The 71306-nt window shown below is 44.6% G+C and overlaps 3 protein-coding genes across 3 annotated transcripts in view; 2 read left to right on the top strand and 1 right to left on the bottom strand.

Annotated features, from left to right (window-relative positions):
• Nucleotides 1-10679, top strand: part of DENND1C (DENN domain containing 1C) — a 53334-nt gene extending 42655 nt beyond the window's left edge. Inside the window, exons 20-23 of the mRNA XM_087710999.1 lie at nt 1424-1561; nt 5691-5746; nt 8202-8412; nt 9364-10679. Coding sequence (XP_087567125.1) covers nt 1424-1561; nt 5691-5746; nt 8202-8412; nt 9364-9939 — 981 coding nt within the window. The 3' untranslated portion in view covers nt 9940-10679. The remainder of the gene's footprint in view (nt 1-1423; nt 1562-5690; nt 5747-8201; nt 8413-9363) is intronic.
• A 3851-nt stretch (nt 10680-14530) lies between these two features.
• Nucleotides 14531-45004, bottom strand: CRB3 (crumbs cell polarity complex component 3). Its single transcript, XM_087710998.1, has 4 exons — nt 44894-45004; nt 23744-23974; nt 18722-18789; nt 14531-15289 (listed from the first exon to the last, which is right to left on the bottom strand). The coding sequence occupies exons 2-4, from the start codon at nt 23817-23819 to the stop codon at nt 15086-15088; spliced, it is 348 nt and encodes a 115-aa protein (XP_087567124.1). The 5' UTR covers nt 23820-23974; nt 44894-45004; the 3' UTR covers nt 14531-15085.
• A 17415-nt stretch (nt 45005-62419) lies between these two features.
• Nucleotides 62420-71306, top strand: part of SLC25A23 (solute carrier family 25 member 23) — a 54261-nt gene continuing 45374 nt past the window's right edge. The window contains exon 1 of the mRNA XM_087710986.1: nt 62420-62733. Within this exon, the coding sequence (XP_087567112.1) occupies nt 62533-62733 (201 nt within the window). The 5' untranslated portion in view covers nt 62420-62532. The remainder of the gene's footprint in view (nt 62734-71306) is intronic.

The following is a 71306-nucleotide window of genomic DNA, read 5'->3' as shown; positions in this document are numbered from 1 at the left end:
TAAAGCTCGTCTGCGGAAGGAAGCATGAAGTGCTCCAAAATCTCCTGGTAGACGGCTGCGTTGACCCTGGTCTTAATGAAGCACAGTGGTCCAAAGTCCTGTTGCTCAGTGGACCAAAGTCCTCTTTTCTGATGAGAGCAACTTTTGCCAAAAGCACTAAAACCTGGTTCAATGACCATGGGATTACTGTGCTTGATTGGCCTCTCCATTCTTCCTCCATACTCTGGGTCCTTGGTTTCCAAATAAGATGCCAAAGTTGCTCTGTGAGTGACTGCATGCAATCCATCGCATCATTACATGGCTTCCTTTCATATTAGGTCTCTTTCCTTGCAAGTTGTCTTGTTCTTATAACATTTATCTAGTGAGCCTTTTGGTCACACCAGCAACCATATTTCAGACTTCGTGTGTGTGGCTATTGCCTTGTCCCCAGAAACAGTTCAATAGGGAGGGAACCAGAGGTTGTGCTCTATAACAGGGGTGTCAAACTCCATTGAAGGCCACATCAGCATTGTGTTTAACCTTGGGAGCCAGAATAGGCATAGCGAGGGTGGGCGTGGCCAGCTTGACATCACTCGTGTCTGGTGTGTCTGGTGGCACGAATGCTCTGCCAGTGAAAATGGGCTCCCGAGCTCTGTTTTCAGCCACAATAGCCTCCTGCCGCTCTCTGCCAGCAAAAATGGAGCTCGAAGGACTGAGCTCCATTTTTGCTGGCAGAGGGCGGCAGGAGGCCGTCACGGCTGTAAACAGAGCCTGGGAGGGCTGTGTGTGGCCCTCCCGAGCTCCATTTTCACTGGCAGAGGCACCGTGGGCCGGACCTTTGCTGTTTCTAGAGTGGCCCATGGACCAGATCTAAGTACCCCGAGGCCTTGAGTTTGACATCCCTGCTCTGTAAGCAGAGGTGGGTTCCTACCAGTTGGCACCAGTTCGGTAGAACCGTTTCGTCAAATCTACCGAACCGGTTAGAAGAGGTTCCACCAATGGACCTGGAAAGCAGGCCACACCTACAGAAGAGCTTCCAAAATTATTTGAAACCCACCACTGGTCCTTGGATATGATTATTCTACACTATCATGCTCCTATTTATAAAACTCGGTGCCTCTGTGAAAGGCAAGGATGACTACTGCGTTTGTGGTGCAATCGGAACATTGCGTGTGTTGAGGTTGTTTTAACGCAAACCAAAGATGCCTTTTAAAAAACAAGTTCACATCCTATTCTTATGCATGCCAGTGCTGTGTGTGGGGCAATTTAAGGTGGTTCTGACAAGTGTCGTTGGCATCTTCATATCCGGTCACATGGGTGGCAAGCCACTCCCATCCGGTCACATGGGCGGCAAGCCACTCCCACAAAGGAGGCCACACCCACAGAGTCGGTTCGAACAATTTTTGAAACCCACCACTGTCTGTAAGACACTGTTTTCTTCTAGGATTCCAGTTTACGCCAGTCCAGAGAGCAAGAACACTCCCCGAATGACAGCCAGATCTCCAGTCCCATCCTGCCTACCCGAAATAAACAGTCTGAGATCCTTCAAAGGCGCCTGCCCATCACTCAGCACTTCGGGAAGGTATGGAAAAAATGGAAGTGTTAGTGGCTTAAAGACCGGAAGGAGAGCTTTAGTGGAAGAGCGGAAGAACAGGCCTGGTGCTCATTGCTGCGTGGCCCAAATATTAGGTTGTCATCTGTAATAGATCTCTGGAGCAATTCCTCAAGATTCTTGGACCAGTTGCGTCAAAAGTCAAAAGAAACAGAGAAGGGCATATTTCTGATTAAGAGCCGAGGTGGGGCAGTGGTTAGAGTGCAGTACTGCAGGCCACTTCAGCTGACTGTTATCTGCAGTTCAGCGGTTCTAATCTCACCGGCTCAAGGTTGACTCAGCCTTCCATCCTTCCGAGGTGGGTGAAATGAGGACCCAGACTGGGGGGGCGATATGCTGGCTCTGTAAACCGCTTAGAGAGGGCTGAAAGCCCTATGAAGCGGTATATAAGTCTAACTGCTATTGCTATTGCTATATCAATGCAAATATTTAGGCAGAATTACTCCCTTATTCTCCAGGAATGTTTTAATATGATATTGTTTAGGCACAGAGATCATTTGATAGCCACAGTTTGACCTAGCTGTAAGAAATTTAAATTCATATATTAATATAAGTGAATACTCAGGCATTCAAACTGAAAAGGGAGGCGTGTAAAAATATGAATCCCACCCTCTCACCTCCAACACATTCTGTTGCATCTCATTCATAAGCCATCTCAATAAATCAAGGAACTCTTAAGTGAAAATCTCAGTGAGAAGATCTAAAACGAAGATGCAGCCATCCTTCTTCCAACTGGTTTCCTTTTCACATCCAAAAGCAATGTGGGAAGGACGTGAAGAGAGATAGCAGAGGCATGGAACGTTGTCCCCTCACCCTGTCCCTTCTCCACATTTATCACTTGAAGAGGGATGGCTCCAATTCCTTCTTTGACATTATAGAGCCGAGGTGGCGCAGTGGTTAGGGTGCAGTACTGCAGGCCACTTCAGCTGACTGCTATCTGCAGTTCGGCGGTTCAAATCTCACCGGCTCAAGGTTGACTCAGCCTTCCATCCTTCCGAGGTGGGTGAAATGAGGACCCAGACTGTGGGGGCGATATGCTGACTCTGTAAACCGCTTAGAGAGGGCTGAAAGCCCTATGAAGCGGCATATAAGTCTAACTGCTATTGCTATTGCTATAGCTCCCAGATTTCTCAAACCAATTCATTCGATTGCTTGGGGAATCTTGGGGGATTTTTAAAGTGCAAAATAAGTGGGCAGGAAGTTTTGAATGTGTGCAACTTGTGTAAGCAGTTATGAGGAGTAGAACGTAAGTAAGTAATCGAACAAATTATAAGGTATCTTAAGGCCATCATGTCTCATATAGCTCAGTCTCCGTCATTAAAAACAATACTTTCATCGTAGACAGCCAAAGGTTTACGAAATAGACCTTAGTAACATTTCATGGGCCCTTCACTTCTCATAATTATTCTTAGAATGTAATTTTATGCTTTTGTGCCCTGGGGCTGAAGGGAAGAGAATAGCTGGAATATTAATAGCAGTTAACTGCTATTTTGTATATCCTGCAGAAGGAAATTTTGTATATCCTGCAGAAGGAAATTTTGTATATCCTGCAGAAGAAAGCTCAGAAGAGCAGCTATGTGAAGTGAACTCAATTAATGTCCATCTAATATGCCAAAACCCCAATATATTATTCACAAAGCAGAAAGTAACAGTGCTGCAGGATAAAAATAAATAAATTTAAATTTCAAGATAAAACTATCTCATTCTGTGTCCGGCGGAACTGTTGATGGCTCCCCTGAATAATCTTGGGAAAAGGACAATAAGTCACTTAGCATATTTACAGATGAGACTTTCTCCCCTTCTGTATGCAGGCAAAACTCAGAATATTTAATTGCCTGATTCAGAGATTGTGAACAAAAGTTTTCTCTGGACAGAAATGGGAAAATCCGCAGGATTTGGTGGCTTCCTTCTGTTATAACCTTTTTTGCAGGCACATTTCCCAAGCCTGGAGAAAGAGAATTATATGCCACTACTTTTTTTTGTTGTTAACTAAGAGTGTTGAAAGAATATCAAAGGATGGTGCCTCAAAAACTGCATTTTTTTATCATTAAATCATTCTTATACATTTATTATTTCATTTAATAGGTTATAATATACAGTTTGGGTTGCTTTGTTTACCATCCCTTCCTCCTGTTGTAACACCACCTTATTTTCCCTTTCTTTTCTCCCTCCTTCCCTTCTCTACTTTCTTCCTTCCTCCTCTCCTTTCCCTTCCTTCTTCCTGTACCTTTCTCCTACTCCTGCTCTTCCTCTTCCCCTTCCTACCCTCTTTCCTCCTCTTTCTCTCCTTTCCATCCTCCTCTCCTTACCTCTTTCTTTTCACCCTCTCTCTCTTCTCTACTTTTTTCCTTCCTCCTCTCCTTCCCCTTCCTTCTTCCCTTACCTCTCCTTTGCTCCTGCTCTTCCTCTTTCCCTTCCTACCCTCTCTCCTTCCTTTTCTCTCTCTTCCACCCTCCTTTCCTTTCCCTTTCCTTTCCCCCTCCCTCCCTTCTCTACTTTCCTCCTTCCTCCTCTCCTTCCCCTTCCTTCTTCCTGTACCTTTCTCCTACTCCTGCTCTTCCTCTTCCCCTTCCTACCCTCTCTCCTCCTCTTTCTCTCCTTTCCATCCTCCTCTCCTTATCTCTTTCTTTTCACCCTCTCTCTCTTTTCTACTTTTTTCCTTCCTCCTCTCCTTCCCCTTCCTTCTTCCCTTACCTCTCCTTTACTCCTACTCTTCCTCTTTCCCTTCCTACCCTCTCTCCTTCCTTTTCTCTCCCTTCCACCCTCCTTTCCTTTCCCTTTCCTTTCTCCCTCCCTCCCTCCCTTCTCTACTTTCCTCCTTCCTCCTCTCCTTCCCCTTCCTTCTTCCCGTACCTTTCTCCTACTCCTGCTCTTCCTCTTCCTTCCAAAAGCTGCATTTTTGATGAATTGGAAATCTTTAAATGAGTCTTTCCCCTTCCCCCATCCCATCCCAGGAATATAATTAGACCAACTGATCATCCCCTAACTGTGTATCTGCCAGATGTTTTGGTTCCATCCCCAGAAGTCCTCAGACAGTAGGATCAATGCCGATGCTTTTGAGAACTGAAGTGCCAACAATACCTGCAGGAGAGTCAGTCTGGGGCATTCTGCTATGATGGCTCAAGTGAGGAATACAGATAGTCTTTGACTTATGGCCACACCTGCGCCCAAAATCTCTGTTGCTAAGTGAGGCAATCCAGTGAATTTTGACCCATTTTATGGCTCTCATGAATCACAGCAGTTCTTAAGTTAGTAAGATGGTGGTTAAGTGAATCTGGCTTCACATGACACTGCAACCACTACAAATATAAACCAGTTGCCAAGCATTCAAATGTTGATTAGGTGACTGTTGTGGCCCAGCAAGAGCCGTTGGAGCTGCCACCAGACTCCGACAGCGAGGGGCCCTATGAATCGGCTCTGGAGGATGTGGAGGACCCTGGACAGGGTTCTGACTCTGAGCAGGGCGCAGAGAGGCTGGTTGGCCACCAGGAGGCGCCTGAGCCTTGGACCAGTGGGGAGGAGACAAGGGAGTGTGATCCGGACGTCAGCAGTGGGGAGGAGCCAAGGGAGTTGTTCCTAGATGCCCGGCACCGGAGAACTAATAGGCGTAAAGAACAGTTACGCAGTTACAGGAGGTAATTGCACTCAGCTGGTAGTCATTAGGCTCCTCTCCAGACTATAAAAGGACTGCTTGTGCACACGCCCCTTTTGCAGAAGTCAACGCATTCACTAATGTTGGAGAACTGTGGTGTTAGCTTGGCGTGCTGGATTGCTGCCAAGGACCTGTCTGTCTGTGAATAAATTCCGTAAAGTATCTATGGCTCGGCGTGCTTTGGTGTGGGACGAGGGGGGGGGGTCAGAACAGGGGACCATGGAGGTGCTGTGACGGTCATGTGAAAAATGGTCATAAGTCATTTTTCTTCAGTGCCATTGTAGCTTTGAATGGCTGTAAGTCTACCAGGATACAACTTTACATCCCAAAGGAAAGGTTCCATTGACTTTCCTATCTCCAGAACCTCAAAGTACTGTTAAGAAAAAGATAGCCGATCCCTTACAAGCCCAGGGCTGCATGGTGACTCAGGTTCTCTCCTCTTTTCAGTCTCGCCCGAGGCGACCACAAAGGATGAACAGTGAGACGGAACTGGAGACTCAAAGGTAAGACAAGACAATGGAGGGCAGCTGGGCTCCATTACTTCTTCCTCTGGCAGCTGCTCTGCTTTATTAGCCGAGTTCTCTGCGTGTGTCAGGTCTCTCCCAAGAACCTTTGATACATGTGGGGCTCAGCCAGTGGTGGGATTCAAATAATTTAACAACCGGTTCTCTTCCTTAATGACCAGCTGGGTAGGCGGGGCTCGGTGATCATGTGACTGCGTGGGTGTGGCCAACTCAATGTCATTCAGGTCGATGGGCGCTTCGCCTTAGCTGTTACAATGTAATCAGGGTTAACCAGAGAGGCAGTTTCTGTAAGCAGGTCAATAATAGCAATAGCAATAGCAGTTAGACTTATATACTGCTTCATAGGGCTTTCAGCCCTCTCTAAGCGGTTTACAGAGTCAGCATATCGCCCCCACAGTCTGGGTCCTCATTTTACCCACCTCGGAAGGATGGAAGGCTGAGTCAACCTTGAGCTGGTGAGATTAGAACCGCTGAACTGCAGATAACAGTCAGCTGAAGTGGCCTGCAGTACTGCACCCCAACCACTGCGCCACTTCGGCTCTTATAAAGATGAGGCTAGAAACAACACCAGAATGTTTCCTTCCTGCCTTCCTTACAGGATTAGCCCTGTAAAGTGGAAAGAAACAAAAGGAGATTTCTTCCAACAACCGGTTCTCCGAACTGCTTAGAAAGTTACCAACCGTTTCTCTCGAATAGGTGCGAACCGGCTGAATCCCACCACTGGGCTCAGCTCCCTAGGAAATGCTTCTGCACAAACCGCACTGAGAGAAAATAGAAGACCTATGTAAAAATTAAAAAAAAGCTTTGTCCAATCAGCTCTGGAAAAACTACCGGTATTTCTGCCGTATTGTACAGGGGTATATTCATTGTACAGTTATCTTCTTTTCCACAGAGGGAGAGAGAGAGAGAGAAAATAGTAACCTAAAGGTTGTCCCTGTAACGAAACATCAATTAATTCTCAAACTCATTGCAACAGGGGTCACTAACTCTTAACTAGCGGTAAATCAACAAGATAATGACTCTAGTCAGCGAGTCAAGCCTATCCTATTTCCCCTGCTAATGCATTATGGCTAAATAACGCAATTTAAATTCATTTTAAAATGTGGCAACGTGAATTTAGAGGAGTGCCACTTATCAAGAATTCCTCATCTGGGCAAATGCAGGAACCTCACCCTCCTTGAACAAAATTAAAATATATATGTATATATGCATGCAGCAAAGCCCATAGCGGGCCTACATACAATAGCAATAGCAGTTAGACTTATATACCGCTTCATAGGGCTTTCAGCCCTCTCTAAGCAGTTTACAGAGTCAGCATATCGCCTCCATAGTCTGGGTCCTCATTTCACCCACCTCGGAAGGATGGAAGGCTGAGTCAACCTTGAACCGGTGAGATTAGAACCGCTGAACTGCAGATAACAGTCAGCTGAAGTGGCCTGCAGTACTGCACTCTACCCACTGCGCCACCTCGGCTCTATACAGCCTGTGCCCACAACAAATGTAGAAAACCTTGCTACGCAGGGAGCTTTGTAATATGCAGTGACAATGTTCAGAGTTCTCTGCAGGACTGGAGGGTTTTTTTCAAAATGAAGGAAGTGGCATAGTGGAAGTGGTTTCACAAGCTCCAAAATTTGCATATGTGTAAGCAGCACCACGCCACATATCCGTAAGAGGCAGCGACAAAATGCTGCTTTTTAAATTTGACTCCTCCCGTTTGACCCCACCCCATGAATGCCACTAGTGGTGTTGTGCAAACTCAGACTGAGATTACCTTATCTGGTAGCTCCCTAAATATTGTCTCAGCGTTCCAAGTATCATGTCGAATTAAATCAGAGTCCAAGGCAAAACGATCCTTAAAGTTCCAATTTAATAAAGCAGACATCTTAGCACATTGCTATGGAATCCCAATTCTGGAAATGACGTCAGAATTCCACCCAGTTAAAAGTTCATGATCTTGTCACCACACTCACAAATCCGTCACATGGTCCAATCTTCTTCTTCCATGCTGGCGTCTCCACCCAGCTGCTTCCGGTCAGGTGTAAAAGTGCGGAGACAAAAGATGGCCTTGGTCTTCTAGAAAAGAAGGATAACAATACATTCCACAATCCTACTCCTGTCTATTCCCCCCTCCCATCAACTATACTAATGAAACAGCATAATGAAATAAGAGAAAGTGTGTGAGGCCAAAATTCTAAAAGGAATATAATTGCAGGCCTGACATATTGCCTTTGACTCTCAGCTTCAAAACACATATCCATCTGCTTTATTGATTAGTTTTCTTGCACCTTTTGTGAGAAGAGTCCTATAGGGAGGAAGAAATGAAACACAGGCATTTTAGCAAATCCAATTGCTTAGTAAGATAGTTTCCCTTGTATTTTACTAACTGCCTCACCTATACAGAAACGTCAAGCTCTCTCCTATATTTATTTTCCAGGGATGTTTCAACTCCCTTCAAATCACCTTCCCCAGACTCCTCTGTGGAACCTGCGGGAGGTGACAGTTATCTGAATGAAGAGAAATTTGACCTCCTGGGGGAAATTTTTGAGACACTAAACTTGCTGGAGTCAAGCCAAGCTCAACAGCCTCTCTACGGGACCCGCAGCTTGGATTTCTATCACCTAGAAGAGGAGAACTTCTATACTAAGGTAAGCCCTGCCAGCTGAGACTCTGGGTACCTATAAAGATGTCCAACTGCAATAATAATAGCAATAGCAATAGCGGTTAGACTTATATACCGCTTCATAGGGCTTTCAGCCCTCTCTAAGCGGTTTACAGAGTCAGCATATCGCCCCCAACAACAATCCGGGTCCTCATTTTACCCACCTCGGAAGAATGGAAGGCTGAGTCAACCCTGAGCCCGTAAGATTAGCAATAGCAATAGCAGTTAGACTTATATACCGCTTCATAGGGCTTTCAGCTCTCTCTAAGTGGTTTACAGAGTCAGCATATCGCCCTCACAGTCTGGGTCCTCATTTTACCCACCTCGGAAGGATGGAAGGCTGAGTCAACCTTGAGCCTGTGAGATTAGCAATAGCAATAGCAGTTAGACTTATATACCGCTTCATAGGGCTTTCAGCCCTCTCTAAGCGGTTTACAGAGTCAGCATATCGGCCCCAACAACAATCCGGGTCCTCATTTTACTCACCTCGGAAGGATGGAAGGCTGAGCCAGTGAGATTAGAATCGTTGAACTGCAATAGCAATAGCAGTTAGACTTATATACCGCTTCATAGGGTGTTCAGCCCTCTCTAAGCGGTTTACAGAGTCAGCATATTGCCCCCAACAACAATCCGGGTCCTCATTTCACCCACCTCGGAAGGATGGAAGGCTGAGTCAACCCTGAGCCGGTGAGATTTGAACAGCCGAACTGCAGAACTGCAGTCAGCTGAAATGGCCTGCAGTGCTGCACTCTTAATCACTGTGCCACCTCAGCTCATAAACCAGGTAACCCCAGCTGCTGTTCCTCCTTGACTTTAGCACTGTGGCTACTGCAGGCCCTGAAATCTGGCTGATAAATAGTAAGGAAAGAGCTAAATTCTAGTCATCTTTAAGCAACGGAGCTGAATATTGACCCTGTTGTCTTTGGACCTGTTGCAGCCGAGGCCCAGTAGAGAGGACCTTTACAAAGCCCTGTCTGAAGAAGAGGATGATGCTGAAGATTCCCTGTCTGAGGACAGAGTGTTCCTGGGCTGCATGGATGAAGAGAACTTGCCAGACCCTTTGTCACCTGCCAGAGCTGCAAGGAGAAGTAATGAGGTGTTGGCCCACAGTTCCGCTGAGCTGCAAGGTTGCCCTGGTCTGGACACTCCAAATCTTTCCTTCCAGGAGGCTAGCAATGAGCCATCAGAAGCAGAAACGACCCACCGGGCACACCTTGAAACTGCCTTTCCTAGTCCAGTTACACCAGAGAGCCACACTGCTACCGAGTTGCAACAGGAATGTAGGACTGACCAGGCCCTTCAACCGCCAATCAACGAGAACACAAAGGTGGAGTCATCGGTTGCTAGTGGTTCCACCATCCAAACATCTGCAGACTTTTTGCAAACGAAAGCCAGTGACTCCGGGGCGAAGAAGAAAATCCTAGGTAGGGTCACCAGCTTACCGCCTCAGTTAGGGTCTAGGCAGTTGTTGCAGCCCAAGGTGCTGGAACTGAAGAAAAGATTTGAGGCCTGAAAGAGCATCCTGAAAATAGGCCGAACGTTTTAAGAGAAAAGAACCTTCCCGTGTTTGAGTCATCGTCACCCTTTAAACTTGGAGGTGTTTCAAGAGGGAGCAGCAGTGCAGAAGGGCTTCATCTGTCCAGGCACATAGAAACACTGCCAGCAGCAGAATAGCAATAGCAGTTAGACTTATATGCCGCTTCATAGGGCTTTCAGCCCTCTCTAAGCGGTTTACAGAGTCAGCGTATCGTCCCCACAATCCGGGTCCTCATTTTACCCACCTCGGAAGGATGGAAGGCTGAGTCAACCCTGAGCTGGTGAGATTAGCAATAGCAATAGCAGTTAGACTTATATACCGCTTCATAGGGCTTTCAGCCCTCTCTAAGCGGTTTACAGGGTCAGCGTATCGCCCCCAACAACAATCCGGGTCCTCATTTCACCCACCTCGGAAGGATGGAAGGCTGAGTCAACCCTGAGCCGGTGAGATTTGAACAGCCGAACTGCAGAACTGCAGTCAGCTGAAGTAGCCTGCAGTGCTGCATTTAACCACTGCGCCACCTCGGCTCTAGTGAGGAGAGGGGGGATGCCTATCAATAGCACAAAGGAAAAAGAGCACTTAGTTCATATACAGCCACCTTCGAGACCGCCTACTGCCACATACCTCCCAGCGGCCAGTAAGATCCCACAGATTGGGCCTCCTTCAGATGCCGTCAGCCGGACAGTGTCGGCTGGCGGGCCTCAGGAGGAGAGCCTTCTCTGTGGCTGCTCCGACTCTTTGGAATCAGCTACCCCTGGAGATCCGGACCTCACCCACTCTCATGGCCTTCAGGAAAGCTGTAAAAACCTGGCTGTTCCGGCAGGCCTGGGGCTGTTGACCTTATTGTTGAGGTCCAGCCCCGATTAGAATGAATGTATGTGGTGTTGCGATTTTAAACTGTCTTTTTTTCTCTTTTTTTTTCTCTCTCTTTTTTGTAAGCCGCCCGGAGTCCTTCGGGATTGGGCGGCATATAAATTTTATAAATAAATAATAAATAAATAAATAAATAAATAAACAAACAAACAAACAAACAAACAAACAAACAAACAACTGGCAGGGAGTTCTCTCCTAGAACCTGCACTTTAATAAATGAATTTGTTGAGCTGGCCAGAGATCCTTTCCTCCTTTCAGTGTGGAAGACTGCTTCAACCAGGTCAACCTTTCTCAAGCAGCATATCAGGAAAAGTAGTTTGGCATGATTTGCATATGTAAATGAGTCCCTGAAGTTCAAAAGCCCGATAAATAAAATCAAGCAGTATTACCTAAAGTCTTAAGGTAATGATGGTTCTGTCAGAGAGAGAGAGAGACTCTTGCATGCTCATTTTTCTGTAAGCTTTAAGCCAGTCCTTTCCCCTCTAGGTTGATAAAGCTAGGGAACCATCAGGCCAATCATCATAATCAAAAGCTAGGTGGAAAGGTCACAAGCAGAGGTGGGTTCCTGCCAGTTCGCACCAGTTCGGTAGAACCGGTTCGTCAAATCTACCGAACCGGTTAGAAGAGGTTCCACCAGTGGACCCGGAAAGCCACACCTATAGAAGAGATTCCAAAAAAATTTGAAACCCACCACTGACACACACACACACAGACACAAACAGAGAGAGAGAGAGAAAGGAAGGAAGGAAGGAAAGAAAGAGAAAGGAAGGAAAGAGGAAGGAAGGAAAGAAGGAAAGAAAAAGGAAGGAAAGGAAGGAAGGAAGAAAGAAAGAGTGAGAGAGATGAAAGAAAAAAGGAAAAAGGGACAGAGAGACAAAAGGAAGGAAAGAGAGAGGGGGGAAAATACATGAAGGAAAGAAAGGAAGGAAGGAAAGAAAGAGAAAGGAAGGAAAGAAAGAGAAAGGAAGGAAAGAAAGAAAGAAAGAGTGAGAGAGATGAAAGAAAAAAGGAAAAAGGGACAGAGAGACAAAAGGAAGGAAAGAGAAAGGAAGGAAAGAGAAAGGAAGGAAAGAGAAAGGAAGGAAGGAAAGAAGAAAAGAAGGAAAGAAAAAGGAAGGAAAGGAAGGAAGAAAGAAAGAAAGAAAGAGTGAGAGAGATGAAAGAAAAAAGGAAAAAGGGACAGAGAGACAAAAGGAAGGAAAGAGAGAGGGGGGGAAATACATGAAGGAAAGAAAGGAAGGAAGGAAGGAAAGAAAGAGAAAGGAAGGAAAGAAAGAGTGAGAGAGATGAAAGAAAAAAGGAAAAAGGGACAGAGAGACAAAAGGAAGGAAAGAGAAAGGAAGGAAAGAGAAAGGAAGGAAGGAAGGAAAGAAGGAAAGAAAAAGGAAGGAAAGGAAGGAAGAAAGAAAGAAAGAGTGAGAGAGATGAAAGGAAAAAGGAAAAAGGGACAGAGAGACAAAAGGAAGGAAAGAGAGGGGGGAATACATGAAGGAAAGAGAAAGGAAGGAAGGAAAGAAAGAGAAAGGAAGGAAAGAAAGAGAAAGGAAGGAAGAAGGAAAGGAAAAAAGAAAGAAAGAAAGAGTGAGAGATGAAAGAAAAAAGGAAAAAGGGAGAGAGAGACAAAAGGAAGGAAAGAGAGGGGGGGAAACACATGGCCGGCAAGCCACTCCCACCAGGTCACATGGCCGGCAAGCCACTCCCACAAAAGGAGGCCACACCCACAGAGTAGGTTCGAAAAATTTTTGAAACCCACCACTGGTCACAAAGGGTGATCACGTGGGACCCTGGGATGCTACAACCATCGTAAATATATGCTGGTTGCCAAGTGCTCTAATTCTGATCGTGCAACGGCAGGGATGCTGTGATGGTCCTAAGTGCAAGGACCAGTCAAAATTCACTTTTTCCCAGCGCTGCTGTAACTTTGAACAATAACTAAAAGATAGGCATAAGACAAGGACACCCGTAGGGAAGCCTGGAGGTCTCTTTAGGCCCTTATTCTAATCTAGAGTTAACTCATCAATGCATTAAAAAAAAAAAAGCATTGCCTGCATTCTATTCAATGCAGAGAAAAGGAAGGCGCTGGTCGTTACTTATAAAGCCCTACATGGCATCGGACCTGGGTACCTGAGAGACCGCCTCCTGCCGATTACCTCCCATAGACCGATTAGATCACACAGGTTGGGCCTCCTCCGGATTCCATCTGCCAGCCAATGTCGGCTGGCGACTCCCCGGGGGAGAGCCTTCTCTGTTGCAGCTCCGGCCCTCTGGAACGAGCTCCCCGTTGAGATCCAGACCCTTACTACCCTCCTGGCCTTCCGCAAAGCCACCAAGTCCTGGCTGCTCCAGCAGGCCGGGGGGGCTGTTAAAATACCCAGCCCCACGGTAACTATGAATGTTGTGTATTTTAAAGTGTTGTTTTGTCTATTTATCCCCTTCCCTTGTTTATTGTAAGCCGCCTGGAGTCCTTCGGGAGTGGGCGGCATACAAGACCAATAAACAACTACTACTACTACTACTACTACTACTACTACTACTACTACTACTACTACTACTAAAGGGAGCCCTCCCTCAGGCGGGAAAGCCAGCTGGGTGCTTTGAGGCCAGTCACTCTCTCTCTCTTGGCCCAACTCACTCCCAGAGTGGTGATTGTGGAGAAATAGCAATATAGCAATAGCAGTTAGACTTATATACCGCTTCATAGGGCTTTCAGCCCTCTCTAAGTGGTTTACAGAGTCAGCATATCGCCCCCAACAACAATCCGGGTCCTCATTTCACCCACCTCGGAAGGATGGAAGGCTGAGTCAACCTTGAGCCGGTGAGATTAGCAATAGCAATAGCAGTTAGACTTATATACCGCTTCATAGGGCTTTCAGCCCTCTCTAAGCGGTTTACAGAGTCAGCATATCGCCCCCAACAACAATCCGGGTCCTCATTTCACCCACCTCGGAAGGATGGAAGGCTGAGTCAACCTTTGAGCCGGTGAGATTTGAACCGCCGAACTGCAGATAGCAGTCAGCTGAAGTGGCCTGCAGTACTGCACTCTAACCACTGCGCCACCTGCCTCAAATAGGAGGCAGGAGCATCATACACCCAGCCTTGAGTGATAGGAAATAAAAAATAGGATGTAAATTGAATGACCCAAAATTTCAATGGAAGACGGCAACTTTGAAGAGATTTGGAAGAAGGATGACGAAGCAGCCCTTGTCACTGAAGAATAGCTAAACAGCATATTTAATATGTGTGAGATCCAGCAAAAATTTCTAGACTGCTCGATAAGATTGACTAAGGCTTTATATGGTTTGCTTCATTTTATTGCTCGGTGTGAGCGATGTAGCAATAGCAATAGCAGTTAGACTTATATACCGCTTCATAGGGCTTTCAGCCCTCTCTAAGCGGTTTACAGAGTCAGCATATTGCCCCCAACAACAATCCGGGTCCTCATTTTACCCACCTCGGAAGGATGGAAGGCTGAGTCGACCTTGAGCCGGTGAGATTTGAACCGCTGAACTGCAGATAGCAGTTAGCTGAAGTGGCCTGCAGTACTGCATTCTAACCACTGCGCCACCTCGGCTCTTATGTCCTCCATGCATGCATTTAGATCATTTCAGAATAAACTTTCCACCCAGCCACTGAGCGCATCAACCCCTCCTCCCACCACACAGTTCACCAAATGGTGCCATTTTTCCCCCCCTCATCAAAAAAAAAGGGAGATTGGATTTTATTAGAAAGTGGCATTCTTAAAGGCAGAGGACAACCAGCACACACGTTAAAAAAAACCCTTGAAAGGCAAGTCCCCTCCCAGAATCCATCGGTTCGGGCCAAGGGAGCAGGCTTCCTACCCCAAAGCCACAATCCTTCTCCTCTCTTCAGAAAGACCGACCTTTCCCCCACTGGCTGCGCCATCAACTCTATTCTAGGAAGAGGACCACGACTTGTCCTGGAGGACAGTGCAAACAGAAGGTATCCCAGCCAGCATGTTCTGTTCCCACAGCATCCTTTCCTTTCTGGGTGCAGAGAGCAGGATCCCACCTTGCATCTCCACCCATCATCACAGCTTTTTCGTTTCTGGTATTTGGAAAGTCTCCACCGACAGCTATTCGTAGCTAGCCAGCCCGATGGGAATGCGGCCAACCACACCAGGGATCTTCCAATTTCACAGGTCCATTCTCAGTCTTTATTTTTTTTTCTTTAGTCCAGTGTGCTAAGCAGCTTTTGTCCAAGGAGAGTCCCTTTCCCCCCCCCCCCTCTGTCAGATAAGTCGCTCTTCCGGAGGCAGCTTGAGGTTGGTCTGTGGTTCCATACGGGGCCCTGCTTGCTCCTCATTGCTGGGCCGGTAGGTCCCTTCTGTCTGGCGCTTCTCCCGAATTTTGAGTCCCATGAAAACCAAAAGGCCAATTAGCAAGAGTCCTAGAAAAACACAAGGCACGGCTATGGCAGCGTCGAGTTCCGCCTTCTGCAGAGGAACAATTGAAGAAAGAGAGAGCAGGGTTAGATGCTGTTAAAACACAATAACAGAGAAAGGCAGAACTCGCCGTGGAAACGCTACTAACCACCCTTTGAATGTGTTACATTCAACAGACGTAACACATCAGAACAGGGCAGAGGTGGGTTCCTACCAGTTCGCACCTATTCGGTAGAACCGGTTCGTCAAATCTACCGGTTAGAAGAGGTTCCGCCAGTGGACCCGGAAAGCAGGCCACATACCTACAGAAGAGGTTCCAAAAGTTTTTTGAAACCCACCACTGGTCCTTGGATAGGATTATTCTACACCATCATGCTCCTATTTATAAAACTCAGTTTATTTATAATAAAAGTGTCAAAGGAATACTGAAGTCTTGTTTAGCACTTGGAGGAACCTGACTGAGGTTATCATGAAAGGAAAAATAAGACTGTTGATATTGCAACTTCATTCCCAGAGAAAAGGAAATGAGTGGGCCAAATGCTCCTACTCAAAACCTCTCCTTCCTGGAAGTGCCTGCTTATTTATATTAATATTCTTATTTGTATCTCAAATGTCCTCGCCAAGCTCAAGAGGATTTGCAGAGAGACTTTTCTTCATTTTATCCCAGCAATTACACTGAGAGGTAAGCAGAGAGTAGATTCAACTGGGTCTCCCCGAGTCTAATCTAGCATCTAATTCACTGCACCACACTGACCATCGGCATTACGTAGACATATTCAAATATTTTGGGAAGGCACACCAGAGGTGGGTTCCTACCAGTTCGCACCTATTCGGTAGAACCGGTTCGTCAAATCTACCGAACCGGTTAGAAGAGGTTCCACCAGTGGACCCGGAAAGCAGGCCACACCTACAGAAGAGCTTCCAAAATGTTTTGAAACCCACCACTGGTCCTTGGATATGATTATTCTACACTATCATGCTCATATTTATAAAACTCAGTGCCTCTGTGGAAGGTAAGGATGACTACTGCGTTTGTGGTGCAATCAGAACATTGCGTGTGTTGAAGTTGTTTTAATGCAAACCAAAGATGCCTTTTAAAAAACAAGTTTACATCATATTCTTATGCATGCCAGTGCTGTGTGTGAGGTCATTTAAGGTGGTTCTGACAAGTGTCCGTCGGCATCTTCATATTCGGTCACAGGGGCGGCAAGCCACTCCCATCCGGTCATATGGGTGGCAAGCCACTCCCATCCGGTCACATGGGTGGCCAGCCACTCCCACAAAGGAGGCCACACCCACAGAGTCGGTTCGAACAATTTTTGAAACCCACCACTGGTACAGGTAGTCCGTGAGTTATGGTGGCAATTGGGATTGGGTTGGCTGTTGCTAAGTAATATAATCATAAAGCATCAACTCCGGAGTCCATGTTGCTGTCATAACACAAGAGCCACTTGGGTGATGGAGTGGGCAGAGGCAGAGGTCCCAGGCGAAGGAGTGCACCGGGGTCATGTGGATGATGTAGGTATGTTGTGGGTTGGAACTAGGGAGCATATATGGGCTGGTGGGACTGTGGTTGGGCATTGGGGGAGTGAGGTCAGTCCAGCAAGGACCATGGGCAGGCCGGGAGTGCTGCAAGCATGAAGCTATGGAGCGTGGGAGGGAGAGGGATATTGCAGACTTATTCCCCAGTGGGGGTTTCTCAGGAGGAAGAGTGGCAAAAGCAACTTATGGAAGTGGCTTGTGAGTTTCCCTGGTGGCTTTCCCTTGACTTTTGCTTGTGGGAAGCAATCAGGGAAATTCACAAATGGTTATTCTTTCACTGTAGGGAATCTGCAATGGGCACAACATTATGGACCCATCAAAAGTACCTCTTGTTCAGCACCTTTTAAACAATCACTGAGTGGTAACTTGAGGACTATCTACAACAAAGCCACAGCTTTGCTTATGCGCTAAGCCAGAGCAAAGCTTTTGAAAATATTTGGAAGAGGGATTTGAGATCTCACAGAAGCCAATAGCAATAGCAGTTAGACTTGTATATCGCTTCATAGGGCTTTCAGCCCTCTCTAAGCGGTTTACAGAGTCAGCATTATTGCCCCCAACAACAATCCGGGTCCTCATTTCACCCACCTCGGAAGGATGGAAGGCTGAGTCAACCCTGAGCCGGTGAGATTTGAACAGCCGAACTGCAGAACTGCAGTCAGCTGAAGTAGCCTGCAGTGCTGCATTTAACCACTGCGCCACCTCGGCTCGCCAGCCAAGCACCTCTGCTATCCATAAAACGATCAGATTGTCATTTTTAAAGCTTATGCACAACTGAAAAAGATTCAGCTGCTTTAAGAATCATATTCAAGACACACTGCTTCATTATTTGATTCACTAAACCACAACCTTTGTAGGCTTATCAATTATGGTAGGATGTATGGACACACAGACAGAAAGCAGAGACTTTGTACAAGATCTTCTATTTTTGTTGGTTTCTGATTCCATAAGTGCAGTCCAAATCCTGACCCACGTTGCCAATGCATTCTCGTGTTTGTGTATAATATACTGAAAACACTCAGACTTTTTATAAGTAATCCTGTGAGGACACAACTCATCTTTCAAGATGTGTCTCTTTTAAAAAGCTGAACACTTTGTGAGCCAAAGGGCACCATCTTGTGGTGATGTTCCACATTGCCCATCTTATAATGTACATTATCAATCTTCCAGTCACCCAGTTCACCATAGCAAATAGCAATAGCAGTTAGACTTATATACCGCTTCATAGGGCTTTCAGCCCTCTCTAAGCGGTTTACAGAGTCAGCATATTGCCCCCAACAACAATCCGGGTCCTCATTTTACCCACCTCGGAAGGATGGAAGGCTGAGTCAACCCTGAGCCGGTGAGATTTGAACTGCCGAACTGCAGAACTGCAGTCAGCTGAAGTAGCCTGCAGTGCTGCATTTAACCACTGCGCCACCTCGGCTCCTTATTGATACAAGCATCAATTGTGTTCTTTTCACTCACGGGAAAGAAGGGAAATTGCTCTAGAGCAAGGGGTCCCCAAACTTGGCAACTTTCAGACATGTGGACTTCAACTCCCAGAATTCTCCAGCCAGCAGCTGGCTGGAGAATTCTGGGAGTTGAAGTCCACAAGTCTTAAAAGTTGCCAAGTTTGAAGACCCCCCCTTGCTCTAAGGGCTACTATACATTTCCCTCAAGAGCCGAAGTGGCACAGTGGTTAAATGCAGCACTGCAGGCTACTTCAGCTGACTGCAGTTCTGCAGTCGGCTGTTCAAATCTCACCGGCTCAGGGTTGACTCAGCCTTCCATCCTTCCGAGGTGGGTAAAATGAGGACCCGGATTGTTGTTGGGGGCAATATGCTGACTCTGTAAACCGCTTAGAGAGGGCTGAAAGCCCTATGAAGCGGTATATAAGTCTAACTGCTATTGCTATTGCTATTGCTATTATTAATCCGTCAGCTCACATTCTGAGATACCTACCGAGAGGCCTTTGGAAGAAGTGGTTAGCACCAACGTGGGCCCAGCTGTGCTGTTGTCATTGGAGGAATCTTGGAGAGACATAAAACAGCATTAGAAATACAGTAAGAGCCTCCTATCTGGCTCTGATGCCATGGAAGAAACTGTGCAGATGATGTTGTACAAGACTTTTCCATTAACAAACTACAGCATTCCAGATAAGGGACCACTGAAGCTTCCCCTAATTCCCTCCAGTAAAAAATTAAGGCCACAGTCTCATAACGGCGTCTATTCAAAATTTTCTATTAGGAAAGTCCTTCTGTTTGGGTCTGCGCATTTAATTTGTCTTCGGGAATAATTTCTGTTCCTCGGAGCACAAAAAAAAGGGATTCTGCTCCATATTCTAGATGTTATTTCCCTCCCCCCCTACATATTTGACAATTGATATCGTATCACTCCAATCTTCTCTCCTCAACCCTACACATACTGTATAGTCAATTTATTCTCCGTTTTTGTCATGGGATTATATGTCTACGTCCCTCACCATTCTGGCTGCCTTTCTGGACTTTCCACTTGCTATTTTTCTTAAAATGCCATTTAGCCATAAGTAGAACATGGCATTGCAGATGAAAGCACTGCTGATCACCTCCCATAGACCGATTCGATCCCACAGGTTAGGTCTCCTCCGGATTCCATCTGCCAGCCAGTGTCGGCTGGCGACTCCCCGGGGGAGAGCCTTCTCTGTTGCAGCTCCAGCCCTCTGGAACGATCTCCCCGTGGAAATCCGGACCCTCACGACCCTCCCGGCCTTCCGCAAAGCCATTAAGTCCTGGCTGCTCCAGCAGGCCGGGGGGGCTCTCGTAATATTCAGCCCCCCGGAGATTGTGACTGTTGTATATTTTAATGTTGTTTTGTGTATTATTCCCCTCCCTTGTTTTATTGTAAGCCGCCCGGAGTCCTTCGGGAGTGGGCGGCATACAAAATCAATAAAACTATAAACTATAAACTATGAATGGAAATTATTCTTGACTATTAGTGGTTCTGCCACTTTGCTGGATCGTGGTCTGCTTGTCAACAACTACGGCCCTTAGACTTTTCATGCATACCTTACCCCATTTCCTTTGTTCTTGGACCTAAATGCAGGAGCGTAAATCAGGCTCTAGATTTCCCGTTTGATAAACACCCTTTAGAAGCATTTAAATCAGGAATAAAAACGTGGAATGCCATAGGGCTTAGAAGAGAACTTAATGGTATTCCATTCCTGTCTTTGCTCTAAGGTGATTTTTAATAGCACAAGAAATCAAATCTGTCCAAGGTAGTAATGAGTTATTTTAATTCAGCCGTGCAATGCTAAATCCAATGCCACCTAGTGACTGTTATGATATAATATACCCAGGAATCTTTGTAATGCGGTAAACAGGTAGGTTTTCCAACCTGTTCGTCTGGATTTCTTTTCTGTTTGAATAAAAACAATGATATAGTAGTTCTGTATGTGAAACAGACAAATATTCATGGGGAATCCAGGGTGGTAGCAGCAGGAATAAGTGCTTGTCAAGGAATAGCTTCAATTATTCACTAATTCCCAGTGCTAGTTAGGGTTTGGTTGTTTCTAATATTCAAGCCAGTGGTGGGATTCAGACGGTTCGCACCTATTCGGGAGAACCGGTTCTTAACTTTCTAAGCAGTTCGGAGAACCGGTTGTTGGAAGAAATCTCCTTTTGTTTTTCCCCACTTTACAGGGCTAATCCTGTAAGGAAGGCAGGAAGGAAACATTCTGGTGTTGTTTCTAGCTTAATCTTTATTGCTCTGCTTACAGAAACTGCCTCTCCGCTTGACCCTTATTACATTATATAGCAATAGCAATAGCAGTTAGACTTATATACCGCTTCATAGGGCTTTCAGCCCTCTCTAAGCGGTTTACAGAGTCAGCATATCTCCCCCAACAATCCGGGTCCTCATTTCACCCACCTCGGAAGGATGGAAGGCTGAGTCAACCCTGAGCCGGTGAGATTAGAACTGCCAAACTGCCAAACTAGCAGTCAGCTGAAATGGCCTGCAGTACTGCACTCTACCCACTGCGCAACCTCGGCTCTATATCAGCTAAGGCAAAGCGCCCATCGACCTGAGTGATGTTGAGTTGGTCACGCCCACATGGTCACATGACCACTAAGCCCCACCTACCCACCTGGTCATTAGGACAGAGAACCGGTTGTTAAATTAGTTGAATCCCACCACCGATTCAAGCTTACTACTAGGTTCTTAGATAATCACTAAGGCATCGGAAACCCTTTACTGGGATAATGCCTGCCCTGTTTATACCCCCTTTAATGTTTTGGGCATTAGGGAAACGGAAACATAGATATACTACTTCCACAAAGTGTCATTCAAATCGTGCCTATATAAATACATTTTTTAGACTCAGTTGCCAATCTGTTTTGTTTTGTTTTTTTGTCCTGCTACAGGGACTCAACAATCTTTTCACCTGAATTAGTCCGTCTGTGACTTTCCTTTTAAAAAATGTCCCAAATACCAGCAAGATTTTTAAGTCTCACCCAAGAATGCAACGTTTAGGGGAAGGACTTCCTTGACTATTGAATTTCTGGTTTTATTTTTTATTTTTTTAAAGAAACTTCCCTTGACAAGCTTTCACCTGGCTCTCGAGGCAGGTGTGGCTCATGTCGAGATAGTTTCTGCTCCCAGGCATTCCGTTTCTGTCTTGGCCTGAGCACTGTTTCAGATATGAGAAGGTAGGAGGTGGTGGAGCCACCAGGTTTCAGAAGCCTTTCCAGGTTTCAGAGAATCCACGCCCAGTGTGAGAGGCGGGCATTAAAGATTTAGCCATTTCTCATTCCCTGGCCTGAAGGCTACATACCCTGAAACTGTTTTGCAATTCATAGGTGAGGTCTAGCCAGGAGTCAAAGCATTCAGGGGAAGCCACAGAGGGAAGAAAAGGGTTCTGCTTTTAGTTGAGCTGTTATTTTAATGTCTCGCTACCTTTGAGTGAGCAGAAATTTTACGATTCGTGACTTTCTCAGATCGCAGAGAAATCGAAACTACTAAAACAAAGCACATATATAATTGTGATCTCTTTGAACAGAAACCAATTTGCTTCTCCTGCAGAGGTGGGTTTCTACCAGTTCGCACCAGTTCGGTAGAACCGGTTCGTCACATCTACAGAAAATTTTTGAAACCCACCACTGACACACATACACACACACACACACAGAGAGAGAGAGAGAGAGAGAGAGAGAGAGAGAAAGAGAAAGAGAAAGAGAAAGAGAAAGAGAAAGAAAGGAAGAAAGAAAAAAAGAAAAAAGAAAGAAAAAGTGAGAGATGAAAGAAAAAAAGGAAAAAGGGACAGAGAGACAAAAGGAAGGAAAGAGAAAGAGAGAGAGAGAGAGAGAGAGAGAGAGAGAGAGAGAGAGAGAGAGAGAACACATGCCAGCAAGCCACTCCCACCAGGTCACATGGCTGGCAAGCCACTCCCACAAAGGAGGCCACACCCACAGAGTAGGTTCGAAAAATTTTTGAAACCCACCACTGTTCTCCTGTCTACCAAGATGGAAGTCAAATATTTTCCAAATAATGTATTTATAACTTTCTGGCAAATTGTGACACTTGAAATTTAATAGGCTGTGTCCATAATGTTGGGTAATTTATTTATTAAAACTATTTCTAAGCTACCTTTAGGGACTAACGTCTCCCAAGATATTCAAACACGTTCAAGGGGTTAAGTTGAATTTAACTTAATTAAATTTGAATAAAAGGAGATTTCCCAAAATAGACAATAAAAGCAGATATTGCACTAAAATTGGCAAATCAATAGGGCCCTTTTCCATGCCCACTGGGATTGCTTGGCTCAAAATCTGGATCCTGCTGTGTTTTCAGAAAGCTTGAAGACTTTGCTCCACAGACCTTGAGGCAAAAAATGATCTCTTGCTCCATATTTGATTTGATACTGAGTATTTTACTTCGTTTATATTCATGCTGATTTTTTCCCCAACATGCTTTTTAACGGTTTATTATTGATTTTTCTTTCGGTTTTTTTTCCCCCTCAAATGTTTTCATTAATTTCTTGCCTATTTCCTTAGATTTGCTTTAGCATTTGAGATGGCTTAGAAGGAAAACAAATGAAATAAAAACAAATATATAATGATTCCTTACATGGAAGACTGTTTGAATATGACACTGCACTCTTGCTAAATACTTTACAGTCTAAGACAGTGTTTCTCAACCTTGGCAACTTGAAGATATCTGGATTTCAACTCCCAGAATTCCCCAGCCAGCGTTCGCTGGCTGGGGAATTCTGGGAGTTGAAGTCCAGACATCTTCAAGATGAAGGTTGAGAAACACTGGTCTAAAACATCGTAGGATCCTTGCCAAAATAAAGCCATTCAATGAAAGCCAATCATACTCCCAACAGGAGATAGAGTTCCCAGACTTTGTAGTATAAACTGGATATTTGCTATCAAAAGTGTTGCAGATATAGAGTTTTATTTTTTGGGGGGGGGGGATTTACAGAAGACATTCTGACTGTTGGGCATGATCCACTCTTTGGGGCAATCACTAAACCGTGACCCAACAAAAGCGCGAACGTCATAAGCGCGCCGACAAAACCGCGGCGCTAAAACCGCGATGTCAAAAGCGCGTCGACAACAGCGCGCCGACAACAGCGCGCCGACAGAAGCGCGATTTAAGTTAAGGTAAGGTTTAGGGTTAGGTTTAGGGTTAGGTTTAGGGTTAGGTTTAGGGTTAGGTTTAGGTTTAGGGTTAGGTTTAGGGTTAGGTTTAGGGTTAGGTTTTGGGTTAGGTTACAGCGCGCTTCTGTCGGCGCGCTTCAGGGCTCATTCGTCGCTCCTTCATTGCGCGGTTTTGTCACCGCGGTTTAGTGAGGTGCGCTTTTGTCGTTCGTGCATTTGTGGTGGAACCCACTAAACAGATGGGCAATTGTACCAACCAACCACCAGCAAAGATGCCAGGTTCTCCCCCCAAATTCTAGCCAGCCCATTCTTCTTTCTTTTATGGCTGCAAAGATAGCGCACCTACCCTGACCCCATGCAGGAAGCCAAAGGGATTGGAGAGACACTGTCAGAAGGAGTGCAAGGTGTCCAGAACCAGCCATTGCCCACCTCTCCAGCCAGGAGAGGGGCAGGATAAGGGAAGGAATTCCCCACTGCCACCGGAGAGAAGCAGCTGGCACTAACTTCTGTCTGTATTGCAGCAACTTCCCAAATACTCCAGGTAGTTCTTCTGGTGCCAGAAAGTCCTTGTTTGCCACTGGAAAAGAAAGAGACAAAGTGAATGATACTCAAATGTCTGGGCAACTGCTAGGTTTGAATCCGGGCCTCCCACTGTTGTAATATAGTTCCTTGTGTAGGCGTCGTGGTCACCCATGGCCCAGTGGATAACGGGGCATGCAGAGCCACGCTGAACCACACAGGAGAAAACAAACTCCTAAAACTCCATAACATCCTGATAGTTCATAACATAACATCCTGAGATGTGCCCTACCAATGACGCCCAGGATTTGACCATATATAGACAGAACTTCCCTGAGCAGTAGATTACAAATTGTACTGTTTTTAATCACATGCTGATTGCTCCTCCTGCCTTTGTCCTATCTCAATAAAAGGGGCTCTCAGACCCCCAATCTGGGTCGCTCCATCCCGAGAAAGATTGTGTCCTGTCTTTTCTCCACATTGGCCTCATGTACGAACCACGGGAACGTTACATCCCACAACCTTAGTACAACAACTCCTACATGGCATCGGACCTGGGTACCTGAGAGACCGCCTCGTGCCAATTACCTCCCAACGACCAATAAGATCGCACAGACTAGGCCTCCTCCGGATTCCATCTGCCAGCCAATGCCGGCTGGCGACCCCCCGGGGGAGAGCCTTCTCGGTTGCAGCTCCGGCCCTCTGGAACGAGCTCCCCGTGGAGATCCGGACCCTGACTACTCTCCCGGCCTTCTGCAAAGCAACTAAGATGTGGCTGCTCCGGCAGGCTGGGGGTGCTGTTGAAATAGTCAGCCCCACGGTAACTATGAATGTTGTGTATTTTAAACTGTTGTTTGTCTGTCTGTCTATTTATCCCCTTCCTCTGTTTATTGTAAGCCGCCCGGAGTCCTTCGGGAGTGGGCAGCATACAAGACCAATAAAGAAATAAATAAATAATAAATAATAAATAAATAAATAATAAATAAATAAATAAAAATAAATAAAAATAAAAATAAAAAATAAAAAATAAAAAATAAAAAATAAAAAATAAAAAATAAATAAATAATAAATAATAAATAATAAATAATAAATAATAAATAATAAATAATAAATAATAAATAATAAATAATAAATAATAAATAATAAATAAATAAATAATAAATAATAAATAATAAATAATAAATAATAAATAATAAATAATAAATAATAAATAATAAATAATAAATAATAAATAATAAATAATAAATAATAAATAATAAATAATAAATAATAAATAATAAATAATAAATAATAAATAATAAATAATAAATAATAAATAATAAATAATAAATAATAAATAATAAATAATAAATAATAAATAAATAAACTCAGAAATTGTCTGCAATCGTCAGAAGGTATTTCTTTCATTGAACAAATGGTCAATTAGATGTTCTTCTGAATGCACAATAAGGGTATGGAACAGAACTGCAACTGGCTTGCTGCATTCTTTGAACATTCTGCTCTCCACCAATATGGCAATTCCAATATTTTTTTCCACTCCACACCCACACACAAAACCGGGACAATAGATCAGTCATTCTGTCCAGCAATATTAAGATATTCCTCCATAAATATGTGATGCTCCATAAACTGTTACTCATAAACTTATACCTGGGAGACATTGTGTGCGTTTAATTTCTCGCAACTGTTCTTTCAAAGTATTTTAAAGGATACCCTTCTTGTTTGGCAGAGCACACACTTAATAGAGCTGAGGTGGCGCAGTGGTTAGAGTGCAGTACTGCAGCCACTTCAGCTGACTGCTATCTGCAGTTCGGCGGTTCTAATCTCACCGGCTCAAGGTTGACTCAGCCTTCCATCCTTCCGAGGTGGGTGAAATGAGGACTCAGACTGTGGGGGCGATATGCTGACTCTGTAAACCGCTTAGAGAGGGCTGAAAGCCCTATGAAGTGGTATATAAATCTAACTGCTATTGCTATTGCTACACTGCATCCAGCCATTATGGATTAGAATGATTTTCGATGGCACCAGTGGTAACCCGTGGATTGTTTAAGGAAGTAAACCAGAGTTTGATACCACTGCTTGTTAGCTTGTTTATTACAACTATGGCCTAACAAGGATCTCTGGATTCAGTTTATAGTTTGCTGGATTACTACTGGATTACTTTAGAGCTCTGCCTAAATGTTTTTCTGAATCAAACAGATGCAACCAAGGGCACCTCAAATGGGAGCAAAAATAAACCAGTAATTTGACTAATCATACGGATTATCTATGTGGCTGCTGGAAGCCAAAAATGGTTTGCTGACACATAATTAATCAATTGGCTAAACAAGCCACTACAATATTAGTTTTCTCATTTACAAGGCTGATTCTGTCTCATCTCCCATTTAACAGATTATGGTAAAAATGATTTAAATGATATTAAGTCCTTAAAAACGGACAGCCCGAACCAGAAAATGGCAATATAATCAATTAAATTTTCTTCTGATGTTTCTTCTGTTATGTTTTTTTCTATTTTGTTGTATGGCGTTATTTTCCTTTTTTAGAGCCGAGGTGACGTAGTGGTTAAATGTAGCACTGCAGGCTACTTCAGCTGACCATGGAATCCAGAATGTGTATCTGTGCACTGTGTAAACCTCCTACTTGATAGGATACAGGTCATAAATTTGGGGAATAGCCATTTATATTAGGAATCTAGTTTGCATAGAACCGTAAAGAACATGCTGAGGTGGCGCAGTGGTTAAATGCAGCACTGCAGGCTACTTCAGCTGACTGCAGTTCTGCAGTTCGGCTGTTCAAATCTCACCGGCTCAGAGTTGACTCCATCCTTCCGAGGTGGGTAAAATGAGGACCCGGATTGTTGTTGGGGGCGATATGCTGACTCTGTAAACCACTTAGAGAGGGCTGAAAGCCCTATGAAGCGGTATATAAGTCTAACTGCTATTGCTATTGCTATATGTTAAATCATTAACGTATTTTAAAAAAACAAATGAAAACGAAAAAGTGAATAATTTGTGTTTAAAAAATTGAAAACCACAAAATCAAAAAGATTTGCTGACAAATCCAGATGGAAGTACGGCTTCAGTATCTCACATGAGGCAAACTGTGCTGCCTGAAGGGACCAGATGACTGCAAAGAAATGTAATCTTTGCACCATCTGTCAGGCCTGCAATTATATTCCTTTTAGAATTTTGGCCTGCCACAACTTTCTCTTATTTCATTACGCTGTTTCATTAGTATAGTTGATGGGAGGGGGGAATAGACAGGAGTAGGATGGTGAAATGTATTGTTATCATTCTTTACTAGAAGCCAAGGTCATCTTTTGTCTCTGCACTTTTACACCTGACCGGAAGCAGCTGGGTGTGGATGCCAGCGTGAAAGAAGAAGATTGGACCATGTGATGGATTGTGGGTGTGGGGACAAGATCATGAACTTTTAACTGGAATTCTGATGTCATTTCCAGAATTGGGATTAAGACAGATGTGCTAAGATGTCTGGTTTATTAAATTGGAACTTTAAGGATCGTTTTGCCTTGGACTCTGATTTAATTCTACATGATACTTAGAACGCTGACACCACCATCCTGCCACAACCGTCCATCCTTCCATCCCTCTACCACCCAATCTCAACTGTCAATGCCTGTCCTTCCACCCACCTGCCATCAGAACTGATGAAGCTTCTTGGATGAGAAGCAAAACATTTTCTTCTTCTTCCTCAAAGAAAAAAAAGCACCTTTGAGACAACTATGATCTCGATGACTGAGAATCTCCACAGAGATCCTTGCTATCCCCACAAAAAACATACCATTGCTCCTCTGAGGTGGAAATACTTCAACATTCATGACTTGTATTTGGTTAGTTAGGGCTATTAAGTCAGGCCCAACCCTGGTGATTTATATGGACAAACACTCTCTGCAGATTTTTCCAAGGACATCCCTATTATCTCCCTGATCACATCATCCATTACATCCGCTGCCTTTCCCTCCCCTTCCCTGAACTTTGCAACAAGGAGAGGTGTTTTTCTTAGCCTACCATACTCCAAATTGCATGCCCCAAATATGTGACTTTTTTTGGCAGAGTAACAACTCAAGGAAACAGGACCAATCTTGCCATCCGTGGCAGTCTTAGCAAATGACCTCTAATCTGTAACTCGGTGATTTTCTTTCACTCTCTCTTTCTCTTTCTCAATGCTCAACTACACAAGGTTTTCAAAATTCACCCACCTATATAGTCGATCCTTATTTATTTATTTTGCTGCTCTCCCTAAAGTGAACCCAACATCCAAAAGCTGCTCCCCTCTCCTCGTGCATATAAAAACGTAATCTTTAATGCACAGTTCAATCCCACTCTGGATAGAAAAGAGGAATGTGCCCCCAAATTGTTGGAAGTGTAAAAAAAAAAAAAAACACCAGGCACTTTTTATCATATGTGGTGGACGTGCAATGAGGCAAAGAATTATTGGAAAATGATTCAATCATGGTTAGAACAAATGGTGGGAGACCAAATCTTGTTTAAACCGGAAATTTTTCTCCTAGGTATAATACCGGAGGGGTTTAAGAAAGATACACTTTATTTAATTATTCATGTACTAACTGCAGCGCACATAACTTATGCACAATATTGGAAAAAAGAAAATACACCATCAGAGCTAGGTATAATCAGAAAAGTGTTGGCCTGTGTGGAAAACAGATAGGCTCACTCTTGAACTTAAAAATAAAGGGGAATCAGAATATTTTGAAGTCTGGAACAGATCTTATGACTGGTATAAGACAAGGTGACAAGACTGGAACAAGCTGTATATATTGTGATTGGACAGAAGGATTGATGATGTATTAAGTAGGCTAATTGTCAATGGTTGAGACTAGCTGAATATAATGTGAATTTATAGTCACTCCGACTTCGCAGTACTGCATTGTTTTAAATGTAAAAATAATAAAAATATATTGGGGGGGGGGAAAGAAGGAGACGGGCTAGTGCTCAAAAGGCTACGGTTACATCCTTTCACAGGTTCATTTAGAAATTGTTCCACTGAAATCTATGAGCACAGGTAGTTCTCGGCTTACAACCAATTGTTTAGTAATCACTGGATGTTACAGCAGAAAAAAAAGATATGGCTGTTTTTCACATTTACAACCATTGCAGCAATGGTGGGTTTCAAAAAAAATTTCGAACCTACTCTGTGGGTGTGGCCTCCTTTGTGGGAGTGGCTTGCCGGCCATGTGACCTGGTGGGAGTGGCTTGCCGGCCATGTGTTTTCTTTCTCTCTCTCTTTCTCTCTCTCTCTCTCTCTCTCTCTCTCTCTCTCTCTCTCTCTACCTTCCTTTTGTCTCTCTGTCCCTTTTTCCTTTTTTTCTTTCATCTCTCTCAATTTTTCTTTCTTTTCTCTCTCTCTCTCTCTCTCTCTCTCTCTTTCTTTCCTTTTGTCTCTCTGTCCCTTTTTCCTTTTTTTCTTTCATCTCTCAATTTTTCTTTCTTTTCTCTCTCTTTCTCTCTCTCTCACTCTCTCTCTCTCTCTCTTTCCTTCCTTTTGTCTCTCTGTCCCTTTTTCCTTTTTTTCTTTCATCTCTCTCTCAATTTTTCTTTCTTTTTTTTCTTTTTTTCTTTCTTTCTTTCTTCCTTTCTTTCTCTTTTTCTCTCTGTGTGAGTCTGTCTCTCTGTGTGTCTGTGTGTCTGTCTGTGTGTGTGTGTGTGTGTGTGTGTGTGTGAGAGAGAGAGAGAGAGAGAGAGAGAGAGAGAGAGAGAGAGTGGTGGGTTTCAAAAAATGTTGGAACCTCTTCTGTAGGTGTGCCCTGCTTTCCGGGTCCACTGGTGGAAGCTCTTCTAACCGGTTCGGTAGATTTGATGAACCGGTTCTACCAAACTGGTGCGAACTGGTTAGGAACCCACCTCTGCATTGCAGCCTCCTGTGGTTTGCACATGATCAAAATTCAGCAACTGACTCGCATTTAGAACAATTTCAGTATCCTGGGATTATGTGATCACCTGTTGTGACCTTTTGACGAGCAAACTCAACGAAGAAGCCAGAGTCGCTTAACAACCATGTCACTAACTTAACAACTGCAGTGATTCACTTAACAACTGTGGTCCTTATGAAAGGTCATAAAACGGGGCAAAAATTCACTCAACAATTGCCTTGCTTTGGAACAGAGATTTTGGACTCAATTGTGATTGTAAGTCAAAGGCTACCTGTAGTATGAATGAGGTATAGGATGGAGCTATATTTAACAAGCGTATCCCAAACCCTGAGTGGTATATCAGCAAAGGCCCAATTGAAAATTCACCTCTACCCACTAATTCACATACAGTACAGCTTAGTCCTCAGCTTACGAACACAACTGGGGCCAGAATTTCTGTTGCTAAACAAGGGAGTTGTGGCCAACTTCGTGACCTTTTTTTTTGCCATTGTTTTTAAGCAAATCATGTAATTGTTAAGTGACTCACATGTGATCCTTAAGCAAATCTGGTTTCTCCCCTTGAGATTGCGTGTCAGAAGCCAGCCAGGAAGTTCACAAATGGCAATCTCATGACCTGGCGTGCTGCAACAGCTATGAATACCTGTTGCCAAGCACCCGGATTTGATCATGTGACCATGGGAATACTGCAAGTGGGGGGGGGCACTGTTGTAACGCCAAATGATTGCTAAACAAACGGTGCAAATTATGATGCAAACTATGTATAAGGATAACAATAGTGCCCTACCTTGAAATATGTCCTCAAGATAGAACTAAATAGCAATAGCAGTTAGACGTATATACCGCTTCATAGGGCTTTCAGCCCTCTCTAAGCAGTTTACAGAGTCAGCATATTGACCCAACAACAATCCGGGTCCTTATTTCACCCACCTCGGAAGGATGGAAGGCTGAGTCAACTTTGAGCCGGTGAGATTTGAACCGCTGAACTGCAGATAGCAGTCAGCTGAAGTGGCCTGCAGTACTGCACTCTAACCACTGCACCACCTCAAAAGATGCATAGACTTAGCATTAAGATTTAACATGGGTTCCTGTTCTGGCCCCCACTTAGCCTGTCCCAAAACTAAAGTCACACAAAGCTTGCCATAAGAAAGCCTTTATCAGTCCCGGCTCACGCTGGCTGCGAGCCCAAAATAAACATAGATAAAGTCTCTGGCAACAAGGGTTACGCAGGGTTACGCAGCAGAATGCAGAAACAAAACTCTTACAGCACCAGGTTTTCAGGAAGTAAATCACTTATCCAAGTGCCTCTCACAAACAAACCACAACCGATGAACGACGAACCACGAACGAACGAGTGAACGTTGACTTCTGCAACCAGAGCGTGGCACCATCTGTCGGCATCACTTCATTCAGTAATCAGGAAAGAAAACCACTGGACTCCATTTGTATTGAAATCAAGTGTACTTTGACTAATTATAAATGAACAGTTGCAAAGCTAAGCTGAGTCTGGTTAATTAGGCGCGAAAGCTAATAATACAATGTATAATCCATTCCCCTCCCCTTGGCATCCCCGTGCACAGCCCAATCATATGTCCCCCAAATGTCAGGCGTGAGATAACTTCGAAAGGCATCACCAGGATGGAATGCTGGACCGTTGGCCTTGGCGGGAAACACCCCTCCTCCACATGCGCAGTAAGGTGGTCAGTTCAGCGTCTAGAAACTTCCTCCAGCACATCAATGATTCCCCTCCCCAAATACCATGCCCCCCTCCCCGTTTCAATAGCAATAGCAATAGCAGTTAGACTTATATACCGCTTCATAGGGCTTTCAGCCCTCTCTAAGCGGTTTACAGAGTCCGCATATTGCCCCCAACAACAATCCGGGTCCTCATTTTACCCACCTCGGAAGGATGGAAGGCTGAGTCAACCTTGAGCCGGTGAGATTTGAACCGCCGAACTGCCGAACTAGCAGTCAGCTGAAATAGCCTGCAGTGCTGCATTTAACCACTGCGCCACCTCGGCTCTAATGGCAGCCGAAGCAGCAGCAAAGCAGAGGCTGACACCATCATTCCTTTTATCTCCAGAAGACGACACTAACAAGTCCCAGCTGCATTGTTATTCCTGCATCCCGACTCAACTCACAGCAAACTTCTGCTGAGTCACAACAGGTTCCTGTGATTTTTATTTCGGGGGCAGCTTTTATATTTAAGGAATAAATCAGGGGAAAAAAATAAGTTTTACCATATAAATAAGGCTGGGCTCTTATTTTTGGAGCAGCAATCTCTCTCCACCAAACACCAAAACTTTTGACTCCCATGGTCAGCAGTGCAACTGGGGAATAGTGAAGGGCTAGATCACACTGCTAGATGCTCACTCCTGTTTTAAATGGTGTTTCTTAGAGAAACAGCACAGTAGAAGCCAGACTGAGATGCAGAAGAAGAGCAGTTCAGTCCAAAGACTTTGAGCAAGGTATGTTTTGATTCACATCACCCAGCAAGGGGAGATAAAACCAAACAGAAACACAGCAATGCGCACTTCCCAATCGGACTAGTCAATAATTTACCCGTAGGTCATAACCAGCATGCCCCCTGGGACTGATAAGGGAATTGTGGAGGACACCGATTCAGGAATAGGAGTAGGAAGGAGTATTCGATAGGTATAAGTAACCTTGAGTTACTTATAAAGTAATAAAAAACATAACAAATAAATACATTTAGCTCAGAACTTCTGAGGATAAGGTGGGGATAAAGAGTTAATTTGTATTCACGGGGAGCCAATTCACCAGGAGGTAAATTAATTAACATTTCAAAAATAGAGATTGCTCACTCTTCTGTACTACAACTTCAAGGGGGAATAGTTTCAGGGCTTTGTCAGGGAGGAGAGAGGAAGAGAAATTGGGTTTTGCATTTGCTTTTTTGATACAAGATCATAAGAGGAAAGGGGGGGGCTCCATATTCTCTAGAAATTGGACATCCTGCCAGCGATAGGGATGTCTAGATAGCTGCTTATGTACAGCACTTAAAAATCAGGGCAGAAAGGAGGGAGGGAAGGAAGGAGAGAAGGAAGGAGGGAAGGAGAGAAGGAGGGAAGGGGAAGGAGGGAGGGAAGGAAGGAGAGAAGGAAGGAGGGAAGGAGAGAAGGAGGGAAGGGGAAGGAGGGAGGGAAGGAAGGAGGGAAGGAAGGAGAGAAGGAGAGAAGAAAGGAGGGAAGGAAGGAGGGAAGGAAGGAGAGAAGGAAGGGGGAAGGAAGGAGGAAAGGAAGGGGGAAAGGAAGGAGAGAAGGAGAAAAGGAAGGAGGGAAGGAAGGAGGGAATGTAGGAGAGAAGGAAGGGGGAAGGAAGGGGGAAAGGAAGGAGAGAAGGAGAAAAGAAAGGAGGGAAAGAAGGAAGGAGAGAAGGAAGGAGGGAAGGAGAGAAGGAGGGAAGGGGAAGGAGGGAGGGAAGGAAGGAGGGAAGGAAGGGGAGTAGGAGAGAAGAAATGAGGGAAGGAAGGAGGGAATGTAGGAGAGAAGGAAGGGGGGAAGGAAGGAGGAAAGGAAGGGGGAAAGGAAGGAGAGAAGGAGAGAAGAAAGGAGGGAAAGAAGGAAGGAGAGAAGGAAGGAGGGAAGGAGAGAAGGAGGGAAGGGGAAGGAGGGAGGGAAGGAAGGAGGGAAGGAAGGAGAGAAGGAGAGAAGAAATGAGGGAAGGAAGGAGGGAATGTAGGAGAGAAGGAAGGGGGAAGGAAGGAGGAAAGGAAGGGGGAAAGGAAGGAGAAAAGAAAGGAGGGAAAGAAGGAAGGAGAGAAGGAAGGAGGGAAGGAGAGAAGGAGGGAAGGGAAGGAGGGAGGGAAGGAAGGAGGGAAGGAAGGAGAGAAGGAGAGAAGAAAGGAGGGAAGGAAGGAGGGAATGTAGGAGAGAAGGAAGGGGGAAGGAAGGAGGAAAGGAAGGGGGAAAGGAAGGAGAGAAGGAGAAAAGAAAGGAGGGAAGGAAGGAAGGAGGGAAGGAAGGAGGGAAGGAGAGAAGGAGGGAAGGGGAAGGAGGGAGGGAAGGAAGGAAGGAAGGAAGGGGAGTAGGAGAGAAGAAACGAGGGAAGGAAAGAGGGAGGGAGGGAAGAAGAAGTAGGACCGTTGTAAGAGAAGATGGATCTATGGGATGTTAAGAAAGCAATCTTCAAGTATATTGTCAACTGTAGGGGAAAATTGTTATAAATACATATTATTAATAACAGCTATGAGATCATATAATAGTGAATGTATATATGAAATTGATAAAATAAAAAAATAAATTTAAAAAAATAAATAAAATAAAAACCAGTCTTTTAAACAAAACCCATTGCTGTTTTTCCTCTCCCAGAAGTTTTACATTTCTTAATTGCGTTAACCCATGGCAACAATTTCAAGTCAAGTTTTTCTTTCTTTTCTAAAAAAAAAAACAGAACAGACTCTTTCCCAATTAGCCAGGTCCACGCACGATTTCTTCACCTGCAGGAACCCCATCAATTGCCCGCCCGGCTGTTAGGCGAGAACATACATACCCTCAAGTAGTTAATTCAATGGGAGTGCACATCAGCAATTGCTTCACTTCCTGGGCGGAAAGCAAAACCGGATTGCTTAATAATCAGCAGCACACACCAGAGGAATTTATTTAGTGAGTCGATCACACATCCACCTCATCTGGCGTTTTGCCAGCCACCACCCCATAAGATGCTCTGGAAAAGTTCCCAAGGGAGACAAGCCATGATGAAGCCATGATGAAGGCTGTGGCTAGTAGCCACCAATGAATACACCACTAGTCATCTCTGACGGCTATGGCAGTGCCTATGACAGTGTCTTTCATTGCTTAAAGCAATGGTTCCCAAACTTGGCAACTTTAAGACTTGTGGATTTCAACTCCCAGAATTCTCCAGCCAGCAGAGCTGGCTGGAGAATTCTGGGAGTTAAAGTCCACAAGTCTTAAAGTTGCCAAGTTTGGGAACCACTGGCTTAAAGCACAATAGCAGGGACCTAAAAACTCTTTTAAGCCTGCCCAACGAAATACTATATTGTTTCCTCAGCACAGCTTTCAGATTTTACCTCCACTTTGCCCTTTGAACACACTTGCATGCATGCATGAGCACACACAAACACACACACACACACCCTTTTCTGGGGAGAGAAATGTAATTTGAGCACACTGGAAGGATCCAAGTTAATTTGACCTTAGACTTGTAAAACAAGGATTACTCCAGATGCAAGTTGAATTAACAGCCCTGGGGGAAAAAAATTCTACTGTTATCCACGTGGATACTACAGCGCTCACATCTTAGCCTATGTTCCTTGTGCATAAAAGTGTGCCTGCGCTACTGATTGTGACTTCGCCCTCTATGAAGGCTAACTGTAAAGCAGCCTCCACAGGGTGCATTAAAAAGCTTTCCTTGCCTTGTTTCAGGTAAAGGTGGATGTAATTTGAAAATGGTGAAAAATCTTCCGCCTGCAAAAGGAATGGCATAAGAAAGCTTGCCCGATTATCAAAAGGGCAGCCATATTCAGCAGGGTTCCACCACAAAACCGCGGACGACAAAATCGCGGTCGACGAAAGCGCGTATGTGACGTCATCCCAGCGCGACGAAAAAGATCGAAAAATGTAAAAATAAAGCGAAAACCTTACCCTAACCCCCCCCAAACCTAACCCTAAACCTAACCCTAAACCTAACCCTAAACCTAACCCTTAACCTAACCCTAAACCTAACCCTAAACCTAACCCTTAACCTAACGAAAAACCTAACGCTAACCCTTAACCTAACGCTAAACGTAACGCTAACGCTCTAACCCTAACCCTAACCCTTAACCTAACGCTTACCTTTATGTGAATCGGCTTGCTGTAATTTAATTTTTATTTCAATTTTTCGATCTCTTTCGTCGCGCTGTGATGACGTCACATACGCGATTTCGTCGACCGCGCTTTTGTGGAACGCGGTTTTGACGGGTCACGATTCAGCAGCCACTTGCCATAAGAAAAGCTTGCAAGGTTGCCCGCTATCTTCTGCTCCAGGATGCCATGAATTAACAATCATTTGCTCTGATCAGGTTCATGGGCATGCTTCCAATACATGCTGGGCTGCAAGAATCCAACATCCCAGCATGTCAGAGAAACAGACATCTTGATTTTTTTTAAAAAATGGCTGCCAAGATAGTATGTCAAGAACTCTTCATCCTGGACAATCTTTATGAAAATTACTTGCTCCCCAGTGTGATTAGCAGGGAGGGGAGAAACCGCATCTAAACTAGGATCTCCATGGCAGGGAAGTTTTAACCCCTCTCCATAATACCTAGGCCCGCCATGCTCCCCCAAGTTACTCCTGTTTGACAGAGTAAGAGAAGCATATTCTCTTCTTGTTCTTCCCATCCCACCTGGGGAGGTTCATCCGAGTCCCATCGTCAACCTGATTATTCTTAAAGTAATTCAGCTTCCCAAGGGCTCCTCGGCAGGAGCAGAAATATGCCTTTGTCAATGCAGGATGAATTAAAGGTTAGCTGTTCTTATCTTATTAAACATCACATTTCTATGGAACTTTCAAACAATCACAGTGTACCAAGTTTCAACAAAGGAAACAATTGTGATATTGACTTTTCCCATTAGTAAAGAACGCTGAAAGAGATGAAGGAAGCAGCGGCATTCATAATTGAAAGATTTTTGTCAAAGGACCAAGAACTACCTGGAGAGGCTTCCTCAAATCAGGACCCTGTAACTAGAACCCAAGTCCTCTCAGAGAATATATTCATCATTACAGTCACCAGAAAGAATTCCGGTTGGAGATCTACCACCGCATTTTGTTTCCTAGGAACTAATCAAATGCCCTGGGATGGTTACAAACAGATATTGATGATGATGACTATCAAGTTTTTCTCCATTGGTTTTTTTTTGGGGGGGCAGAGGTGGGTTCCTACCAGTTCGCACCTATTCGGTAGAACCGGTTCGTCAAATCTACCGAACCGGTTAGAAGAGGTTCCACTAGTGGACCCGGAAAGCAGGCCACACCTACAGAAGAGGTTCCAAAAAAATTTGAAACCCACCACTGCCACAGAGAGAAAGAGAGACAGACAGACAGACTGCCACAGAGAGAGAGAGAAAGAGAAAGAAAGAAAGAAAGAAAAAAGAAAGAAAAAAGAAAGAAAAAAGAAAGAAAAAAGAAAGAAAAAGAGTGAGAGATGAAAGAAAAAAAGAAAAAAGGGACAGAGAGACAAAAGGAAGGAAAGAGAGAGAGAGAGAGAGAGAGAGAGAAAGAAAGAAAGAAAGAAAGAAAGAAAGAAAGAAAGAAAGAAAAAAGAAAGAAAAAAGAAAGAAAAAAGAAAGAAAAAAAGAAAGAAAAAAGAAAGAAAAAAGAAAGAAAAAAGAAAGAAAAAAGAAAGAAAAAGAGTGAGAGATGAAAGAAAAAAAGAAAAAAGGGACAGAGAGACAAAAGGAAGGAAAGAGAGAGAGAGAGAGAGAGAGAGAGAGAGAGAGAGAAAACACATGGCCGGCAAGCCACTCCCACCAGGTCACATGGCTGGCAAGCCACTCCCACAAAGGAGGCCACACCCACAGAGTAGGTTCCAAATTTTTTTGAAACCCACCACTGGTTTGGGGGGGGGGGGTAGGGATGCCCTCAAGTCCGTGTTGAAGTCTGAGGACTGTCTGGATTAATCCCTGAAGTTTTCTGGGCAAGATTCCAGAAGCGGTTTGTCCTTTCCTTCTTCCTAGGATTGAGAGAGAGAGAGATTGGCCTGAATTCACCCAGCTGGCTTTGTGTTTAAGGCAGGACTAGCACTCCCAAATCTCCTGGTTTCTATCTGCCTTAACCATTATGCCAAACTTGCTGGGTCCGATATCCAGCATCAACAGGGAAGTCCATGAAGATTATCCCTACCAACCTTTGCCATTTTTTACTTCATGTGTTTGGTTTCTCTCAGCAAAGCACAGGGGATAGAAACTTGACAGCAGTACTTAAAACTCGATGGAGAAACATCTCAGCCTCTCAGGCACTCTGGCTGGCCTCACATATCATACTAAACACAGTCTTTCTCAACCTTGGCAACTTGAAGATGTCCGGACTTCAACTCCCAGAATTCCCCAGCCAGCGAATGCTGGCTGGGGAATTCTGGGAGTTGAAATCCGGACATCTTCAAGTTGCCAAGGTTGAGAAACGCTATACTAAAGCCATGGCTTCCCCAAGATTCTTTTAAAAAGCCATCATGGCTCAGTTTATTTATAATGTTACGTCATCAGTCATAATTTACCAGCTCTAGTGGTTCTGTCCACACACCACATTAAACTGGAATCATCCAATCTCATTATGGCTGAAAGCAACTTGTGATGAGCCCAGTCGCTAAGTAATTTAAGGCATCCATTCACAAAGAAGAGGATCAATACAGTAACTTTTAAAAGGACTGAGCTAAGGTTCTTCGGCAATCATATTTCTGAGCTTCTTTTTTCTAATCAAATTACACTGTAGCTTGCAGATCGTATTACCTTCTGGTTTGGTTTAACTCTGGTTGATTGAATAAATTGTAATCACTTAGGTTATGGAACATGCTGGGTTGAAACCTACACGATACATTACTGTAATGTGTGAATTGAGCCTAAAAATCATAATTAGTTTATCCAAAAGTGTTTAATTAGCCCCTTTTAATATGACAGTGATTCGCATCCATAAGCCTACTTTACAGTACTTCTCACTTTACATATCAGTATCACCCCCCAAAAAATACAAATATGCTGAATAGCATAGAATAAGAATAAGAATAAGAATAAGAATAAGAATAAGAATAAGAATAAGAATAAGAATAAGAATAAGAATAAGAATAAGAATAAGAATAAGAATAAGAATAAGAATAAGAATAAGAATAAGAATAGAATTCTTTATTGGCCAAGTGTGATTGGACACACATATGGTTACTTCTAATTTCTCTAAACATTTTTTGCATCAAAAAAAGTTTAACAAATGGCTTGGCCTCTGAGAGTCAACGAGATATTTTCCTGGATCCATTAACAAATTATCCCACCTAGCTCTTGAAATTATTACATCCTTTTTTTCATAAAACTCCCAAGGATTTATTCACTTTGGGCCTTAACTCATGCTGACACCTGGCTAGCAAGGAAAACCTCCTTTATGTGAGTGGATCTCAAAAGATAGTAAATGCACCACTTCTAGTTTGGGTCCTGTGGGAACCAAACTAAAATCGCTGACACTATAAGTAAGTTCTTAGTGACGGTTCCACCACAAAACCGCGGTAGACTAAAGCGCGCTCGACGAAAGCGCGTACGTGACGTCATCACAGCGCGACGAAAACATCGCGCTGTGAGCGGTAAATTTAAAATTAAAGCGAAAACCTTACCCTAACCCCCCCCAAACCTAACCCTAAATCTAACCCTAAGCCTAACCCTAAATCTAACCCTAAACCTAACCCTAAACCTAACCCTTAACCTAACGCTAAACCTAACGCTAACCCTTAACCTAACCCTAACCCTAACCCTTAACCTAACGCTAAACCTAACGCTAACCCTTAACCTAACCCTAACCCTAACCCTAAACCTAACCCTTACCTTTATGTGAATTGGCTTGCTTTAATTTTATTTTAATTTTAATTTAATTTATTTTTAATTTTATTTGTCGCGCTGCTGATGACATCACGTACGCGCTTTCGTCGGGCGCGCTTTAGTCGACCGCGGTTTTGATGGGTCACGCTTAGTGACTGCCACCAATGAAATAAAGGGCGCATTTTCTTTCTACCATGATGGATCTAGGTTCTTGAATAATTGTTAATCCAAGTATATTTTATACAGGCAGTTCTTGACTCACCACCTTTCATTTAGTAACCATTCGAAGTTGCAATGGCACTGAAAAAGATGACTTATGGCCATTCTTCACACTTATAACCATTGCACCATCCCAGTGGTCATGAGATCACAACGTGGACACATTGATGGTTGCAATGTTGCAGCGTCATGCGATTGACCTTTTGGGACCTTCTGACAAGCAAAATCAATGGGGAAGTCAGATCCACTTAACAATTGTGTTACTAACTTAGCTGTGGTGATTTACTGAACAACTGTGGTATGAAAAGTTGTAAAATGCGGTGAATTTACTTAGTGGCAAATTATGGACCCAATTGTTTGTCATATGTCAACGACTACCTGTATCTTAAAAAGTTGAAAAGCTCTGCCTTAAATTAAAGTGGTTTCTTGGAATAGATACAGGAACTAACCTTAGTGTATTTCCACACAGAAAGTTGTGAACGCCTCTTGACTCAGAGGTTTCCCTTCCCTCCCACCCCCTCTTCTTCCTTCTGATACCATATTCTAATGCTGGAAGCCCAGAGCAAAAAGTCAGCTGTGAGACAGACTCATTCCCATGATTTTTAGGAAGTTTTCGTGAGTCACTGGTTAAAAGGTGATACCAACTCTCTTGCACTGAGACACGCTGATTTCATTCCACTGGAATCATAGCATGGAGCTAAACTCCCTTAGAAAGAGCTAAGCCCCTAATTAGCCAAACCACATTTTTATCTTCATGTCATGTGTGAACCTATTCATGGGTGTTAAAATTCAGAGTACTGTCTGTATTCTGCCAGCCAAGTCAGATGCTGATATTTTCAGCTGGGCAAGGCCTTGACCCTATCCAGGAATCCAAGTGGGTAAATCTCTCCTGTTACCTTTGAACTTCTGTTTCTAAGGCAAGCACACTGCAGGGGCTAATCATAGAGTAAACTACACAGGGATTGCTTACACCAAGAATTATCTTGAATAGCCACAGTTTTGCCTGTGCATTAGACAGATCCTAGAAATATCCCTCATTGTTCCGAATTGATTTAACTTCTCTAACAGCGACCAAGTTCTGAGAATCTGAACCTTATTATTTCAGAGGTATATTCACATTAATGTTACCGCTTCGAAGCATGGAAGAGAGAAAAGTGGAGTTTTGTTTTGTTCTTTTTTTTATCCTGGTTCCTACACTTTTCAAAAAGAGCAGGATTTATCAGGAGATATTTATGTTTGCTGAGTTAGGTAATCATCATGTCATCAGATCTCTGCTTGGCAATTAAGGCCCAGAAGTCAAATGGGGAAAGGACCTTGGACCATCCTAGATTTCAGATAGGGAAGCTTTTAGACCAGTGTTTCTCAACCTTGGCAACTTGAAGATGTCCGGACTTTAACTCCCAGAATTCCCCAGCCAGCATTCGCTGGCTGGGGAATTCTGGGAGTTGAAGTCCGGACATCTTCAAGTTGCCAAGGTTGAGAAACACTGTTTTAGACGTAGCATTGTCCAAGCAAAAGTTCCACCCTTATAAAACACAGTGTGAAGCTGCCAAATATTTTATAGTTGGGTAGTATGAGTAAACCTTCCCTATCCTCTTCCTTTTGATTTGCACCACTGAACAAGTTTCAAGCCTGTTCAAGTCACACGAAGGCCCTACCCATCAGCACACAAATAACCACAATCGTTTCAAATCTTGGCAATCCACTTGGACTCTGAATGGTTACAGGTAAACAAGAGCCTGGATTAATACACTTATGATCTGTTTTGCTAAGTTTCAACAAGCATCACTGGCCTAGTTCACATATAATCCTAAACCACAAACCATGGTTTACAACCACATGGTTGACTCACAGTAAAACTAAATCAAAACACATTATGGATTTTGAGCGGCAGTTCTTACAAGTATTCAAGCTCAAACACTTTTAACATTTCTCAGTTTTCACTTACAGTACAGTAAATATCTATCGGTAAAATCCACATTAGCCAAAGCTCTTCAGAATAGGTAGTTATTTTAAGAATGTGAAGAGATCCCAAGATCAACCGCTGGCTTAGAGCATTGAATGAATCCAGCCAGAGAAAACAAGTGAAGCTTTCTACCTTCCTTCCCCCCCCCCCTTCCAAAAAAAAAAAATCTAATCTGATCTGATGTTTATTTCTGTGCACCTGAAAGTTTTAACTTTCTGGCAGTCCTGGGCCTGCAACTTCTATAACGATTGTCATTTCACTGGTTCCTACAATTAAATTTCACAGAATCCTGACCGACTTTCCTAGTAAGGCAAAGAAAAGTCACTTTTCCCCTCCGTGACCCGTCAAAACCGCGGTCGACAAAAGCACGCTCGACGAAAGCGCGTACTGACGTCATCAGCAGCGCGACGAAAAAAATTAAAAATTGAAATAAAAATAAAATTAAAGCAAGCCGATTCACATAAAGGTAAGGGTTAGGTTTAGGGTTAGGTTAAGGGTTAGGGTTACGTTTAGCGTTAGGTTAAGGGTTAGCGTTAGGTTTAGCGTTAGGTTAAGGGTTAGGTTTAGGGTTAGGTTTAGGGTTAGGTTAAGGGTTAGGTTTAGGGTTAGGTTTAGGGTTAGGTTTGGGGGGGGGGTTAGGGTAAGGTTTTCGCTTTAATTTTACATTTACCGCTCACAGCGCAATGTTTTCGTCGCGCTGTGATGACGTCACGTATGCGCTTACGTCGAGCGCGCTTTTGTCTACCGCGGTTTTGTGGTGGAACCTTCCCCTCTGCAGAAAACAATCCCCCAGTGTGACCAGATACAAAGGGAACCAAGGCCTCAGTGCTTTGAGAAATTTCAAAGGAGTTACACCTGCTCAATATCATACCTCCTATCTGTGCCAAAGGCGCCGCTTTTATTTATTCAAAAATCTTGTCCTCTGCACTCTAGGCAGAGCGGAAAGTAACTCACAGTCTATTCGGCTGTTTTTCAGCGGGCTACCTGCTGGGATGTTTGCAAGAATGCTAGGCTTAAGTTACTTAAAGGCACATGCTTCCAAAGAGCAGCTGTAGGAGGAAAAACCTGTCGCCCCTTCAAAACAAATGTACAGCAAAAAGTACAGTTAATCGGGTGCAACAGAGTGGGGATTCTGAGTTAGGGAATACATATGGTGGGGAGGGAGAGATGGTTTATAAACAATGAGGCCAGAAATTAAAACAAAAATAGAAAGTGTAAGTTTCTATTACAGAAACTTACATCTCTCTACTACCTTACATGTAAGAATAGAGCGGTAAAACGCATTGTGGGGGTGAAGGGAATTCCAGCCTTTTCTTTTCTAGTGATAATTAATTTTTATTTTATTTTAAACACATAAGCACATCAACAAAAAACAAACGCATAACTTAAAAACAACATAGGAACAAGAAGTTCCATCATATATCATACAGCAGTTCCGAATCGGTTTCTTTGCAGTTAGTGTTTTCCCTTCTATACATTTCTATCTTGCGTTCATAATCTCCTTATTCGTTATCCATTTGTATGTACATTTCTTTATTTATTTAAACTTAGCTACTTGTGACCAAATATTATTTACCTATATTATGCTATATGTTTTTACTGTCATTTGTTCTCTTACATACAGATTATAGATATACATTCACACAATTATTCTTTCTCTTTGCCATTCTTATATTATTATTATCCCATTTGGAAGGTTATAAGGTATAGTTTAAAATGCTTTGTTTGCCATCCTTCGTACCTGCTAAGACACCACCTTGTTTTCTCTTTCTTTTCTTTTCTCCCTCCCTTCCTTCTCTACTTCCTTCCTTCCTTCGTCTCCATCCCCTTCTTCCTTCCCTCCCTTCCCTCTTCCCTCAGCCTTTTCTTTTCTAAGAAGACAGGGCAACGTGTAAAACACAGGGGGTAGATTCCCTGCATCTTCTCATCATCCCAAAAAGCCTTACCTGAATTTCTCAGCCCCAGCCTTACAAGATTTGGCTCAACTCGTTCCTAGAGGTAAACAAGATCTCCCTCTACCCGGAGGGGTAGTAGGAAAGACAAGATGGAGAGGAGAAAGGAGAGGAATAGGAAAAAGGGAAGGGTAGAAGAAGGGGGGGGGAAGGTTAAAAAAGGAGGAAGAGAAAGGAGAGAAGGGAAGGGAGAGGTGGAAAGGTGAGAAGAAAGAGAAGAAAGTGGGATAGGAAGGAGAGAGGAAAGAAGGCAGGGAAGCAAGGAGGGCAAGAGGGAGGGAAGGAAGGAGAGAAGGAGAGTAGATAGGAAGGAGGGAAGAAAGGAGGGAACTTAAGAGAAGAGAAAGGAAGGAAGGAAGGAGGAAAGGAGGGAGGGAAGATATGAAAGAAGGAGGGGGGAAGAAGAGAGGAAAGAGAGAGGGAAGGAAAGGTAGGATAGGAAAAGAAAGGAGGGAAGGAAGGAGGGAAGGAGAGAAGGAGGGAGGGAAGGAAGGGGAGTGGGAAAGAAGAAACAAGGGAAGGAAAGAGGGAGGGAGGGGAGAAGATATCTAACCTCTGATGTCTATAAGGATTTTGATATTATGGGAACGTCTTGAAACAAAGTCAAATGTAAAGCGAAACAGTGAATGTTGTACTGTTTTTTACCAGTTATTGGTTGTTGTATTTTTCTTTTTACTAATAAAAATATTTATTAAAAAAGAAAAAGAAAAAGATCTCCCTCTAGCCGGTTTCCCAGGTCGGATTGCGAGGAATTCAAGCAGGGGACTCAATGGTTAACCTGGTCGCTTAGGGCAGTGTTTCTCAACCTTGGCGACTTGAAGTCCTGTGGACTTCAACTCCCAGAATCCCCCAGCCAGCATAGCTGGCTGGGGGATTCTGGGAGTTGAAGTCCACAGGACTTCAAGTCGCCAAGGTTGAGAAACACTGGCTTAGGAAGCACAACCCAGGGGAAAGTCGCTCAAACGATCGGATCCCCTCCCAGACGCCCCCCTTCCCAGCTGGAATGAAAGCCGGGATCGCCCCGAAAGGACCCCAAAGTCCAACGGAGCCGTTTCAGACACCTGCTTCGCCCGCCCTTGCCCGGGAAACAGCTGGAAGTTGTAGGGGGGGAAGAACCGCCAAAGTGGGCTTCGGCGCCGGGCTCGGAGAGCGTGCCAACCACTCTAGCTCCCCGGCTTAATAGACTGAACCCCCCGACCCCACCCACCCAAGTCAGCCCGGCCAAAACAAAACACCCCGCCCTGGGTTGCCGAGGATCGGGAAGGAGAAACAGACTCGCCTTCCTTCTCCCGGGCATTTTCAAGCCTTCAACTTCGCTGGTGGGGATGCCAAAGTCCGCCAACCCCAAAGAGGAAACCTCCCCACCCCCGTCCCGCTTCGTGCCATCCCCACCTTTCTTTACCTGTCGGCCGAAAGCACCTTCTGGGCTGGAGAGCTGGCTCTGAACCCAGCCGTGACTCTCCCGCAACGACGACAGCGCCAGCGCCGCCTCCTCCTCCTCCTCCGAGGCACGTGATCCCCCCAAAGCAACAGGTACTTCCCGTCCCGTACCTGAGCCAGGTGAGGCGCCCCCTCCCGCTCACCTGGCTGCTCTGCGGAGCCGAAGGAAGCAGATCTCGATCTCGTTCCCTCGGCCTGGCTGCTTCCCAGGGCGCATCTGCCTTTCCACCCCGCTCTGGTGCCCGCTTTTGCCCGTCCATTGGACGCGGTTGGGCTTCCTAGTAATATTGCTTTACACAGCGTAGTAAAGAAAAGGAGGAAGGAGCAATATATAGCAATAGCAGTTAGACTTATATACCGCTTCATAGGCCTTTCAGGCCTCTCTAAGCGGTTTACAGAGAGTCAGCATATTGCCCCCAACAATCTAGGTCCTCATTTTACCCACCTCGGAAGGATGGAAGGCTGAGTCAACCCTGAGCCGGTGAGATTTGAACCGCTGACCTGCTGATCTAGCAGTAGCCTGCAGTGCTGTATTTAACCACTGCGCCACCTTGGCTCATGGAGACCGCAATCGAAGTGCCAGCCCGGAGTTATCACATCCAAATGATCCCAATGGTCAAGTTGGTTTCTCTTTTGCCCGGCTGCTGTGCTAGATGCCCTTTCCTAAGAGTTCCACAGGTGAACAAGGGCGTTCTGCATCCAGAAGAAAGTTGCAGAAAGTAGGAATGACAGGGAGGAAGCATTTCAAGATTTGGATACGTTGAAATCAGTGTTTCTCAACCTTGGCAACTTGAAGATGTCCGGACTTCAACTCCCAGAATTCCCCAGCCAGCATTCGCTGGCTGGGGAATTCTGGGAGTTGAAGTCCGGACATCTTCAAGTTGCCAAGGTTGAGAAACACTGGTTGAATAGAAGGCCATTAAACCATGCCAAGACCATTAAACCATGCCAGGACTGCTGTAGGCTGGGTCTGAAGGAGCAAAAGCCCCAGAATGCATCGGCACCTTGCCGAAACCACTTCCCTTTTGTTGCCAAGAAAACTACTGTAAGTGGAGAGTCAGGGTTGACTTGGAACATGGCCTTTATCTTAATGTGTCACTGGCTATTGCTGCTCGCCTATGGCGTTTCTCCCCCTCGTGGAAGCATTCTGCATCTTCACTGAACAAAGCATTAATCTGATGCACCCATGAAGTGTGTGTGTGTCAGTGGTGGGTTTCAAAACAGTTTGGAACCTACTCTGTGGGTGTGGCCTCCTTTGTGGGAGTGGCTTGCCAGCCATGTGTTTTCTTTCTCTCTCTCTCCTTCCTTTTGTCTCTCTGTCCCTTTTTTCTTTTTTTCTTTCATCTCTCGCTCTTTTTCTTTCTTTTTTCTTTCTTTATTTATTTATTTCTTCCTTTCTTTCTCTTTCTCTCTCTGTCAGTTTGTCTGTGTGTGTGTGTGTGTGTGTGTGTGTGTGTCAGTGATGGGTTTCAAAAAAATTTGGAACCTACTCTGTGAGTGTGGCCTCCTTTGTGGGAGTGGCTTGCCAGCCTTGTGACCTGGTAGGAGTGGCTTGCCAGCCATGTGTTCTCTCTCTCTCTCTCTCTCTCTCTCTCTCTCTCTCTCTCTCTCTCTCTCTCTCTCTCTCTCTCTCTCTCTCCTTCCTTTTGTCTCTCTGTCCCTTTTTTCTTTTTTTCTTTCATCTCTCACTCTTTTTTCTTTTTTTATTTATTTATTTCTTCCTTTTTTTCTCTTTCTCTCTCTCTCTCTCTGTGTCAGTTTGTATGTGTGTGTGTGTGTGTGTGTGTGTGTCAGTGGTGGGTTTCAAAAATTTTTGGAACCTCTTCTGTAGGTGTGGCCTGCTTTCCGGGTCCACTGGTGGAACCTCTTCTAACCTGTTCGGTAGATTTGACGAACTGGTTCTACCGAATAGGTGCAAACTGGTAGGAACCCACCTCTGGGGTGTGTGTGTGTGAGAGGGAGAGGGGGAGAGAATTTCAGTGTCTGCAGGCCTTTGACTCACTACAGGAATTGCGGAGGCCAAATCCCACATCATCAGACATCCTCAAACATACCAACAAGACAGTGGCTGTCGGTTTATGGTGGTGGTGATAAAAGCTAGAAAACTAGATGGCTTCTTGAGATTTTACAGAATTTGGAACATTGTGAATATCAAGGGACCTTCCTCAACTTGTTTTCAGCCTCCGCTAATTTCCCTTGGATAATTATGGGAATGGCTAGTCGGCATCCCCCAAAGGCACCAGAGTCAAGGAGGCCCACTTTAAAATCCACTATTTAAACCAGTCTTTCTCAACCTTGGCCACTTGAAGATGTCCGGACTTCAACTCCCAGAATTCCCCAGCCAGCGAATGCTGGCTGGGGAATTCTGGGAGTTGAAGTCCGGACATCTTCAAGTTGCCAAGGTTGAGAAACACTGGTTTAAACCATATCCAAATCTTGAAATGCTTCCTCCCTGTCATTCCTACTTTCTGCAACTTTTCTTCTGGATGCAGAACCCACTTGTTCAACTGTGGAAATAAAGGATTTGAAGAAAAGGAAAGAATTCTTGACGTTGCTTGCTCTCATCGGGGTGCTGAAAGTCTCAGGAGATATGATGACCGAGCTTACACCAGTAATAAATAGCCGCTTTGTAAATCAATCTCAGCTATAGGATAGCTGCCCTTTCCTTGAGCGGCATTCTCTAGCCTGAACATGCAGCCACGTAGGAATTCCTGAAAGCTTCTTATACCCATAGGAACCAAGGCCTGGCCCAGGGGATAATTCAGTCTGGGGGCAGTTGAGACAAAAAAAAACAATCCTTTTTCCTTCGAATTAAGCGGTTCAATGTGAGCACTTCATGGCATGCGCGCATATAGTTCTTATACACCCACTCAAATAGAATTACTTGGCAATTATACTACCTAGAGCTACAACATGGCATTACGTTGCCTGCAACAACAACAAAAATCAATTGTTTTCTTGTTTCTCTTAATCTATTAAACTGTAGGAAAAGTTCAAACCCGCCCCTCTGCTAGAAAACTGAAATATCCTGGGAGCCGAGGTGGCGCAGTGGGTAGAGTGCAGTACTGCAGGCCATTTCAGCTGACTGCTAGTTCGGCGGTTCAAATCTCACCGGCTCAAGGTTGACTCAGCCTTCCATCCTTCTGAGGTGGGTGAAATGAGGACCCAGACTGTGGGGGCGATATGCTGACTCTGTAAACCGCTTAGAGAGGGCTGAAAGCCCTATGAAGCGGTATATAAGTCTAACTGCTATTGCTATTGCTAAATATTGAAAAGGCAGAATATTATATTTTCCTGGATGTGAAAAGGGAGAAACATGTTTCTAAAGATAAAGTAGCTCCCTGCAGCTTCCTGCCCCCCCCCCTTTTGTCAATGAGCCATTAAAGCCTGAGCTAGTCTACTTTACATAATAAAGGTAGGATTAACCTTCCACAGAAACTCACCACATAGCATCCGGAAACTCAACCAAACCTAGCTTCAAAACGTAGCCCAGAGAGTTGCCCCTGCATGGCCCCATGGGAGTCTGACAACCAATCAGAATACATTTCTTACACAGGAACAGGAAACCGAGAGGTGGGACTGAACAGGGTATAAAAAGCCTAGCAAGCCCCTCCCTCGGCCCTTCTCTTCTTCTCCACCAACATTGAAGCATGTGATCACCTTTCCTGCTCAGGGCTCAAGCCATGTGGTCCTGTCCACCATTAAAACCATCTTTCCAAGCAGCCTCCGTGTCTCCAGTGTCTTTTCCCCCACTTGGAGCCGAACCCAGAAGGACATTTCTTTCAACAAAGCGATGCATTGGGATTCTCTCTTATGAAATAAGCAGGATATAAATAACATAAAGCAGTGGTGGCCAGGCATGAAAAGGAAAGCTGAATCTTTTACAGCCTTACACTGAAATGAGTGAATGCTTAGATTCACACCGTGACCCGTCAAAACCGCGGCAGACTAAAGCGCGCCCGATTAAAGCGCGTACGTGATGTCATCAGCAGCGCGACAAATACGACCGCGGAGAAAAAAGGGCGCTTTAAAAAGCGCTTTTAAAGCAAGCCGATTCACATAAAGGTAAGGGTTAGGTTAAGGGTTAGGGTTAGGTTAAGGGTTAGGGTTAGGTTTAGCGTTAGGTTTAGCGTTAGGTTAAGGGTTAGGTATAGGGTTAGGTGTAGGGTTAGGTTTGGGGGGGGTTAGGTTTAGATTTACGCGTACGCGCTTTCGTCGAGCGCGCTTTAGTCTACCGCGGTTTTGTGGTGGAACCGATTCACACATATTCAACTAAAACCAGCCAAATTACATGACGATTTAGCGTGATTTAAAGTTAAGATACCTGCTCAGTCACAAATGGTTGATTTTAAAATATTCAGTAACGAGGAAAAATAAATTTAAGATTGAGGAACGTAGGATCAGATGTGATAATCAGAAAGATATTTTCACTCATTTGCCCCAATTAAATAGGCTTGTGGTTATTCACAGGCTAAAGTTCGGCTGTTCTTAAATGGCCAGTTAGCACCTTACAGATAATACAAAGGGTATGATTCCCTTTTTTCAAATAATGGAAGCCAGAGTTCTCCTCATTTTCCTATAGGCTAACTAGGCTTCAGCCTAGGGCCTCAAGATCAAGAGGGACCTACATTCAAATTGTTACCAAAATTAAAACTACACTATTCTAAAAACAGTGAACACTAAAACACTGAACCGAAAAGAAGGAGAAATTCTACGCATATGACTAATAAACAAACATAAGAATGTATTGGTTAAGATCGTTCCAGCACCGCGGCAGTTGGGGAGCCCGCCCACGTTCCCGGCACCGGCGGTCGGGCGAGAGGCGTGGCCGCTCCCAGTAGCCGCCCCGTCGACGCGGAGCCCACCAGCGGCCAGGCAGGTGAGGGCGAGGGGGCCGAGCCGGGCAGCTGAGCGCAGCAGGGGAGGCGGCTGGCCTCGCTGCCTTTGCCGCAGAGCAGAGCCGCCCTCCGTCGGGAGGCCAGCTATATATATTGATATATATTGATATACATCACAGTAATGATGTATTTTATTGTCTCTCATGCAATTTGCAAACTTAAAAATGGGAGGTGAAAGGGCCTCATAAGTGGAATAGCCTAGGGCCTCTTTTCATCTAAATCCAGCCCTGGTTCTCCTAGCCCATTGCTATAACCATTTCAAAACTCTTGTAGCATATTAATTTCAAGTTGTTTTATTAGCATTCACTGGCAAAACTGCCAATATATACATTGCATAATTTAATCTGATGCCTTTTTTTTCCGCCTTGGCACCCATATTAAAAGATCACCCAAAGCTGGCTTTTCATTTTAGCCCAGGCGCAGACTGCTATTATTCAGAGACATGCTCTTAATTTAAAAACCTATTTCTTTGTTTCCACATTATCTCAATCAAAACTGGTGGGACTCTACTTTTTAGCAGTACACGTGACCAGAGGTTGCATTAGGCTAATGCCAAAATTAAACTGAAGTAGTAGGTGGAATTATTAGGCAAAGGATGACTCTCTTCCTTTAGTACATCACACTCAGAAAAAATGAGTTAATATTCCAAGTATAATTTCCATCAAGTTTGTAGGAGGATGTGTGGGATGGAGCAAATTGTATAACAGTGTTACACTAAGATAATATAACAAAAACGAGGAATAGATTTTATTAGAGCCTGGCATTTTTAAAATGCTTCCTAAAATGCTAGAGATTAAGAGGTCTATAGCTTGGTATGCACTGCAAGGATTTGCTTTTCTAAGCCCTTGGGGATGTAGCTCAATCCTGTCCAAAATACAGCAATAGGATAATGATGGTACGGGAGACGGGTAGGCTGTGCTGCTTCTCATTTTCAGCCTGTGGAATTATTGTAAAGGAAATTTAAATGTTTAATTTGCAATCATTATTCCAAAGTGTTGTTGCAGGATTAAAGGTGTCCTGTATTATTTGAAGCTAAAGGATGCCTGCAAGGAAAAGGAAACCATTTGCATTTGTTTCAAAACTGATTCAGGATCTGAAACAAATTGGAAGAGCCTCGGGAAACGTTGAGCTGGATCGTCATAGTTCCCTATTGTGTGTTCTCATCCGGAAACACAGCAAAAAAAAATTTTTTTTTAATCCTAAACCCAATCTACTGAAACTAAATGCTTAAAATCCCTAACTTGGGTAGGAGCAGTCCCTAAGACTGTGTGGGAAGTTATCATCCAGCCCTCTCCCAGAAAAAATGAAATATCCTGGGAAATATTGAAAAGGCTGGATGTGAAAAGAAAGAAACATGCTTTAAAAGACAGAATAGTTGCCTGTAGCTTCCTGCCCATCCACACTTTGTCAATAGGCCATTGAGAAGGCCAGGCTAGCCCACTTTACATAATAAAGACTTCCCCACTGCAGCTGTAGGGGGAAGGGATATTACTCAACTGTCCACATGGCATCTGAGAACTCATCTATGGATTCAAAACAGCCTAGAGAGTAGCCCCTTGCATGGCACCATGGGAGTCTGACAACCAATCAGAATACATTTCTTACACAGGAACAGGAAACAGAGAGGCGGGACTAAACAGGGTATAAAAAGCCTAGCAAGCCCCTCCCTCCGCCCTTCTCTTCGTCTCCACCAACACTGAAGCATGTGATCACCTTTTCTGTTCGGGGCTCAAGCCATGTGGTCCTGTCCAACAATAAACCATCTTTCCAAGCAGCCTCCGTGTCTCCAGTGTCTTCCCCCCCCACTTGGAGCTGAACCCAGAAGGACCTTTCTTTCAACAACTGGAAAGGCAGGAGCTGTCACATCTATAGGAAAAGCAGCACCTACATTCCTACCTCGCTAATGCTGTCCTAATTCTCAAAATTCCCAGCCCATGCAGTCATTGGCCATGCTGACTTGAACTTTCAGAAGGTGCAATCCTCTGGAGGGCGTAGATTACGAAAGGCAGGTCTAAGATGTCTCTTCTCCTCATGAGATATACTCATGAAACTGATGAAGTGGTTCGTGGTACCAAACCACCTATGAAGAAGCTCTTTTTATAGGGAAAAAAAGTTAATTGTTAGTATTTAGATGCCTGAGTTTTGCTGAAATGGAAAACCTTTTTTAGAATTGGCCCTAAGGCCGCATTCCGATGTGCGCTGAACTTACTCATCAGATCGGGTTGTAAACAGATTGGCTGCAAGCCGTCATCAAAATGACGTGGCATAAAATTCATTTCAAAGTGAAAAAAGAAGTAGAAACTCAACTGGCTGGCTGGGAAATCCTGCTTCTTTATCCAAGTGGAAGGAGGTTCGTGCTTCGAATTTAACCCGACGTCTACTTTTCCATTTAAGGGAGAGCATCTCCCCTGCCCCAGGAGGCATTTGCACTGTTCTCAGATTGGCTACAGGTCATCTCCCAAGGCAGTGGTGGGATTCAAATAATTTATAACAACCGGCTCTCTGTCCTAATGACCAGCTGGGTAGGTGGGGCTCGGTGGTCATGTGACTGGGTGGGTGTGGCCAATTCAATGCCACTCACATCGATGGGCGCTTCACGTTGGCTGTGACAATGTAATCAGGGTTAACCGGAGAGGCAGTTTCTGTAAGCAGGGCAAAAAAGATTAGGCTAGGAATTCAGTTTCAGTTTCAGTTTTGGTTTATTTGTATGCCGCCCTTCTCCAGGAGGGACTCAGGGCGGCGAACAACTCAAAGGGGAAAGGGAACATAAACAACAGTACACATAATTAAAATACACGAAAATCACACAGCCATACCGGTCGAGAGGGGAGGGGAACTCATCAACCCCAGGCCTGCCGGCACAGCCAGGTTTTGACGGCTTTCCGGAAGGCCTGGAGAGAGGTGAGGGTCTGAATCTCCGTGGGGAGTTCATTCCAAAGGGCCGGAACTGCCACAGAGAAGGCCCTCCCCCGGGTGGTAGCCAGATGGCATTGGCTGGTGGACGGAACCCGGAGGAGGCCGACCCTGTGTGATCTGACGGGTCTTTGGGAGGTAATTGGCAGCAGGCGGTCTCTCAAGTACCCAGGTCCAATACCATGAAGGGCTTTATAAATAGCACCAGAATGTTTCCTTCCTGTCTTCCTTACAGGATTAGCCCTGTAAAGTGGGGGAAAAACCAAAATGGAGATTTCTTCCAACAATCGGTTCTCCAAACTGCTTAGAAAGTTAACAACCGGTTCTCCCGAATAGGTGCGAACCGGCTGAATCCCACCACTGTCCCAAGGGCAGCTTAGCCAGTTAGTTCCAGTTCATCTCTGTGTCTCCAGGAAACAATGATCAGTGGGTTATAGTTGAAGCAATGGAGCTCTGCATTGTTAGGGGTAGCATGAGCCTCCCATTGGTGGAACACTTTCTTTCACCCCTGGTCACCCATCACCTCCTTCTGCCATGCCACTGTACCTCTCACAGCTCCTTGTAACTGAAGACTGGGGAAAATAGCAGTAGATAGCAGTAGACTTATATACCGCTTCATAGGCCTTTCAGGCCTCTCTAAGCGGTTTACAGAGAGTCAGCATATTGCCCCCAACAATCTGGGTCCTCATTTTACCCACCTCGGAAGGATGGAAGGCTGAGTCAACCCTGAGCCGGTGAGATTTGAACCGCTGACCTGCTGATCTAGCAGTAGCCTGCAGTGCTGCATTTAACCACTGCGCCACCTTTGCTGCTTGCAGTGGTGGGATTTAAATAATTTAGCAACCGGTTCTCTGCCCTAATGACCATCTGGGTAGGTGGGGCTCGGTGGTCATGTGACTGGGTGGGTTTGGCCAACTCAAAGTCACTCAGGTCGATGGGCGCTTCGCTTAGCTTAGCTGTGACGATGTAGTAAGGGTTAACCAGAGAGGCAGTTTCTGTAAGCAGAGCAATAAAGATAAGGCTAGAAACAACACCAGAATGTTTCCTTCCTGCCTTCCTTACAGGATTAGCCCTGTAAAGTGGGAAAAAACAAAAGGAGATTTCTTCCAACAACCGGTTCTCTAAACTGCTTGGAAAGTTACCAACCGGTTCTCCCGAATAGATGCAAACTGGCTGAATCCCACCACTGGCTGCTTCACTGCTCATCCTCTTCAAAGGCCATGAGGTTTATTTAAAAGTGGGGCACAGTTTGGAGTTTCATTTGTAAGCTCCCTCCTTGGTCAAAGAGATTGGTTCGTGTTGTGTTTTTAGTACTTCAAGATCAGCAGCAGTAAGAACATGAGTCAGTTGTGAACTATTTGACAGGACTTGGGGCGAAAACAGCAAACTCAGAAAATAGCAATAGCAATAGCAGTTAGACTTATATACCGCTTCATAGGGCTTTCAGCCCTCTCTAAGCGGTTTACAGAGTCAGCATATCGCCCCCCACAGTCTGGGTCCTCATTTCACCCACCTCGGAAGGATGGAAGGCTGAGTCAACCTTGAGCCGGTGAGATTAGCAATAGCAATAGCAGTTAGACTTATATACCGCTTCATAGGGCTTTCAGCCCTCTCTAAGCGGTTTTCAGAGTCAGCATATCGCCCCCAACAACAATCCGGGTCCTCATTTTACCCACCTCAGAAGGATGGAAGGCTGAGTCAACCTTGAGCCGGTGAGATTTGAACCGCCGAACTGCAGATAACAGTCAGCTGAAGTGGCCTGCAGTACTGCACCCTAACCACTGCGCCACCTCGGCTCTTAAAGAACATGAAAAACATGAAAAAAAAGAACATGAGCTGATATTGAAAGAGTAGAAAACGGATGTCTCCACCTAGTCATCAATTGCATCAATCTTCGCTACCATTGGTACAAAAAAGTTTGTAACTGTACATCTACCTCTCATTCAGTGACTACCTTGGTTGATGATAATTCACAAATTATAATGGAAATAAAAGATAATGAAAATCATTTCCCAACCAATGTGTGCACTTCCAACAAAATTTCATGCAGCCGACAACAGCACTTGTTGGAATTAAACTAACTCCTTGGTACGCTAGAAAAATGTGAAATAGACAACATTATCACCAGATGGATTTTTGTAGCTGGCTGACAAACCATACTCAGTGAGTAGTCCTTAATGGTACTACATCCACATGGAGATAAGTAAGTAGTAGGGTATCACAAGGCTCCATCTTAGGCCCAGGACTCTTCAATAGCTTCATAAATGACTTAGGTGGGGAGGCGTGGCCAGCGGAGCGACGGGTCGACACTTTTCTCAGGGACTCCTGAGGTATTGTTGATATCACACCCGTCAGGGGGTCTTTTTTGACCGAAACCGTCCTGTAGGGATGATAAACAAGTGAGGCACAGACCGACAAGCCAACGAAACTTCCTGATGTGGCGGCGGGTCGACACTTTCCTCAGGGACTCCTGAGGTATTGTTGATATCACACCCGTCAGGGGGTCTTTTTTGACTGAAACCAGCCTGTAGGGACGATGAACGAGTGCGGCATAGACCGACGAGCCAACGAAACTTCCTGGTGTGGCTGGAAGAACAGACGACTGGGAGAACAGCCATTGCGAACCGTTAAGAAGCTGGGGCAGCCACAACGGAAGAGTTGAAACAAACGAAGTGTGAATCATCTGGGTGAGATCTTTGATTTATTCTAAAGGGGGAAAATCTTTTCTAATCTCCTTGGACTAAGTAAAAGAGGAGAAAACAGCATAAAGAGGGGAGGTGGGAGTGGGGGGGGTATATACTGCCTCACTTCTGGTAGTACAGCGGTGAAAAAAGCAGGCAGACTCAGAGTAAGAAGAAAACAGTTAAAAGAAAATTCGATTTGGAATAAAAGGACAAGGATTGGAAGCCTGATTATTATTTTTAAATAATATTTAAAAATAATATTTATTTTTGCGAAATCGAAATTAAATTAAGAGGATAAGGTGATTAAATGAACTATCTCTATAGCAGTGTTTCTCAACCTTGGCAACTTGAAGATGTCTGGACTTCAACTCCCAGAATTCCCCAGCCACCATTCGCTGGCTGGGGAATTCTGGGAGTTGAAGTTCAGACATCTTCAAGTTGCCAAGGTTGAGAAACACTGCTCTATAGTGTGATTTATCTTTCCCCTTTGAGAGCCAACTTTAGTGTTATCTAGTGGCACAAGTGAGATCGACAATTAACATAATGAATTAACTGAATTAGATAAATAAAAGCAACTGAACCCTGACAAGGCTGGCTGAAAGGTGTTTGGTCTAATATACCGAGAGAGATTGGTTTTTAATTCTAGCTGGGACAGTTAGAAATAACAAGAAAGGTTGGAGTCATTTTCTACTTTGACTTGTTTAGGTGATAGGGATATATTTGGTGTTGTTGTTGTCTCTTTTGTGTTGGGGTAAAGGTCAGAGGTGGGTTCCTACCAGTTTGCATCTATTTGGTAGAAGCGGTTCGTCAAATCTACCGAACCAGTTAAAAGAAGTTCCACCAGTGGACCCAGAAAGCAGGTCACACCTACCGAAGAGGTTCCAAATTTTTTTGAAACCCTCCACCAGTGGGTGTGTAATGTCCCGCAGTTATCTACACATTAATAATGATCTAGTAATATTTCCTTATACATTTTAGGGACCTTTCCTTACATAATTGGTGTTTTCTTTCAAAGTTTTGGATTTCTAATTTTTGTTTCTGTTAGTTGGCAATTGCTAAAACCAATCCCACGTGAAAAAGTACTCAAAGCCTTCTTGATTTTAATTGTCAGTTTATTTATTCCTGTACATTGTAATATTTATTCATTTACATATCTCTGGTTTCCCACTTTCGTGCAAACACAATTCCAGCAGCTGCTAACATGTGTAAAATTAAATATATATTATACTCCCTTTCAAATAGCCAACAAAATATTTCCATCCATCTTGCTTTATGACTGCTTCTAACCACTAACTTCTGAATAGCTACTTGGACCGACCTAAGTACTAATTCATAATTTCATATCCGGCCACATGGGCAGCAAGCCACTCCCATCCGGTCACATGGGCAGCAAGCCACTCCCATCCGGTCACATGGGCAGCAAGCCACTCCCACAAAGGAGGCCACACCCACAGAGTAGGTTCCAACAATTTTTGAAACCCACCACTGGTAAAGGTGTAAGGCTATAAGTATAGATTAGGCGAGACTTGGCTCAAAAACAGTAGCTATGAGAGGGACCTTGGAGTCCTAGTGCAGTGTTTTTCAACCTTTTTTGTGCAAAGGCACACTTTTTTCATGAAAAAAATCACGAGGCACACCACCATTAGAAAATGTTAAAAAAATTTAACTCTGTGCCTATATTGACTATATATAAAGTAATTCTCCCACGGCACACCTTACACTATGTCACGGCACACTAGTGTGCCGCGGCACAGTGGTTGAAAAACACTGTCCTAGTGGACGATCACTTGAATATGAGCCAGCAATGTGCAGCAGCAGCCAAAAAAGCTAATACAATCCTGGGTTGTATAAACAGAGGCATAGAATCAAGATCACATAAAACTTCCAAGAAGAGCAACTAAGATAATCAAAATATATATGAAGGACGGCTGCAGGATTCGGATTTGGCTAGTTTAAAGAAAAGAAGAATTAGGGGTGACATGATAGCAGTATCCCAGTATTTGAGGAGTTGCCACAAAGAAGAGGGAGTCAAATTATTCTCAAACAGGACAAGAAACAATGATTGGAAACTAATCAAGGAGTGATTTTGTAGCTTTAAAAATGGGTATTTTAAAGCTGGGGCAAAAGTTTACATTCACAGCAATAATAGATTAGCAATACCACTCAGAGTCGGTCTCTGAAAGAGATGGGTGGTTCAAAAATGTGAAAAAATAATAAAATATATTACATGGGAAGAAGATAAAAAGAAACCATAATTATGCATTTATTAAAGGTTTCTCTCCCTCCCCCTGCAAATATTTCAAAAAGAAAGGTCATTAAATATAAAAGGAAAAGAAATCAAGGTGCAAGATAAATCTTTTTCACGGTACCCAAGCCCATACAAAGAATTTAATTGTAGCATATCCAGGACAAACAAAATGAGGAAAAGGGCTTTATGTCACACATTAGTCACTGGGGAAGCATATTTTGAAGTCTAGGAAAAATTCCTGTATTATCATGGCTTTTCGGAAAGGTGAGGTCTGGATCTGTCCTGGATCCAGTTTCTTAATAGATCATATTAAGATACTGTCCTATGGTATATTCCAGTTGGGATCAACAGAAGGAAGCATTGGCGGGATTTCAGCCACTTCGCGAGAACCGGATGCTAACTTTCTGAGCAGTTAGGCGAATTGGTTGTTGGAAGAAATCATTAGCTGCCATATCAATATACTTATCTTAGTTTTAAAGAAAAAATAAGAGAAGACAGTATACATGTGCGATCATATTACATTAAAATCTAATGCCCATCAACACCATCAACATAGATTGGAGTTTGCGGAAATACACCAAGGAGAGGAAGAGTGGGAAACAGAGGAGAGAAGAAAGATAGGAAGAGAGGGATAGGAGAGAGGGTAAGGGGGGAAGATGAGGAGGATAAGGAGGAGTGGAATGAAGAGAGAGGAGAAGGAGAAAGGAAGGGGAAGTAGAGTAGGAAAGGATGATGGAGGGAAGAAAGGAGGTAGGAGAGAGGTAGAAGAAAGAGGTGTATGGAGAGCAGAAGTTCTAATAATGGGTTTTTATCTTTCTGGGTGTTGATGGCAAGAGGATCTGATGTAATTACTACTTAAGACAATAGGATATTGGCTATGTAATAGTATACATGTGATTGTATGTTATGAAAATGGAAAATAAAAAAGTTTAAACAGACAAAATCATAATCCCTGCCAATCCCTGGCCATTGTTGCAAATATATGAACTTTCAGCATAAGGGTGGAGTACCCCTCTTTGCTCTCTTATGTTTTGTAGCACAGGTGGAACAATGGGAATAATAGGCTGAACTGATAGACAATGTCAGTCCTGAGGACTAGGAGCAAAACTGAAGCCGCCAAACCATTCTTGCAACATCGTATTTAATTCATGGAAAATGGCCTCCATGGTCCATTAATGCTACATGGTAATCCATCTGATATTTATATTCTTATAGAAATAGTTTATAGTTTATCAGAAAGGCGTTGGAAAAACTAACATTTCTATTCTGTATCAGTAAACCCTATCCACATATCCCATGTTTTTTTTTTTTTTAAAGCACAACTCAATCCTTTCTTGGGTCTTCTAAAGTGTGGGCATTAAATTCCAGATTCCCTCTCAGCCAGGCTGCCACAAAGGGCAGAAACACAGTCAGTTTATTGAAAAACAAGCATTTGGATCAGAGGGTGGTATTCAGCAGGTTCTGACCAGAACCAAATTTCCGGTAGCGGAAATTTTCAATAGTTCAATAAATACCACCTCTGACTGGCCCCATGGCGCCCCATCTATTCTCTGCCTCCCGAGTCCCAGCTGATCAGGAGGGAATGGGGATTTTGCAGTAACCTTCCCCTGCCATGCCCACCAAGCCACGCACACCAAGCCATGCCATGCCCACCAAGACACGCACACAGAACCGGTAGTAAAAAAATTTGAATCCCACCACTGATTTGGATATAGGGTGGTGTTGTGGCCCAGCAGGAGCCGTTGGAGCTGCCACCAGACTCCGACAGTGAGGGGCCCTATGAGTTGGCTCTGGAGGATGTGGAGGACCCTGGACAGGGTTCTGACTCTGAGCAGGGCGCAGAGAGGCTGGTTGGCCACCAGGAGGCACCTGAGCCTTGGACCAATGGGGAGGAGACTCTGGAGGATGTGGAGGACCCTGGACAGGGTTCTGACTCCGAGCAGGGCGCAGAGAGGCTGGTTGGCCACCAGGAGGCACCTGAGCCTTGGACCAATGGGGAGGAGACTCTGGAGGATGTGGAGGACCCTGGACAGGGTTCTGACTCCGAGCAGGGCGCAGAGAGGCTGGTTGGCCACCAGGAGGCACCTGAGCCTTGGACCAATGGGGAGGAGACAAGGGAGAGTGAACTAGACGCCAGCAGTGAGTTGTTCCTGGATGCATGGCACCGAAGAGCTAATAGGCGTCAGGAACAGTTGCGCAGTTACAGGAGGTAATTGCACTCAGCTGGTGGTCATTAGGCTCCTCTCCAGACTATAAAAGGACTGCTTGTGCACACGCCCCTCTTGCAGAAGTCAACGCAGGAATCAATGTCGGAGAACATTATTGTGAGCTTGGCAGGCTGGATTGCTGCCATGGCTTATCTGTGCTGGATTGCTGCCCAAGCTTGTTTGTGCCGGTTTGCTGCCAAGGACCTGTCTGTCTGTTAATTAAATGCTGTAACTTATCTTTGGCTCGGAGTGTGTGTTGGTGTGGGACGGGGGGCGGGGGGCAGAACAGGTGGGGTGGGGTGAGATCTGTCTTTTTGTTCAGCAGTTGCAGAGTTAACAGCAGTTCTGTGGTTTGTCTGTGGCTGACTTCGGCGGGAAAGCAAAACAGGACCCTTCCAATCACAAACCAGGCAGGCTTCACGAGCAATGCATGGGTTCACATTTCAGTTCTGCACGCACAGCAAGATGGTAGGGAAGGTGTAAGCATGCATGATTAACAACTTCTGCAGCCCAAATAAATCACCCTACCAAGGTGGGGACACAAATAGCCCCCGTTCAAGATTGAAGGAACTGGAGGCAAGATGTGTACCAAAGCAGACACTAAATGTGAAATTGCTTACGAAACTCTAACGACAGCAATAGGCAAGTGGTAAAAAAGGAAGTATGAAATGTGTGTCCAGCTGATGGGTGGAAGCATTTACATACGATTACTGATTAGTGGGAAGTAGTTAATTTAGTGTACAAGGAAGAAGGAAGGTGGCTCTCATGGGCTAGATAATTGGATCTAGTACCTTTTTTCCTGAGCAATAAAATAGAGTTAGCATATCTAGGTTGCAAAAATGCAAAGAACTACTAGATGGTATGAAAATAATTATTTTTACTATTATTATTTATTACAGTTCTGCCTTGCTCACCTCACCTAAGTGACTCTTGGCAGTTAACACCACCATTAGAGCCGAGGTGGCGCAGTGGTTAAATGCAGCACTGCAGGCTACTTCAGCTGACTGCAGTTCGGCAGTTCGGCTGTTCAAATCTCACCGGCTCAGGGTTGACTCAGCCTTCCATCCTTCCGAGGTGGGTAAAATGAGGACCCGGATTGTTGTTGGGGGCGATATGCTGACTCTGTAAACCGCTTAGAGAGGGCTGAAAGCCCTATGAAGCGGTATATAAGTCTAACTGCTATTGCTATAAAACTATGCAAACTTATGAAAAAAAGCACAGATCTAAAACAGTTAAGAACAAATTAAGATATACACAAATAAAAACCAAAGTTAAAAATTCAGAAGGATATAGACAATTCTTAACTCTTTCCTGCCATTCTAGCCAAAATGCAATAATGAAAGCCAGGTTGATCTAGAAGAAGACACTGGAGACATGGAGGCTGCTTGGAAAGATGGTTTATTGTTGGACCATCAGGGCTTGAGCCCTGAACAGAAAAGGTGATCACATGCTTCAATGTTGGTGGAGAAGAAGAGAAGGGCTGAGGGAGGGGCTTGCTAGGCTTTTTATACCCTGTTCAGCCCCCACCTCTCTGTTTCCTGTTCCTGTGTAAGAAATGTATTCTGATTGGTTGTCAGACTCCCATGGTGCCATGCAGGGGGCTACTCTCTAGGCCAGTGTTTTTCAACCACTGTGCCGTGGCACACTAGTGTGCCGTGACATAGTGTAAGGTGTGCCGTGGGAAAAACACTTTATATATAGTCAATATAGGCACAGAGTTAATTTTTTTTAACATTTTCTAATGGTGGTGTGCCTCGTGATTTTTTTCATGAAAAAAATGTGCCTTTGCACAAAAAAGGTTGAAAAACACTGCTCTAGGCTGTGATGAGTTCTCAGATGCCTTGTGGTCAGTTGAGTAATATCCCTTCCCCCTACAGCTGCAGTGGAGAAGTCTTTGTTATGTAAAGTGGGCTAGCCTGGCCTTCTCAATGGCCTATTGACAAAGTGGGGACGGGCAGGAAGCTACAGGCAGCTATCCTGTCTTTTAAAGCATGTTTCTTTCTTTTCACACCCAGAGAAAGATTCTGCCTTTTCAATATTTCCTAGGATATTCTGGGAGAGGGCTGGGTGATAACTTCCCACAGTGGATTACAAGGTCCCAGGTTCAAATCCCAGGATCAAACTTCACAATCAACAGAGGATGTCGGGTGGGCGGAGGGAAGGAAGGGTGTTTTTTTATCCCCCCCTCCCCTCCGTGGCGGCTAAATTCAAACCGGAGAAAAGGCTTCCCCCTGCATTTCCCAGCCAGTAAAGCTCATTGCATTGCATTGCATTGCATTGGCCTTCCTCTTGCAACGGGACTGACCCACGGACGCCCGGGGAGCGTTGTTGGGACCCCTCGATCTTCTCACGAGCTGCCTTCCTCCCTCCTCGAGGCGGAATAAGGCTCTGCTATCTTTGCAGGGAGCTTCTTCTTCTTTTTTTTTTAATTTGAAGGGGAGGAGGAAACGGCTGTGGGAGGCGACGTGAACCAACGCATCGTTAAATGCCCTTGTACGGGAGGGAGGAACCGATTTCGCAAAGCCAGGCGGAGAGCGAGCGAGCCGAGCGTGCGGGGGGCAACGACGCTATGGAACCCGGGCCGGGATACGATCCGCCGCGCCGCCTTTGATGCCGCCCTTCGCAGGGCTCCAGCGGGAAGAGCCAGGGCCATGCTCGAGCCCCGCGGAGGCTCCGGGCCCCCGCAGCAGCAGGTATCCCCGCAAGAGGGCTTCCGCGACCCCGAGCGGCACCAGCGCTGGGCCAGCCTCTTCGAGCAGCTAGACACCAACAAGGATGGGCGAGTGGACATCAACGAGCTCCGCGAGGGCTTGGCGCGGATGGGCACGGAGGCCGGACCCCAAGCCGGGCAGGTCAGTGCAGGAGGAAGAGGAGGAAGAGGAGGCAAGGCTTGGGCTCGGCGGTAGATAAGACAAGAGGAGGCTTGGCGGCGGACGGGGTTGCTCGAGCCAGGCTTCCTCCGTAGGATCTCTGCAGCCTGGCTCTGCAGCAGCCCCACCGCCACCCAGCTACCAACCCACCCCAAACCGCGGCTCGGCTTCCCTTGCCTCCCTTCTTCGGTTTCCTTGAAGCTGCAAAGGCGGCGCCTGAGACAGCGGAGCGGGGAGGGGGGTTCTGCCAGGAGCCGATTCCACGCGTGGGTGCTGGGGAAGGACCGCTTCTAGTGCGCCAAAGGATCCCTTCGCACGCGCCGGTATCCCTGCATGCAGGAATGAGAAGGTTCGCTTAGTGTTTCTCAACGTTGGGCACTTGAAGATGTCTGGACTTCAACTCCCAGAATTCCCCAGCCAGCAAATGCTGGCTGGGGAATTCTGGGAGTTGAAGTCCGGACATCTTCAACGTTGATTCGCTGGCTGGGGAATTCTGGGAGTTGAAGTCCGGACATCTTCAACGTTGATTCGCTGGCTGGGGAATTCTGGGAGTTGAAGTCCGGACATCTTCAAGTCACCAATGTTGATTCGCTGGCTGGGGAATTCTGGGAGTTGAAGTCCGGACATCTTCAAGTGGCCAACGTTGATTCGCTGGCTGGGGAATTCTGGGAGTTGAAGTCCGGACATCTTCAAGTGGCCAATGTTGATTCGCTGGCTGGGGAATTCTGGGAGTTGAAGTCCGGACATCTTCAAGTCGCCAACGTTGAGAAACACTGGTTTATGAATCAGTCTTGGGGACCAGAAAAAGCCCTCGGCACCCTCCATAATCAGGAGGGGCACGTAGAGGAGCTAAAGAAGAGCCTGTGAATTAAACAAGGGTCAGGGGCTTGGTTTTTAGGCCCGCTGCGTTGCCATTAGAAGAGGCAGCTCTCTAGGGAGGCCAGCTGGTTTTAGAAGCGGGGAATTGAGGTGGCTTCAACGTCTCTCATCCCGGTGAGAAATCTAATCCTAGTATTGTGCAGAAATCCTCTCTTTCCCAGCCCTGGTTACGCTGAGAAACTCATGTTGGCTCATAGTAAGTTTATACAGTGGATAATCAGTGTTTCTCAACCTTGACCACTTGGAAGATGTCCGGACTTCAACTCCCAGAATTCCCCAGCCAGCATTCGCTGGCTGGGGAATTCTGGGAGTTGAAGTCCAGACATCTAAGTGGCCAACGTTGAGAAACACTGTCATAAGCGAACCTTCTCATTCCTGCATGCAGGGATCCCAGCGCGTGCGAAGGGGTTCCACCACAAAACTGCGGACGACAAAATCGCGCTCGACGAAAGCGCGTACGTGACGTCATCACAGCGCGACGAAAACATCGCGCTGTGATCGATAAATGTAAAAATAAAGCGAAAACCTTACCCTAACCCCCCCAAACCTAACCCTAAACCTAACCCTTAACCTAACCCTAAATCTAACCCTAAACCTAACCCTTAACCTAACCCTAAATCTAACCCTTAACCTAACCCTAAACCTAACCCTTAACCTAACCCTAAATCTAACCCTAAATCTAACCCTTAACCTAACCCTAAACCTAACCCTTAACCTAACCCTAAATCTAACCCTAAATCTAACCCTAAATCTAACCCTAAACCTAACCCTTAACCTAACCCTAAATCTAACCCTAAACCTAACCCTAAACCTAATCCTAACCCTTAACCTAACCCTAAATCTAACCCTAAACCTAACCCTTAACCTAACCCTAAACCTAACCCTAAATCTAACCCTAAATCTAACCCTAAACCTAACCCTTAACCTAACCCTAAATCTAACCCTAAACCTAACCCTTAACCTAACGCTAAACCTAACGCTAACCCTTAACCTAACGCTAAACGTAACCCTAACGCTCTAAACATAACCCTTAACCTAACCCTAACCGTAAACCTAACCCTTACCTTTATGTGAATCGGCTTGCTTTAATTTTATTTTTATTTCAATGTTTAATTTTTTTCGTCGCACTGTGATGACGTCAAATGGGCGGTTTCGTCTAGCGCGCTTTTGTGGACCGTGGTTTTGACGGGTCACGGTGCGAAGGGATCTTTTGGCGCACTAGAAGTGAATGCTGGCTGGGGAATTCTGGGAGTTGAAGTCCGGGCATCTTCAAGTGGCCAAGGTTGAGAAACACTGGTGGATATATTGCAGAGTTTTTATTTGAGCCCTCGGGCCAGTCCCATGAAATAAATTCTTGCAGCAATCAAGGAATCTGTGCTGTAAAATGCCTGCCTTAAGGTTTAGTTTAGTTTAGTTTAGTTTTGGTTTATTTGTATGCCGCCCTTCTCCAGGAGGGACTCAGGGCGGTGAACAACTCAAAGGGGAAAGGGAACATAAACAACAGTACACATAATTAAAATAAAAGGTAGCCCAACCAACTCCCCGGGCTAAAAGTTAGAAGCAAGACTGTGGGATCCAGCTGCTGTTCGCTTCTAACCAGGCTTCCCACAACTGGGCTGTCCTCGTCAAATTTGTAGGGCAACAGCAACCTTATTCCAAAACCAACAAGGTGAATTGTGGCAGCGATATTAAAAGTATAAACTGTTGTGGATTAGAGGCCACTTCAGCCAAAGCACTGAAGTTGGCAGCTGGGTAAAGAACAAGGGGGGGGGGGGGAAGGTAAGCAGTGAGTGAGGCCAGTAGCAACAAAATTCAAATAGCATTGCTTACTTAAGATAAATGCAAATTAGCACAGTCATTTTATTTCCTGGATAATTTTTTTTTTGGCTGCTGAGGACAGTAATAAAAAATCCTCTGCAAACTGAAAGTTACAGCTCAATCTAGAAGGCAAGGGAAAGGCTCTTCGAAAGGAGGTATCCATGCGCCAGACTAGTGGTGACTTAATTGTTCTCGTTATTACATTAATAATTAGAGCTGTGGGAAGAGGAAATAAGCTATTTTCTTTGGGAACTAGGGAACAATGTATGTATTCGGAGATCCTTGCCTTTCCCCGTGGCTATTTTGCAAGTTCCTCTCTTTTGGAGTCCTTATGGGGGTCATCGTCACTCTTTGTAAATTAATGAAAAGTACATTCAAGTACCTCTAAGCACAAGGCAATTAAACAGCTGCAGAAGCTGTCTTTAGAAGTGGTGCCAGCGATCCATTGAAAAGGAAATGGAAAAAGGAAGAGAAAAGATATAGGAAAAAGCGTCTGGTTCTTCATGGGGGGGAAACTTTTAACCTTGGTGCAGTTCAGAGGTGGGTTCCTACCAGTTCGCACCAGTTCGGTAGAACCGGTTTGTCAAATCTACCGAACCGGTTAAAAGAAGTTCCACCAATGGACCCAGAAAGCAGGCCACACCTACAGAAGAGCTTCCAAAATTATTTGAAACCCCCCACTGACACACACACACACACACACACAGAAAGAGAAAGAAAGAAAGAAAGAAAAAAAGAAAGAAAGAAAAGAGAGAGATATGAAAGAAAAAAGGAAAAAGGGACAGAGAGACAAAAGGAAGGAGAGAGAGAGAGAGAGAACATATGGCCAGCAAGCCACTCCCATCCGGTCACATGGCCGGCAAGCCGCTCCCACAAAGGAGGCCGCACCCACAGAGTAGGTTCAAAAAAAATTTGAAACCCACCACTGGTGCAGTTCATTAACTTAAAAGTTCAACAAAAAAAACGAATCAGGATCAGCAGTTAAAAGAATAAGAATGCCCAACAGTTTCAGTTTTGCCTCTGAGCTTGTGCAAAGTGCTGCTGGCACATGTTCTTTGGCTGAGCCGCAGTAGCGCTGTAATGAGATTGCTTGAACATTGGGTACAGATTTACTTATTTTGATAGTGGTTCATTGAGGCTGTTCACACCATTAAACCATATGATGCGATTTACAGAACACAAAATACATTGTTTCACATGGTGGGTTTTTTAGGTTGGGTTTAGCATGTTATGGGGAATGCAGCTATTAGGTTTTGAAATAATAAATTATGGCTTAGTGCCCTGATGGTGAACCAGTGGTGGGATTCAGCCAGTTCGCACCTCTTCGGGAGAACCGGTTGGTAACTTTCTAAGCAGTTCAGAGAACCAGTTGGAAGAAATCTCCTTTTGTTTTTCCCACTTTACTGGGCTAATCCTGTAAGGAAGGCAGGAAGGAAACATTCTGGTGATGTTTCTAGCCTAATCTTTATTGACCTGCTTACAGAAACTGCCTCTCCAGTTAACCCTTATTACATTCTAACAGCTAAGGTGAAGCGCCCATCAACATGAGTGACCTTGAGTTGGCCATGCCCACCCAGTCACATGACCTCCGAGCTCCGCCTACCCACCTGGTCATTAGGACAGAGAACCGGTTGTTAAATTATTTGAAACCCACCACTGTCGTGAACCTATGGCACGGGTGCCAGAGGTGGCACGCAGAGCCCTCTCTGGTGGGCACGCGTGCTGTTCGCTAGCTGCTCTTCTGGTTTCTGGCGTCCACGTGCACACTGGTTAGCTGGACTTCGTGGGTGCTGGAGTACCAGAAAATGGCTCCCCAAATGCCCCCCAAAAGGCCATTTTCTGGGCCGTTTTTGACCCCAAAATGTCCAAAAGCTTGATCACGTCCCCCAAAACAGGCATGCATGTGCCAGCCAGCTGGTGTTCAGGTTTCTGGTGCTGCGGCATGCACATGTACATGCATTCTGGTTTGGGAACTCAGTGCAGAAAAGGTTCAATCACTGTCTTAGTGTGTTATGGCTACCATGGTATTGGACCTGGGTACTTGAGAGACCGCCTGCTGCCAATTACCTCCAACAGACCAATTAGATCCCACAGACTAGGCCTCCTCCAAATTCCATCTACCGGCCAATGCCAACTGGCGACTACCCGGAGGAGAGCCTTCTCTGTGGCTGCTCCGACCCTCTGGAACGAGCTCCCCGTGGAGATTCGAACCCTCACCACCCTCCAGGCTTTCCGCAAAGCCCTTAAAACCTGGCTGTTCCGACACAGCCTGGGGTTGACGAGTTCCTGTCCCCGCTCGAATTTGTGTGGTTGTTGATTGTTATTAAATTATTGTAGTTGTTTGTCTGTTGTTTTCCTTCTGTTTGTATCCCCCCCCCCTATTTTGGTTTGTGAGCCGCCCTGAGTCCCTCTGGGAATAGGGCGGCATAGAAATGCAATAAATCCAATCCAATCAAATTAATAATGTAATAAACCATATGGTATAAATCAAGCCGGCTTTTTCCCATTAAGATCCCCTCCCCCCAATTCTGGTTATTAGATACCTCAATAATTCCCAAATGAAAATGATCACAATTCATGTAGATGTGGCACAGATTGATTTTTTTTTATATATTAGTCTCACTGACAATGTAGTAGGAGACAACAAGACAGCATTCCAAGCCACTATTTTGAAGCTATATTGCTAGTTCATAGTCTATTTTGAATCTAATATTCAAGCCAAGCTGAATTGGGTTACCAAGGAAACCACCAGCTTAAAAAAGAAAAATCCTAACTAAATATGCTAATCTGGTTAGTGCCTAGATTCAGTAAATTATCTAAAGTTAAAAGAAAAAAATCAATACAGTATGACACAGCATAAAATCTAAAAGCAGAAACATTTTTTCCTTTTTTTAAACGGACCATTACATGAATTCTGGACCCCCTAAATGCACCTGATGTGAAAGACTGTAGGTTTTTCTCAATAGAATTTTGTAAGCCGCCCGGAGTCCTTCGGGATTGGGCGGCCTATAAATTTTGCAAATAATAAATAAATAAATTTACAAGATAGTATTAAGGATGTTTTGTGTGTGCAGATTAACGGGTCAGTTTGGATGCTGGTTAAATTAAAGTCTGGGATTTACTTTGAAGTAAATGTATGTAGTGTTATAACCTTTAAAAAATCTTCAAACTATTTAAATTTAGTTTCTTGTGTATTTATGTACACTTCTATATAGTTTTCCAAAATAATAGTCCCATGGGATAGAGGGTTTTGTTAAAGGATTTTTGTCCTTATTAAGCATTGTATCCTTGATTTGCTAATAATGTGGAAAGGGGATTTAATCTGCTAGAAAGGGCAAGGAACATTAAACTGTAATGATAATTCTCAAGGTGCATTCGGATAACTAAGAACTATTTAGGACAAACAAGACTTTTCCTGGATCTCAGTGTATTTGCTCTGAAACATTTTGTGCAAAATGGATTGTGTCTACCTGCAATGCCAAGATGTACCTTTCAGTATATAATTCTTGGATGCATTGTTGCTGTCAGTGCATTTAAGTATTGGCTTAGTTTACAAGTCACATTAACTAATAAGATTCATTTCATATCCAAAAACTACATTCTGATTTAATTCTTCTGCATTAGAAGCACCAAGGGAAGAAGGTGGAGATATCCTTGCAGATTATCTAGGACAGCCTTTCTATCCTCTAGATCAGTGTTTTTCAACCTTTTTTGTGCAAAGGCACACTTTTTTCATGAAAAAAATCACGAGGCACACCTCCATTAGAAAATGTTAAAAAAAATTAACTCTGTGCCTATATTGACTATATATAAAGTAATTCTCCCACGGCACACCTTACACTATGTCACGGCACACTAGTGTGCCACGGCACAGTGGTTGAAAAACACTGCTCTAGATGAGTATTGCTTAATATTTGCCTTCAGGACACTTTCCACTTTTAAAAATCATGGTGGATTTGTTCGCATGGGTGATATTTGCTATACATTAAAAATTAAAGCTGACACATTTGGTTAAATGCAGCACTGCAGGCTACTTCAGCTGACTGCAGTTCTGCAGTTTGTCTGTTCAAATCTCACCGGCTCAAGGTTGACTCAGCCTTCCATCCTTCCGAGGTGGGTAAAATGAGGACCCGGATTGTTGTTGGGGGCGATATGCTGACTCTGTAAACCGCTTAGAGAGGGCTGAAAGCCCTATGAAGCGGTATATAAGTCTAACTGCTATTGCTAAATATGAACATACGTAAAACATTTTTATGAAAAATCCTTGTATCTTTTACAAAATTAATGATAAAAGCCACGTTGCTTTAAATTTCTGCAAATATTTTCAATATATGACAAGTGATTTTAATTTCACGGATCCCTGAGAAACACTGCTCTAAACCTATGGGAACAACTATTGATGAGAAATCCCATCTGAGATAGCCTTTTGCTGTTCCTGGAGGTACTGTTTCATTCCTTCCATCCTTCCGAGGTGGGTGAAATGAGGACCCGGATTGTTGGGGGCAATATGCTGACTCTGTAAACCGCTTAGAGAGGGCTGAAAGCCCTATGAAGCGGTATATAAGTCTAACTGCTAGTGCTATTGCTATTTGCCCCTTTATTCTGCTTGGACCACCATAATTGCTTTATCATCCTAAAACCAACGTTCTTAACACACTATCAATATTTTTCTCATTAAAAAAAAAAAAGATTTACAAAATGGTACATTTGTAAAACTCTCCGCACCAAAAAAAAGAAAACCCAGGACGGGACTTTCTGCAGAGTCATTTTGCAGAGCTCTTTATAATGGCTTTATGCCCTTCAAGTAATTTAGATTCCCCTTTCCCTCGGGGGTAGCACACTCTGGGGTCTCCTTGGGTCTTTTGGCCACAATGAATATTAAATGCACTTGTTGCCAAGGCTTGGCACGTGAAGCAAAATTGAACAGACCTATTGGGGGGAAAGGGACAGATAACATTAACTGGGCATCCCATTTTTTCTGTAGTCCTCAAATCATCCGTCGAGTGGGACATCACTTTCACCGATGGCCACTTTAGTTACGGTGCCAGGGTTTGATCTCAAATCCACTTGGGATCCATTGACAGGTTTGGCTCAGTAACTGCAGGAAAGATCTCTTCGTGCAACTTTGGGAATGTGTAAGCCATGGTTTGTCTGCTAACTAAACTAATAATAGCTTAGTGTGAGGTAAGATGTAATCCCAAACTTAATTCTCATCCATCAAAAATTTGCTGAGCCAGGTAATTTAATGTATGGTAGTGTTGAAAGAAATGCCCTTCTGGGTTCAGCTCCAAGTGGGGAAAAAGACACTGGAGACATGGAGGCTTCTTGGAAAGATGGTTTTAATGGTGGACAGGACCACATGGCTTGAGCCCTGTACAGAAAAGGTGATCACATGCTTCAGTGTTGGTAGAGAAGAAGAGAAGGGCTGAGGGAGGGGCTTGCTAGGCTTTTTATACCCTGTTTAGTCCCACCTCTCTGTTTCCTGTTCCTGTGTAAGAAATGTATTCTGATTGGTTGTCATACTCCCATGGGGTCATGCAGGGGCAACTCTCTAGGCTGTGTTTTGAATCCATAGATGAGTTCTCAGATGCCATGTGGAGAGTTGAGTAATATCCCTTCCCCCTGCAGCTGCAGTGGAGAAGTCTTTATTATGTAAAGTGGGCTAGCCTGGCCTTCTCAATGGCCTATTGACAAAGTGTGGATGGGCAGGAAGCCACAGGCAAGCTATTCTGTCTTTTAAAGCATGTTTCTTTCTTTTCACATCCAGAGAAAGATTCTGCCTTTTTCAATATTTCCTAGGATATTTCATTTTTTTCTGGGAGAGGGCTGGGTGATAACTTCCCACAGTAGACCAGAAA

This window comes from Thamnophis sirtalis, unplaced genomic scaffold, assembly GCF_051295495.1.
Source record: "Thamnophis sirtalis isolate CommonGarterSnake01/CBP01778 unplaced genomic scaffold, rThaSir2_p1.2 scaffold_3, whole genome shotgun sequence".
NCBI lineage: Eukaryota > Metazoa > Chordata > Lepidosauria > Squamata > Natricidae > Thamnophis > Thamnophis sirtalis.
Note: the sequence above shows the minus strand (reverse complement) of the source record. Positions and strands in the feature narration are given on the sequence as shown.

What these genes read in the sequence shown, in the direction of transcription:
- CRB3 (XM_087710998.1), bottom strand. Translation starts at nt 23,819, where the DNA reads ATGGCTGGTTCTGGACACCTTGCACTCCTTCTGACAGTGTCTCTCCAA. An exon ending in GCTTCCTGCATGGGGTCAGG is followed by an intron (nt 18,790 to 23,743) that starts GTAGGTGCGCTA and finishes TGTCTCTCCAAG; the next exon opens with ATTCCTCCAATGACAACAGC. An exon ending in CTTCTTCCAAAGGCCTCTCG is followed by an intron (nt 15,290 to 18,721) that starts GTAGGTATCTCA and finishes GTTCCTCTGCAG; the next exon opens with AAGGCGGAACTCGACGCTGC.